Source organism: Ochotona curzoniae, unplaced genomic scaffold (assembly GCF_017591425.1).
Source record: "Ochotona curzoniae isolate NIBS_2020 unplaced genomic scaffold, NIBS_Ocur_1.0 contig_4514, whole genome shotgun sequence".
NCBI classification, from domain to species: domain Eukaryota; kingdom Metazoa; phylum Chordata; class Mammalia; order Lagomorpha; family Ochotonidae; genus Ochotona; species Ochotona curzoniae.
The window spans coordinates 7,351,121-7,423,209 of record NW_024466312.1 but is presented as its reverse complement, the minus strand read 5'-3'; the positions used below and the strand labels follow the sequence as shown (position 1 = coordinate 7,423,209).

Genomic DNA, 72,089 nt, shown 5'->3' with positions numbered 1-72,089 from the left:
CTTATAGTTTTTCCTCAAATCTTCTATCTGTAGCCATTATAGCTTAGAGATTGTCCCTAAGATTCTTGTGCAACCTTTTTTAACCATCATTTCTCACTTTCTAAAGACGTATGTCCTATTTTAAATTCATGATCATTTTACCAAGAAACCAACTAGATTTTTTAAACAATGCTTTATCTTTCTATCTCCAATGTCTCTTTCTTACATATCTCTGAATACCTGGAATAACCATAACCAGGTTCCCCGAAGGGTAAGGTCTTCAGGTTCCTTACTATATCGTCAAGTTGTTCACAATTTCAAGAGAGAATTCTTGCATGTACACGTTAAAAAGCAACACTTTGGCATTAGAAATATGTGTGTTTTATTACTGCTATTTTAACATATTTATTTTCAGTTTCTCTTAGCTTCACGAACTCTTTCAAGTTGCAATATTTTTTCTCTCACAAGAAATGAGGCTGAAATTGAAGTTAACTGTCTCGTGTTATTTGATGCACTTTACAAGCAATATAGACTGATAATCATTTTCTGGATGGCTGAGATGTGAAGAATTTTGAGTACATTTCCGAACAACTGGAAAAAAATTCAGGACATAACAGTTGGATCACAGGAGATACATGGAAACACATGACATATATTTGTCATGCTTATAAGACTTCTCTGAAACATTTCATTCAACAGCATAATATGGTGATAAGAATATAGATCAAATACAAACTGGATCCTGTGGGTCAATTCAGTTACTGCTGGTAATTGCTAAAAAGTCTTACTGGAAACAATCACCCTCTTCCATTGATCTGCTGTCTACTGTTCATTTCAATACCACAAAAAAACATGTTGACAGAGACTGTAAGGACCACACAGGCCACAATATTTACTGTCACTCTACAGAAAAAAATAAAACTGCCTTTTGATCTAAATGGAAACTTAAACTACTTGCATGAATTTGACCTCTACAAGTATTACGGCTGAGGCCACTTAATTTCCTCCTGGTGATTTAGTCTCACAAGGCATTTATTCAAAGAAAATTCATTCCAAAGCTCATATGTTTCAGTATCAGCCCAACTTTATTCCATGATTGAAGTAGGCCTATTCCTCTCAACTTCAATACCTTATAAATGGTAAATTTTCTATAACCAAACTGCCACATTCTGTTCTAGTTCCTATATACCTGCAATAATCACCCCAGCACGGTCTTCCTAGCGTCCTTTCCCCATTGCCTCTATCCCAATCTTCTAGAGATCATCCACTTGAGATCCCACGGGGCATCCATCACAATTGCAGTGATTATCAACTGTGTCTGTGTTTAAATGACTCTCAAAACCTAATAACTCCAAGCAACAATAAATTCATGTGTCAGGAGGGGAGCTGCCAGCTTTACTCATGTGTCCACAGTTCAGCCACGAAACTCAATTTCCTACTGGGCTTTGCTGGAGCAGTTGAACTAGATCACTCTGCTTCCCCTTTCTCCATCCGTCTGTTAGAAGTGGACAAGTCTGGGCATATTCGTCCTTTCATGATGTCCTCGGTTCAAGAGACTAAGCTCAAGCACACAAATTATTTTCAAGTCTCTGTTTGCTCTTACTTTGTTACAACTTTCCCTGAAGTACACCATAATCAAAGTCATGATTAAGGTTTAGCGGCAGAACCCTGATTATAAAAGGAAGTCTACTAAGTTACAATGCAGAGGAAATGAATAGAAGTCATGAATGGTATTCTGAAGTACACAATCCTTTGGAGGGAGCTCTTTTCTTTTAATGTACTTATTTAAAATTGTTACAGAGAAAAAGAGGCAGAGGAGGACAGATTGTCCGCCAGCTGGAACATTGGGCACAATGGCTAAGGCTGGACAAGGCCGAAACCAGGAGCTTTCTCCATGTTTCCCACATAGGTTCAGGATCCTAAGTACTTGGGCCATCTTCCACTGATTTCCCAGGTGCATTAGCAGGTAACTAGATTGGAAATGGTGTCACCCGGACTTGAACTTGTGTGTGTACTGTCAATGCAAGTGGTAGCTTAACCCACAGCACCACAGTGCTAATCCCTGGAAAGTGCTATTCTGTGTGAAACCTACCTGTCCATAGTTCTGAGCTGCATTCTTATCTCACAGTAATGGTACAAGTGACAATGACACTACCCCGTCAGGGAGAACTGGCCATATGCAGTGCATCAGTTGGTGCAGCCAACATCTACTGATTTTTTTTAACTGACTCTTTAATTTGAGAAACTGTAGCTTCACAGGCATTTTAAAAGCATAACAAAAGAGGTAAAATATATCCTTCACATAGTTGTCTCTAACGACAGCAAAAAATTACAACATTTGCATATGCAATATCACAACCAAGATATTGGCATGGAGGCAACCCATTGGTCTTATTTAGATAAAACAAATTTGATATGCACATGTATCATTTCATGCATTTTGTCGTTTGTGCATTTATGTAACCCCTTCCAGCTTGTCAACCAATATCTACTACTTCTAAGTCATCTAAATATCATTGAATTCTTTTTAGTATAGCTGAACTACACTCAGTACAGGACTTTTAATGGTCCCAAACATTTGGCCCATGTCATAGTGGAAAGCTCTTGGCTAGACGCAGAATATTTGTCTCTTTTCAAAATAGCTAATTGCCTGATAAATGAGGCACATAAGTACTTGCCTCTCAAGTGACCATGGAGTGCTTATACAGAGTGTATCTTCTTACAAATCTAGTAAGGACTGTGTGAAATGAATTAAAAAACTGCTTCGCTGAAATGCAATCTCAAGGAATCCCAGCTCTGCCATTAGATTTGAAGCTGTGAAAGAATCTGAAACACACCGAGAAGTGAGAACTATTTAGAACATTTCTCATATATAAGTTGCTTCAGTTTGCTACTGCTGATCTCATCAGAAATGGTTCTTTGGCTGTGCTTGTCTTGGCTTTGAAACAAATGAATTGGTGTAACAAATGATCTGGGCTTAGGTCCTCCTAGGCGCTTTACGGTGGAAGATTTGATAATACAGTCAACACAGTTAAAGTGCTTGGAATTTCATACAGCTCTTCACCAGCGTGGATAGTGTGTTTGCTTCCTCGGACTACAATTCTGACTTCATCGCGTCAAATGCCAGGAGTAGGAAGTATTTACAGATGTGGAGCTGTGAATTCACCCAATGTGCTGTGCTAGGACTTGTTCAGTTATTGTGAACATCCATACTGTATCAGGGACTGTGCTTGGTACGAGAGCTGAAGTAGTATGCACTGCTACTGTGATCTTTCCTTCTTCAGATCTACATTTGAACATGCAGAGTTCATTATCTGTCAGGTTCCAAACTAGATGTAGCCAGCAGATGTATCTGTCCTTTGCTTTATATGGAACACACAAGTTTATTGCCAATATCAACATGCTGAGAAATCATGTGAAAGGTAATCTAGAAGTCTAATTTCTCCTGAAAGATGGTGTGATCTGTACTTGACAGCGTGGTAAGATGGAGCAGTCCCTTTAGGCTAAGCATACACTCCTTATATAGCCCACATCCGATCAGCTCATTTCTTTCTATTACTTGCTTTACCCCTGTAGCATTTATATCTTCTTTCCTAATACAGTTTAATGTTCTATGAAACCCTAAGCATTCTGATGAGGATCATAGCTGGCCAGGTACAGAGAGGATCCAATGGATAAGTCCAATGGATTCTGTGCGCTCCCTGGATCTACTGTACATATTACATCTTTTTAAGGAATGCCTTTCAGTAACAACTTCTGACAAAGGAGAAGCAAGCGCACTCTATTCTTTCATCAGAGTGTTTAGTAGATGGTACAGACAGCAATTGCCATAAATAGAAAGGAATCATGCTTCAGGATTGGATTCAGTCAGGAAGAAGGAAGCAGGGCCAGAATTAACCCAGGGATAGGCTGGACAGAAATTAAGAAAAAAAATGTAAGATAGATCAAATAATTAAGGGTGCAACCACATGAACAAGCAGCAGGTTTTTCGAAGAACTATTTGGTAAATGCCTCAGCCACTCTGAGTACATTCGACTAGTAACTAATGGATAAGTAAACAATATCTAATTGTAGACATATTTTTTTTCAAAATGTAAGAACAAAGGGATTGAAGAAAACTCACAAGTTTTATTTCCACTGTTAGATAGATGTATGGATTCTTAAATAATTCTTTGAATACTGCTGTGTTTTTATGTAAACACAATAAAACCGAAGCTAATTTTCTAACGAGCTTGAAAGTATATGTGTATCTGGGTGAGAGATTGTGACTTTATTTCAGTGGCACAATAGTCAATAAACCTGTGGTTTGGTTTTAATTAAGATGAATTTGATTTAGTGCATGCTCAATGCTGGTGCATATCTACTTGCATTGGAAGAAATAAGAAATAATTCCTTTCTTTTTGTTTTAAAACTCAGGCTTCTAACTGTTTCCATAATGAGGATCCACTTGGCTGATTGTTACACTGAACTGTAAATATTACTTCTCAGCTTTTTAAAAATTTAATTTTTTTGTATTCAAGTGATCAGATTTCAAGTGGAAAAAATTGTTTATCCCATTATAAGCTTGCTGTTTAAATATTGAAATCTGCCAGCATACAAAGTTGTCCTTTTCATCTTTGTCTTCACTAGTTTAAGGGCACAGCATAGACTGTGATTTCAAATTATTCAACTCTAGGCCCAGCATGGTGGCCTAGCGGCTTAAGTCCTCACCTTTTGAATGAACCAGGATCACACATGGACACAGGTTCTGATTTCCCGGCAGCTCCACTTCCCATCCAGCTCCCTGCTTGTGACCTGGGAAAGCAGTTGAGGATGACCCAAAGCCATGGGACCCTGCACCTGCATGGGAGACCCATAAGAGTTCCTGGCTCCTGGCTTTGGATCAACACAGCTCCAGCTATTGCGGTCAGCTAAGGAGTGAATCAGTGGGTGGAAGATCTTCCTCTGTCTCTCCTTTTCTTTGTATATCTGGCTTTGCAATAAAAATAAATAAATCTTTTAAAAAAATCATTCAACTCTAAATTCCATAGTTACCACACATTTCTTTTGCCTCTTTAGCCCAGATAGAAACAGATAAAGACACCGAGGGTCTATTTTGTGCATTCACATACCCTTGCAGTGGTATTTGTAATTTAATATTCAGAAGAAAATTCATATATATGTGTTCAACTAAAACAACAATAAATAAATATTTCTGCTTTACAAAAGTCAAAACTAATTCCAGAGCTGTTAAATAACTTGTCTAATGTTGCAAGCATCTCAGAAAGTTCTGGATTCACTTACTGGCTCTAATCAGTGTCATTGATTAACCATCAGTGTTGAATAGAAATTGAAAGCCTAGCAAACCCTATGGACTTTTTGAAAGGTCAAAATAATATTATATGAAAAAATGCTTATTCTAGAAATTTGTGCCTAGTTAGGGTTTAACAAATGCTCAGTGGTAGGAATACTAAAATACCTTGAGTTTGGGTTTTCAGCAAGATTATGTGTTTGTCCTCTTTCTCATCCTTTGATGTTGTAAATATGTTATAGAACTGGCAGTATTCTCAACTTGAGTATGGCCAAATTTCAGTCATTTATGCTTTGTGGATAACAGCTTTCCAGGGAAGTGATGATTGCAAATCAAAACCATGGGATCCTTGACAGGAGTTCTCCAAAATTTTGTTAGTTTGCAAGAAGACATAGAATATTGAAAATTCATACCATTGGGCTTGGAAATGTTCATCTACAGGAAAACAGTACATATAGGTTTAATAGCATTTCTACCCACTGAGTGTGTACTTAATGCATGGTCTTCTATGAAAAGTCATTGTCACTACTACCTGGGTTAGTCTATTCAATCCCAGATACATGATGGAAATATGTTCACTGAATTTGTGGAGATTTATCAGAATACTAATACTTTTTGCACTATTTGGAATAAGTTTAACTGTTCCACAAAATGTTATTTCAAAATTCAAAAACGGCTTTGTGACTGAACACTTACTCCCTCAAGTCTTGAAAGGCTTGCTCTCTTAGACTTGGGTGAAGAACTCCACATTCCTGCTCATTCTTCCCTGAATGGCCTCCAGTTGATGTTTTTGATTTTCACGTTACATGCTCAAATCTGAGAACAAACCCATAGGAAACTGTTACGTTCCTACTGTGAAGTCCTATGTGTTCATGAGGACATTGTGTTAAGGGCCAGCATTGTTCCTCGTATACTTACATAAATCAATAACGTGCAATGTCAGTTCTCCTTTCCCATTGAAAAATATGTGTATGTATACATTTAATGGAGAGGTGGGAGAGAGAGAGAGAGAGAGAGAGAAAGAGAGAGAGAGGATCTCCCACATGTTCCTTGACTCCTCAAATACCAACATCTGTTGAAAATGGGTCATGCCAAATCTAGGAACTGGAAACTGCTGGTTTCCAGGGTGGCACAAGGACCTACACTTAAACAGTTGTGCTGGGACTTGAACCCAAGAACTCTGATACACAATGTTAATATCATGAGAACATCCTAACAACTGTATCAAGTATCTATCTTTCCATTTACTTTTTTTAAAAATAAGTTTTTATTCCATTGTTTTATGATACTCTTCCACAGGCTCTGGGATTTTTCTTAGCCTCTTTCTGAATCCTTCAATCCCCTCTTCCAACTAATTTCTCCAATATTACTACAAATGTATAGTCCTTCACAAACAGTCATAAGTCTATCACTCTGCTATATAAGTGTTTCCTGACATTGCAGGTACAGATGATGGCAGACATTCCAGCATCCTATTGTCCAGATATATCTAAGAGTTTCACTGGGAGTCCATCTTTGATTTCGAAGTAGACATGCTTACTACATTGTATATTCACATCTGGATATGATAATTTCTACTGCAGTTACTGATTTTTCCTCTTAGATGTAAAGCCATAAAACAAAATCATAAACAGAAAGAAAAATAGAAAATGTACAATAACATGAAGTTAAATAGCATGCTACTAAGTAATCATTGGTCAATGAAGAAACGAAAAAGAAATTTAAAAAAACCTACTTGAGGCAAATGATGTTACTGTATGACTTAAGAGTTAGTGAAGAAATTTATTTAAATAACTAATTGGAAGTAATAAAAATAAAAATATAAAATCCTATGAGAAACAGCGAAAACAAAATTGAAAGGGCTATTGATCTGGTAATTTGCATGAAGGCTGCCTTATGTAAGAGACAAAGCATAGTTGTCCTTTGGGATTGAATTATTTCACTGAGCATAATGGTCTGTAGTTGGGAGCATTTGTTGTAAATGGTAAAATTTCATTCATTCTAATGACTGAGTAGTTTTCCATGGAACAGATGTAGCAGAGATGTACCACACTCCTCTTTTGATGAATATCTGGGTTGTTCCCATGTCTTTGCTTTTGTAGATTGTGCTGCTGTGAATATATGATTATAGATCACTTTCTCATATGTAGATTTTATTTCTTTTGAAATAAAATATCCCAGAGGTGGGATAGCTGGGTAATATAGCAGATCAGTTTTCAGTTCTCCTAGCGCTCTCCTTACTAACTTACATAGTGACTGTACAGGTCTATGCTCACACAGTACCTTTTTCTCAACATCTATTCCATCTGGTATTGTTAGTAGACTAACAATCTCACTGGAGTTAGGTGGAACCTCAATGTGATTTTCGTTTGTATTTGCCTAACAGTTATGGAGTCTGAACATATTTTCATATGTTTATGATGCATTTGAATTTGTTCTTTTGAAAAATGTTTCTTTTGCCCATTTCTTCACAGACTTGTTTGCTTTGCTGTCATTGAGTTTCTAAAGTTGGTTGTAAATCTCAAATATTAGTCCTCTAATACTTCAGAATAACATCTCTTCATTGACCTATCCATAACCTAGAGATTTAGAGATACGTGTGATTGTGGCTATCCAGCTATTTTATGCTTGCTCCATTTGACGTGTATAGTAACTGAAAGACAAATGAAGCCCAATCCTGGGGGCTACATAGAGTGGCACCTTCAGCAGAGCAGAAAGAAGTCCTGTAGTCCTGAGTGACTATAGTCACTTGGACAAAAGTCTGCTACTTACAGAGATGAAGAACGGCCATTCTATTTCATTATGTTTGAACCCCTTCACTGATTTATATTGGGTGTGTGCACCCTAACAGACTCATAGTAGTTTCAAGAGCTGATTTTACTCCATTTGCCTAACACTTTTTCTACATCCCCAGCTTATACCCACCTCTAGCTTTAGATACCTACCTATCCTGCCCTACAAGATCTCTTCCTCTCTGACTCCTGCAGGTGTTGATAGCTACAGCCAGCCACTGTTGAAACTCCAGAATGGTCCTTCTACCTGCTCCTCTTTTGGGCTACCTCTGATTCTGCCCATCCAGATCAACCCTCTTCATTCCTTCCATCCTACTGCCCACGTCTAGGATTTTTCCACATCCTTTTTTCTGAGTTATTGATTACCACCGTGGAGCTGAATCTGCTCTGTACTTCCTCAGTTCCAGAAGTTCCTCAGTTCTTGCTTCTGCCCACCTTCACTCCCCCCACCCTGAATCTTCTCTCTGTCCTGTGGTTCTCAAGTGCATTGCCATTAGTTTGAAACTTACTATACTTAAATTCATGGACTTTCTCTTAGCATGCTAAGTCAGAAGCTCAAGATGTAGGGCATGGGTGTCCTAAGAGCTTCCCCATGATCCTAAGAGCTGAGCCTTATTGGCCGCACTAGAAGTAAGTTGCAGAGGAAAGATGACCAATCTATTGAGGGTCCAATCCACAACTGCCTAGAGGACATCGGAATACATGTGTGCGAAAGGCCAAAGGCAACACAAAAGCAAAATCACACTTTCTATCCCGAACTCTGCTTTGCGTGATCAGGTTTCCAGTGCTGAAATGTTTGTTCTTTGGCTTTCATTGCCTTTTATTTTAGAATTAACATTCCCACCAGAGGCCAGAACATGGGACTGAGTTCATCTTTACCTATAATGAGCATTTCCTTTTGTGAAAACCTATCTGACTTTGTCACTTTTTTAGCTGCACACCTTCATGAAAACTGCACTAGGCACATGCCTTTAGCATGAGTTACTCCAGCACATAGGTCAAACTGTTGGTCTCTTGGTTAGCTCCGTGTGTGGGTGAAGTTACACTGTCCATTGCACACAAGTGCACAGTTTCTGAAGTGAATTGACCTGAGGAAGGAGAAAGTGTTTAGTCGATCATTTTAACAGCAGAAGGACCATTGGAGTAAAAGGCAGAGAGAAATAGAAAGAGGGAGAAAACAGAACAGGAATCTAGTTCAATGCAGAGACTAGATCTTAAAAAAAAAAAAAGGAGCAGGGGAGACAGGTGGGACCTAACACCTGTGTGTGTAGTGAGGATGCCCTGCCTGCTGTTTTTCCCAGTCAGTTCCTCTTTCTACTCAACACTTTAAAAGACCTGGGTCCATGTGGGAATTTTCTCAGATTCCTCAACCCATCCCTTATTTCTCTCTTAAACCATATAGAAGTCTGAAAGCAGCATGTACTCCGGGGAAGGCAGGACAGCCACAGGCAGCATTTGATTGCAAGTAAGCTGCTACAGAAACTTCCTTTTATGATGTTACATTATCTATATGAGAGCAATCAGAGAGAGCAGCTGGAGGTCCCTCCACACTGGGAAGGAACTGCCTGGATCCCATACTGCTTCTCCTTGAAACCTCTTGCTGGGAGACCAGTGGGACTCTTGAGCACGAATCAACATCTCTGTCCTGAGAGATTGATTTGTTCCTCCCTAGGAGGCAATGCCTGCTGACTTTGGCTGGACAGACCCACAGAGAGGACAAAATTCTCAAATGACGATCTAACACATGGGGATTAGGATGCATTTGTCCTTGTTTTTTGTATTATAAGTTTTCCAATGAGCTGGAAGTAAAGAATAATTACCTGGAAGGATTCGATCTTAGCTTGCCTGCCTGCCTTCCTTCTTCTTTCCTTCCTTCCTTCCTTCCTCCCTCCTTCCCTCCCTCCTTCCCTTCTTTTCTTCCTTCCTTCCTTCCTTCCTCCCTCCTTCCCTCCCTCCTTCCCTTCTTTTCTTCCTTCCTTCCTTCCTTCCTTCCTTCCTTCCTTCCTTCCTTCCTTCCTTCCTTCTTCCTTCCTTCCTCCTTCCTTCCTTGCTTCCTTCCTTCCTCCTTCCTTCCTTTCTTCCTTCCTTCCTTCCTTCCTTCTTTCCTTCCTTCTTTCCTTCCTTCCTTCCTTCCTTCCTTCCTTCCTTCCTTCCTTCCTTCCTTCCTTCCTTCCTTCTTTCATTCCTCTCTGTCTTTTTCACTCCTCTGTCCAAACTCTTGGTATTCCCAGCATTGCCTCTTGGGTGCGAGGGCTTTCCCCCTCAGAATTACCCTCTCTGTAATCCATTTCAGAAGTTTCTCAATTCACTCACTTATGACAATTTCCTTATAGCAAGGACCTCTACTAGAGGTTAGGTGATAACCAAATTGATGTTCTGTCAGCAACCAGATGTGATCATTACCTTTCCTAAGAAATAGCTTTACATCAGAAAAGCTGTCTTCTATTCTAGCAGTCAAAAATCAAAAGTGGGAATTTTTGGTAGTTTTGCAGATCAGGGAAACAGTGGGAAAAGGGAAGCACCATGGTGGTGGTGTCAGTCACCATGCAGGGACCATCCTCCTTGAGTCCTTTCAGAATCACCCTAATTAGCATAACCCAAGCTGCCACTTTCCATGCACAGCACCAAAGCTTAATTCTTTACTGCAGTTCCTGGAACCAGAATCATTGCCCCAGTCCACCACACTGTGTGTGAGTACTATAAGGATGCTGAAGGAGGCACAGAGAGTCTATAAATTCAGAAACTGAATTTAGAAGGAGTAGACAGGAAGAAAAACACAGGTTTGCAGACCTAGAAGATATGCACAGACTACCATTACCTTAAGATACTTTTTAATCTCTTTGAAATCATTCATAGGAAATTAATTCAAATATAATTATTTTCAATTTAACAAAGATGTATAAATTTCCAGTGGATAAGTAATAAATATAATAATCAATAAAACTGGATTAGCATTTGCTTTGCATCACACACTCTGCTCAGCATTTTGCATGGATCATTTCAACAATGGTTTCGTCACCCTTGTATGGCAGCCCACAGTGTGCTGGCAAACTGGCTGTTGGAATGAAAAATAATTCTCTCATTTGTAACATTTGCTTATTAGTGCGATACAAGTAACTTAACTGTGGATATCCGCAGCCTGCTATCAACTTCTAAAGTTCATGATTATTTCATTGAACAGTTGGCACTCATTTCTAATAGAAGCAGGTTCCTGAACATCACTGGTGTTGGGTGCCTTTATTTGTGCTTTGTTAGCATGATCCATTCTCCCCATCTCTTCTGGAACTTTCTTGATTTTACCAGCGAAAGAAACCATTCACCTACAGAGAAGCTGGTATTGTTTATCACCCTGCACTTCTGCCATTGTGTGAATATCTGTGACGCCTTCAAAATTAGTGGGTTGCTTTCCTAATCCCCAAAGCAGTGGAGCTGTTGAGAAATGTTTAGGCCACAGGAGCAAAGCATTCACAAACACTCTGAGTGTTCTTGTAAAAGAAACTCCAAAAGGTTGTTCTACCCTTCCTATTATGTGAGGACACACTTAAAAGGTTCCATCTGTGAAATAAAAATGGGTTCCTTGTCAGGTCCCAACTCTGTTGATACCGTAGTTCTGACTTTCTAACCTCCAACGCTGTTGGGAAGCAAGCCTCACAGTTTGGTGCATGTTGCTATAGCAGCCTGAACAATGAAGCTCACTAATCTAGAGAAATGTCTCCAAGATGACACAGGTGGCCATCAGTAGAACCTGAGCAAGTTCAAGCCCTCACACCTCATCAGAGGGCATCAGCCATGAGTGCCAGAGCCACTCTGAGAGGACACAGACAGGTGCACAGGCACGTCTGAAAGCATGCGAGAAAACCACCAAGTACATTATGGAAAACTTGTGTATACAAAAGAATGAAACAGCAAAGCCATGCCCAACCAGTTACCTTGTCTTATCCAAAGACAAAGCTAAGTGTCAGATTTTTGAGAATCCATGGAAAGGGGCTCTGTGCAGTTTGCTGTAATTCACAGCAGCAGAACTTACATGAGACCTCCCCGTTAGGAAACAGCCGCAAAGTTGATCTCCATTTCTCAGAACCCATGCACAGCGTGATTAAGCTACTTTTATAACAACCCAGGAAATTATGTAAGTGAGGGAATTCACTTTTTGTTAATGATGCTCTGTTGAATGCAAGCTTCATTAACTGTAACACAATCCTTCAATTTAGGAAATCATTTCAATGATTACTCCTAATGAGTATCCTGATAGTTATATGAAAAATAGAGCTTCTGCCATTCTACGCTGAAACTCATGAAATCTAGTACACCTTTTAATTAGAACATCTTTCAAAAATAATCCCCATGAACAATCATATTAAATCCCACTATCTGTTAAGTAAAATAAAATTGTTTTTGGAAATTTCACATTTTGTTTTCCTCTTTCTGATAGAGAATAAATGTTATTTCTAAGAAGTTGAAAATTTTATTTAGATTTTAGTGAACAATATCTTTAACCTTATAAACTTCTTGTAATGGGTAAAATAAATTATCTTCTCTATAGAGATGAGTAATTCTGATTTGTAAAATGCAGTAATATTCTGAAAGCTGTTGACGAGGGCTAAGCGATATTAATTCACACCAACAATATTCCACATGCATTGGTTCATTAAGAACATATGCATATGTAAAACAAGGTATTTCACCACTCGTGTACCATCTTAATTATCTTAAAAGCTTTCAAGAAATGCAGCCTAAACAATTATCTTTAAAAAAAAATAAAAGTCTAATACACACATATCCCCACTGACTTTGAAAAGCAAATGTGTGCCAAACAGGTCTTTGCCCATAAGGATAAGGACAGAGCGAAAAGAAATGGTCTGTGTAAGTCAGGAGGCACAAAACAGGGAGCAGAAATAGATTTACATTTTATTTCTCTAAAATCTTTGTGTCTTTGAGGACATATTTCACTCTAAAATTGCATGAACCTAATAGTGTAAAACGGATTGAAGGAAAGTATATCATGGAATATGTCTCCAACCCTCAGAGGTATATGTCATTGAACTCGAATAAGTATCAAAACAATTCATGTGAGAGACAAGGAAATGAAGAAGCCAGGGGGGAGGCCTTTTTTTTTTAACAATATAAATTAGAAATTTCAGGTTTCACATAGAAAGGCACTTTTTGTTTTTAATTGTTTTAATTAGAAGTCTACAATTAAAACTCATAGAAAGTCTGCAAATGTGATATTATTCATTTAAAACATAATTAATCCTACTATTTCTGAGATGGTTCCATGTGCCTTCAACCTGTATTCTGCAAAAAGTGAATAGTATAGATTAGAGTCAGAGACTGTATCCTGAATTCTGATTTGGGATTTAAGATGAGTATAAGAGAGCCAACATTGCAGCAAATGGGTTAAGCCATGGCTTATTACACCAAGCTACAACTGAATGCCAATTTGAGTCCAAGTTGCTTCAGCTCCATTTCAGCTGCCTGTGGCTGTGCCTGGTGGGCCGTGGGAGGTGGGCCTACTGTTTGCTCCCTGTGGAACACCTTAATGGAGTTCTGGCTCTGGGTTCTGAGTCATCATGTGGGGAGTGAAACAAAAGATGAAAGATCTAGTTTCTGTCTCTCTCCAGGTCTCTCTGGAATTGTGCCTTTCAAACAGATAAATCCTTAAAAGTAAACGAATATGCCAATGTCTTGTGGCATTTCACTGATGATTTTTTGTTAATAATTTGATTTAGATACATGATAGATTTTGAGTTGATAACTATACAATGTGTAAAGTAGGGATCTGGTTTCATACTTCTGAATGTGGAGGGCCAATGTTCCCAGCGATTGATTTACACTCATTTGTCAAAGATCATTTGGTTTTTGATGTATGGATTGATTACTGGATTCTTGCTCTGTTCAGAGAATTAAAGCAAAATCGACAGATGGGATTATAACAAGCTAAGAAGTATATGCCCTGCAAAGGAACCATTCAACCAAATGAGAGGAAAGCAATACAGTGAGATAAATCATTTGCAAACTATGTAAATAAAGGATAAAGGATTAATATCAAGTATCTATAAAGAACTCAAGAAAGTAAACATTAAGAATCAAATTAGGAAATGGGAAAGGGATCTAAACAGTTTTCAAAGGATGGCATACAAATGGCCAATAGACACATTAAAAAAAAAATGATCTTGAGGAACTAGCTATCAGGAATGCAAATAAAACCCCAAATGAGGCTTCACTTTACTCCAGTTACAGTGGCTATCATAAAGACCAGAAAACAGTAAATGCTGGGAAGGATGTGAGGAAAAAGGTACCCCAAACTTCAGTTGGTAGCAATGTAAAATAGCCAACCGTCATGGAAGAAAGTGGGGATAATCCTCAGAAATCATTAAAAATAGGTCTGCCATATGATGTAGTCATCCCACTCCTGGGAATGTTACCCACACCATTTATGAAAGTGTTATCTGTACCCCCACATTATTGCAGCGCAATTCCCGATATGGTCTCAACCCAGATGTCCCTCCAGTTGAGGACTGGATAAAGAAATTATGTTATATATACACAAGGGAATATTACTCCATTATAAAAAAAAATGAAATTTTGTTATATGCAGCAAAACTGGTGCAACTGGAAACAATTAGTGAAATAAGGCAGTTCCCAAAAAGGCAAATGTTATGTATTCTCCAATTTATAGTAAATAGTGCACAGAATGTAAACCTGCATACACGTGGCGGACTCTGGAGAAATCCCTGGATCCTGGCTTCAGATTTGCACAGCTCCTGTCATTGCAGCCACCTGGGGAGCGGCTGAAAGATCTTTCTCTTTCCTTCTCTCCATAAATTTGCCTTTCCAATAAAATTTTTAAAAATGTATATATATATATATGGATGTATATATATGGATTGGCAACATCAGCAAAAGTCATAATCTAACCAGAAAAACATTTTAAAAGAATAGGAATGCTAAAATGTTCAAAATAGAATTGAAAATGCATAAACAAGTCTTGATTCAAGAAGGACATATACCATGTTTATAGATAGAGACATTCCAAATCATAATATGATGATTTTCTCTCTTGCTATTTTACCTTTGTATATGTATCTTCTAAATTCTTCTGGCTGTTGCTGGATTATCATTTTTTAGTATGAATTTCAACAATGATTTCCCTAATTCCACTGAAGGTACACTTGGGAGGTTTATGCAATTCTGAAAATGCATAAAGAATTTTGCTCCCTTCTTCCCTACTTCGATCAGTATTAAAATCCTACATATGAATGAAGAGCCATGGTTTGCTCAGGTGTAGCTAAGTATTTCCCATGGAACGCCTTTATCGATTCACAACTAAACTGCGAGGTTTTGAAAAGACAATACGAAATCAATAAACAGCAGGAATCCAGGGACTGCATGAAATAGTTGAGAAATTAGTGTTTCCAAGGATATGCCCCGGGTGAAAAGAAATCAATTTAAATCTCCAATATGTAACACCTTCAGATGTTCAAACGCTCTAAATAGTGTCTTATCTCATGAAAACCCCAAGAGGAAGTGACGTGGTCAATGCCAAGAGGCATAATGTGGTCCGGACAACAGATGAATGGACATAGTAACTAGATTAAATCATAAATCAAATTCTTCTGATTCCTGACTCATTACCTTATTAAATTAGATCGGCAGTGATGGAGCCAGCAGCAAGCATTGACTGTGAAGAAATCTCTTTTTCTCATTTTCTGACTGATTCTTCAGCCGGACAGTTCCCGTTTCTGAGCTTGACATTCCTATTTTGATTCCTTCCAAGCCAAGTAAAACAAATAGAGGATAATTAAACAGGAAAAAAAAAAAAGCAACATTACATTCATAAAATTTCACACTTTCCAGGAGTGATAATAGCTCTATTGTCTACTGGAAATGATTTATAGGGACCAGGGGTAAAAAGAAACTTGAAACAAGACACGGGAATATGTTAATGTGAATAACAGTGGCAGAAAACATTCCTGCAAAAAGGACTTCAGTGCAGCTGGCAGGAGCAATATTTTTATGCTGATTCTGCTACTTGCTTAGTGCCTCTAACTAACCTGGAATGCAAGTAGTTAAAGGGAGCTTGCATCTGGTCTCCTGTGGATGTTAGGTTTCCTTGCAAGGTTAGGGATGTTAGGTAGGATGTTAAGTTTCAAATCTGAGTGCCTTTGGCTTAGATTCGTGTCTTGATTTCTGATGCCGCCCTCCTGCCAATCATTGCATTTCCTGGGAGGCAGCAGATAGTGACCCAAGGGAGTGGCTCTGACACCCCTCTGGGAGAAATGCATCAGATTTCAGGATCTCGGGCGTGAACCATCGGATGGGAGCTCTGGGTCATACTGTCTCTAGGTTTACAAATTTAAAAAGTGTGTTCTGTTCAAATGGCCATAGCTTAATTTGTTGAGAAATCATTAGCATTGCCCTTCAAAAGATCTAGCCCAGGATTTGAGGGGCTCTATTAATGGACTGTTCCCCTTTCCAATTTTTGGAATTTTACACTTCAATGTAAATTGGCTAAATCGGAGCCAATGGGATATTTGCTTGAAGTACCAGGGAAAGGCACAGTAATTAAGGAAATAGAGAATTAAACTTCAATTAAAAACAACCCTCAGGATAAAGGTGGCTCTCGCGTTTTCAGCAATTACTGTCCTCCTTTAAAGAATGTTACTGCAATTTATATCTGCCATGTCACTAGCAGCAACCTTCACGTGGCCCAGTGTTCCTTCCAGCACAATTCTTCATCACTTACACAAACCTTCATGTGTCCTCCGATCCTGGATTACCAAAATCTCCACTGGGATAGATAATACATTTTATTATATTTTTTAAAAATATTCTGTTATAGTCTCTAGATGACATATGCTTTTTAATTCTCCAAAATCAGTTTCTGGACAATTTCACTGCACAAAGAAATATGTGCATGTTTCTGGAACAATTGTGTAACTGCCTCGCACAGAAAAGACATGATCACTTTTCAAAAATGTTGTTGACCCTAGAGATTAAAGTAAAAATCAAAACGTGTTCGCACAGTTACATTGTGGTGAGTAAACAAGAACTTCCTACCTAAGCGCCGTGTACAACAAAACCTTGCATTTCTCTTTTTTCACCAAGATAGCGCCTGCCCTTCCCAAAGGAGATGGTTTCGAAAGGTGTCCACAGGCATAAGAACTGCATGTCACCCACCTCCCAGTGGCCCAAGAAGCAGCACCTGCAGCCCCCATAGCCTAGGAAGAGCAACCCCAGGAGACACAAGCTTGACCACTGCGCCATCATCATGTGCCCCCTGACCAGAGTCCGCTATGAAGAAGATGGAAGACAACAGCTTACTCGTGTTCATTGTGGATGCCAAGGCCAGCAAGCATCAGATCAAAGAAGCCGTTAAGAAGCTCTACAATATTGATGTGGCCAAAGCCAATAGCCTGATCAGGCCTGATGGAGAAAGGAAGGCACATATGTGCTGACTCTGGAAGCTCTGGATGTTGCCAACAAAACTGGGATCATCTAAACTGCATTCAATTTCCTAACTTAAATATATGTTTTTCACTATTGAAAAAATAAAGGGCCCACCATGGTAGCCTAGTTGCTAAGGTCCTTGCCTACACATGCTGGGATCCCATATGGGTACTTGTTCTAATCCTGGCAGGCCCAGCTACCCATCCGACTCCCAGCTTGTGGCCTGGGAAAGCAGTTGAGGACAGCCCAAAACCTTGGGACCCTGTATCCATGCGGGGGACCAAGAAGAGGTTCCTGGTTTCTAGCTTCAGATCGACTCAGTTCTGGCCATTGTGGCACTTGGGGAGTGAATCATCAGACGGAAGAGCTTCCGTCTCTGTCTCTCCTTCTCTCTGTGTATCAAAAACTTTACAATACAAATAAAATAAATCTTTAAAAAGTAAACAAAAACATAAACAAAGACTCCCAAACTTTGCATCCCTAAATCCCAGATCTTCAGCCCACTCACGTGTTTGCATCCCCTCACATGTTTATGTGACGGAAGAAAATGCGTGGGCTGGTTGATACTAGTGGCAAGGTGTAGTGACTGCATAGCACGACTATTAAAACTTACATACGTGTATTAGCAGATGATGTCACCACGTGCTTCATCCAATTCCATCCTTCAGTCAGCTCAAACAACTGGACCAAACTCGTTAGTCCTAAGTGATTTGGAACTTATTGGCGTACTTACCTTGATCTGTCCCTGAACCTTCATTCAAGTGGCTTTGCAGTCTCCTTTGAAAACCTGTTTCATGGGCCCGGCGCGGTGGCGCAAGTGGTTAAGGTCCTCGCCTTGCACGCCTGGGATCCCATATGGGTGTCGGTTCTATCCCAGCAGCCCCGCTTCCCTTCCAGCTCCCTGCCTGTGGCCCGGGAAAGCAGTCTAGGACGGCCCAAAGCTTTGGGACCCTGCACCCGCGTGGGAGACCCGGAAGAGGCTCCTGGCTTCGCACTGGCATAGCACTGGCCATTGTGCTCACTTGGGGAGTGAATCATCGGACGGAAGATCTTCCTCTCTGTTTCTCCTCTCTGTATATCCGCCTTTCCAATAAAAAAAATAAAATAAATAATAAAAAAAAAGAAAACCTGTTTCATTGGCTCACCCCTACCGCACTGATCATACTTTAGTATTATTATTATTATTAATTGCATTGCATTATGTGACACAGTGTAATAGCCACGGGATACCCCCATCCCATACTTTATTTTAAACCATTTATCTACAGAGAAGAGCAGATTTCTTACAGATGCTAACAAACAATTCATTCTGGCAAGAAAGACCAACGCAAATAATCCATAGGTGAAGTTCTAGTTTGTTAATGAACATTGCCCTGGGCTCCAGGGTACAGAGCCAAAAAAATGACTCCAACAGCCAGAAAGCTCATTATTAGCCAGAAACGGGCTCAGCCTCGGGCAGCTGTGGGCATAGCCAGGTCATTAGGAATCCTCTGTTGCTTATGATTTTTTTCCCCTTTTTTCTATTTAAGAAGCCAGCCAGTCACTGGCTTCCATCTCCTGCTAAACTCTAAGCCCACATCCTATTCCGTACTTTGTCCGTTTCCTATCCTACTCCCCTCTTAACACAGTAAAATGAAGGTTTTTGAGCAAGTACCCTACGTGTGTGGTATACCAGGAGGCACATACACACTTGGGGATTGACCTTCACGATTTTGCCACAATACCGAAATCAGGAGGCCACAACCTTATTAGGAATTTTCTGCTTTTATGCATGGCCACTTCTAAGTAAACATGCATTTAATAAGGAAATGGAGAGCTGAGCCAAAAGTGTTCCTGAGACCCTGGAGGAGTTCATTTAAAACACATCCCATCTCCAATTTGCACATATTACTGAACAAGTACCCAGGATAATAGCACAAAATCCAAACCTGGACACAGCTCATATGCTAGCAAATGTTAACTTGGAAAAATATTTTTACTTTTCTGTTATCAAAAAACAGAAGCTTACAGAACTATATATATATACTTCAGTGCTAAGGAAATAAATGTTTAAAGTAACATATTAACGCATACATTTTGCCTATTGTTTTTTTCACCCTCAGGCATCATGCTAAACAAATCTGTGCTTTCATATGCCCCGAATTCTATTTTTCTGAAATTGAAATAACTGAGTAACTATTCCGACTTCAGTTTCATTATCAAAGTTTTATTTTCCCAAAATTTCAACAGGACATGGCATTAACTTAAGCGTTTATTTCACGGTCCAGTTAAACTTTGATGTTAAACAGGCTGCTGCAGGGCAGTGTTGACTGGGGTAAGCTTCCTGCTGGCCCTCGGGGAGGGACCTGGGTTAGACAAGTTCAGCAGAGAATCGAGCTCTAGTTTGTCTTTACTCTCACCTATCCTTGAAGACATTTATCATTTTATCTAATCCATTCATCGAAACTTGCCAGTGTTCAATATTACAAAAATACGATACTTATGGTTGCTTGAGGAAGTCCAGTATGCAACATCGTATCATCACATATTGCTCCCATTTTGAGAACAGTGGTAGAGAAGTAGATTTTGAAGTGCAGAAATTTGGAAAATTAAAAAAAATAATGAAGTGATAACAAATGTCAAATAAAACCTAACATTACATTACTAACTAGAAGCAATATTTAGAGATATTTTCTTCCTGAGAAAGTACTGATACATGCTTTTCTTTCTATAATGGTTAAAAGAACTCTGCAGAATTGCTTTTTTTTTTAAAATCCCAGTTGTACTACATATTTATTTTACGAACTTAGGAAACTGTCAAGTTCTTTGTACCTCAGCACTCACACTTGCTAACTAAAAAGAAAGTCCTGTTTTAGTTAATAGAAGATGGACTAAAACAGTTTTGGACAATGCATCACTTAATAAAAATTCTATGTTTAGTAATGATGATGATGATGTTGGTGATGATGTTAATACTATCATTTCTTCACTAAATGTACATTGAGCAATTATGCACAAATCAGATGTAACATGCACATACACAAATACATGGAATGTGTATAACTCAGAAAACTAGACATCTTCTCATGGATACTGGAGTCATGAACTTGAGATTCACTCTCCGCCAACTTGCAAGCTTTGCAACCTCAGATGAGATATTTAGTATCTTTTACCTCCTGTTTCTTCATCTGGAAAATGGTGATAGAAATGAAGAAAGTCTATAGCACACTTCTTCATTGAAATAAGTGATTCCAGAAATACACCGAGAAAAAAGCACTCGAATTTAGTGATTAATAACAATTATTGCTATATAGGCACGTGCAATGACATTACCATGACAAAGCTTTGTGTGATGTAAAGTATACTCATTCTGATGTTAAGTAATTTTAAAAAATTATATAATTTTAAAACATGAACTATCTCTAGAAATCTTGATGGTAGCCTGAGAAAAAGATATATTACAAAAAATAAAAAAATAAAAAGAGAGACATTTAATGAATGAATGAAATAGTTCTGAATTTCTTATTAATCTTTGTAGAGGTCAGAGATAACAGAACAGCATCTTTATGGTGCTGAATGTAAAAGAACATATGGAAAAAATATTGTACACCCACATAAAATAATGCATTTTTCATACGCTGGAAAGGTAAGCAAATTTACAAATAGCTACTGGAACTGCTCTACAAAGTTAAGGCACTTCAAAAAGTTTGTGGGGGAAAATAGGAAATAGAATTAAAAGATGTTTAATTTAGTGCAAAAACATTTTTAAAACTGTGCAAAGTGTTTCCAAATACATGTTTTCCATAATGTTTTTGAAGACTCCTCTTGTGATGTTAAGTAGTTCTACAAGCTGAAACTATATTATTGTGAGGGAAGCTTATTTGCTCAAGAATAAAAGCATAACAGGAAAAAATAATAAAATTTAGTTGCAGTATGTTCTTGAGTTTTTTAATTTGTTGAATGACAGAAAGCAAAAATGCAAAATATGAGAGATAGGAAAATATACGTTATACGTGTGCACATTATAGAAATATATACCAGTAATATGTATGACATTAAAACATAAATTTCTACATTAATATTGGTCAGTATCAGTTATATATACATTTAAAGCATTAAATACATATTAGTATGGCATCTGTTGTATATACATTTAAAGATATATACGTGCGTGTATATATATGTATGTGCATGCATATATATATATATATCTTAATCCAGATGAATACCGGTAAAAATTCTAAAATAGTCAAACAGTGAATACTCCAAGTACAGTGCTAGAAATCAGATAATCCAACAGAAGAAAATAGGAAGATAGAAATGAAATACAAAAGGGAAAACACAAACCAATGAAAAGCTATAAATTAAATAACATCAAAAAGTATTAAATGTAATTGCATATAACTTCAACTAAAATAAGAAATTAACAGAATGTGTAATTAAGAGACTACTTTAGATTTCCTTTAAGGAACACAAATAGACTGCTCAGTACTGCAGTCTATTTCTAAGGTCTTCAACTTGCATGCGCCAGGATTCCATATGGGCGCTAGTCCCTGTTCCAATGGTACTGGGTACTGCTTCCCATCCAGCTCCTTGCTGTGGCCTGGGAAAGTAGTCAAGGCGACCCAAGGCCTTGGGACCCTGCACCCACGTGGAGACCAGGAAGAAGTTCCTAGCTCCTGGCTCCTGGCTACTGCCATTGTGGCCACTTGGGAAGTGAATCAGTGGAAGAGCTTCTCTGTCTCTTCCCCTCTCGGTATATCTGACTTCCCAATAAAATTAAATAAATCTTAAAGAAATACGCATCAGGATAGTGAGGCTGCCTGCAGTTCATGGTATAGGAATAGACCAGAGGAAACCAAAATGACTGTGAGGTTTGTTCCACTCCTGGGTGCACATTGACTGGGTTCTGATACAGCAGTTGTCCTAGGTGCTCCCAGAGTCCCAAGCGACAGGTGAAGGTGGCACCTGGCTTTGAATTCTGTCATTTGTTGGTGGCTGCTAGAGTGCTTTGCTTTGGAGTAACAAGTTTGAAAACCTGTATTTATCAAATGACATAATGTTTATGATTAGGATGTTTTGATAGTACTACAAAGAAAACAGCTTATCTTTGATACTCTCTTAGAATTCCTTTATCCACCAGACATGCCTCAAGCATAGTAAAATTATTTTTGACTCAAGTTCAGTGTTTTCTGGCTATAGCAGAATGCTCTATAACAACAGCTAGGACAGCAAGAACTGTGTGACAGCTGCCATTCTAAGTATTTTTGTATGTATCTACATGTAATCATAGTGACGATAAAGTGTCACTGTTTTCAGTCAGACAGAAGTAAGCGGAGGCTTGGAGAAGTGAGCTAGGCACTAGAAGCACTGTTCAGCCTCAGCAATTCATTTCCAGAGTTCTTGTCTTAAGCCTCTAGTCTGCACAGCCTTTCAGAAGAGGCTTGTCCTCTGGTGAAACTGCTTTCAGCCGAGTGAGAACCAAAGAGAGAAGAACTCATGGCAGAGTTTCTGTGGAGCCCACCACATTACAGCTGGGAGGCAGCCATCTGCACCTTCGAAGAACAGCCAAGGAGAGTTGCATAAGCCATGAATACACATGCTCTTCTCTTTACTATTTTAAAAATATTTATTATTGTTATTTGAAATACAGAATGTCAGAGAGTTAAGTGTGAGACCAGTTTTCTACCTGATGCTTCATTTTCCAAATCCCCCCAATAGCCAGGGCAGGGCCCGGCCAAGCATGGGGCCTGAAACTCCTTCCCTTTCCCGACATGGGTCTCAGGAAGCCAGACACTGGAGAGTCACCCTCTGCTGTCTTCCCAGGCATAGTAGCAGGAAGTCGTCCTGGAAACGGAGGGGCTGGCCCTTGAGCCAGCACTCCAGAAGGGGACGTGGGTGTCCAAGCAGTGACTTAAGCCTCTACGACACAGTGCTCACTCCTTTGCTTTACTTCTTAAAACATTTTGCAATAGCTGTAGGATTCTCTCAAACCATTGACTTGCAAAAAGAATGTTGATCTCCTTCTTAAAATGTGCTTAAAACGTGCACACCCTGCCTGCTATCTCTTGCCAAATTCACTGAATAGCGTAAGAAATATGAGTACGTATTCAAGAAGCCCTAAGATGAGAAAAAAAAAAAAACATAAAGAAAAAACACAAGCATAACTTTTGGAGCCCTGATGGAGATGAAACGAGAAGGAACATTACACGTAAGCTCTAGGTGTTGAGTCCAGCTGAACAGGCTGATGGAGCACTCTGCATAGTTGTGTACAAAAAAGGCTACTCAATCTCACTTCCGTTATTGGTTCACATAACATCTCTCATTAGCATATACTTTCAGTTTCCCAAGTGATTCACACAGCATGTCCCCTAAGCACATGCGTGGCCCCAAGAGGATGAACCTCAGGCTTCAGAAATGCGTAAGGATGCGAGGCTGTCTTGAGCAGCAGCTCAGGGCAAGCAGCCTTTCAGGTGAGGCAGGCCCTCCCAGCTGCCAGAGTTTAGGTCACTCCTTCTTTGACTTTATGTCTCACTCTTCACGATCATCAAAGATCCCTGCAATAGAGGACAAAGAGCGAACCAGAAGGTGACAGCGCTCATTACCTAAGCAGGAAAGAGACGCCTTTCCCGGAAAGCAGCAGCACCCAACAAATCCAACAGAGGAGAGAACAGCGGCACTAAGGCCTGTGCTAGGAGTGTCCTGCTGTTTTTGAAGAACCTGGCAGGGGGAGGAAGAAGGGAAGGAGTGGCAAGATGCTGCTCAAAAACTAAAGAAGTTGACTCCTCCTGCTACTACCCTTCTAACAACACTGCCAGAACTCCTGGAACCATATCAGTTCTATGAAATAACAGCTTTAAGATAGTCAATTTTAAACAAAAACATGAGCATTCCATAGCGTGTTGAAGTCTTTATGGTGTCTGTTTTTGAGTAGTGTCTGTTTCCTTTCAAGTTAATTTTAGCAACTTCTATACTTTTGTCCTTTATGAATTTATTTAAGGAAAACATGCATTTCAAGCCTCCTAGAATGCCCTAACTACTAAGCGTGCTTGGTGTGTTATGAAGAGCCAATGTGAAGGTTGAAGTAGGGATTGAAACAACAGTGGTAACCTTCCCTTGACAACATCAAAATGTATTTGTTTATAAATATGTGTTGAAACAAAGCAAATTAAAAAAATCATTGAGTATTTTAACTTAGTAGGTAAGTTGGTTGGCACATAAGTAAGTCATGAACAGAAACTGTAGTTCTAAGTCAAAAAGCAGAACACGAAATCCATGGATCATTCCTGAGTTCTCAGGTAATGTTACCTCCATACGTCTTCCATTTTAATATTAAGATTTTACAGAGAAGCACATATTAATTATATATTCACATGTGACACAACACCTGTCTAGAAGAATAACATGCATATTTAGTATCCAAATTGCACACTTTGGTTCAATATGTAGTCTTAAAAGGTATGAATGGAAAAGGGAAGTATTACTTGATTAAAATCAGGTTGTGTGAGTAGAACTGGGACAATGACTAAGAAAAAGGGGGAAAAAAATCTCAATTTTGATAAGGGATCAAGTAGGAATGATGTACAGCTGCAGGTTGGACTGGACACTTCAATCAATCAATCGGGAAGGGAGTAATTTTCGTGCAGCAGGAAATGTTGTATAGAAGGGCGCATACCCAGAGGGAGATGAACTTGCAGCAAACTTGAGTCAGCACAGCTAAAGGCTCTGTAACACGGAAGTGTTACTAACTCCGGTTACAGTGGACAGGTCAAGGTTATACATCGTCCTTCTCTTAAGGGTGGAGTGATAATAAGAGAGCAAAATAGCAAAGGTCCATCACTCTGTTCAATAGACGGCTGTGCAAAGGAATGGCAGATATTCATTCCACATCTGTGTACATGCATACATGCAAATTGCAGCTTGATGGAAGTGATCATTGCTGTCACTGGTGCTTCATGCAAACAAGAGACTCTACTGAAGCAAGTTTATAAATGTCACAGAGTAAAATGAAATTCTGCTGGGAGACAGACATCAAGATTTCACAGAGCAGAGTACAAGTGGCACCAATGAGGGGTGTCAGTTATACCCCAGGGCCCACTTGCTGCCCTCCAAGCAGTAGACTAACAAGAGAAATGTTTTTTCCTCTATAATTCCTGGAGTTAGGGAATTAATACCACAGCAGCATTCTCCAATTCATGTAACTAGGTCATTTGAATCTTTTTGATTTTGTTTTTTTCACTTGTGTCATCCGTCTAAATTGTAAGCAAATAGAGTGTTAGATTTAAATTCCAATAGCAGTACCATTATTACATATACAGTTGTAAGGAAATTGAGCTTTAGAAATCTTAGGTTAAAAAGTCTGTCCATTAAAGATTCAAAACATCACCAGCAGATTCATGCTAAATCATTTTTAGGTGAACCTTCTTGTAAAATTTTTGAATTCTGTCATAATATAAAAAAACAAATGAAATTCTTTAAGTTGTTGGGCACACATTTTCCCACTATTTTGCAATCATTTATGTATGAATTGCAAATGGAATTTTAAAAAATTAAGCTTTCTTTAAGAATGCGTGAGTGTGTGTTTACTTTGGTTTTCCGTGCTTGTGTACAGCAGAAATAGGTGCAATGACCCCAACTGAAGAACTTCCACTGGTTTTAAGAGCACATACTCTTGGCGAATCTTTTTTGCATGAACATTTCGTCCCATTAATTTACCATTGAAATGACAAAGATTTCTATGATGCGTTATTATTTTATGACATATACATGATTCGTACAAACTCTCATGCAGCCAAAGCTTTCCAAGCTATGAAAAGGTTTTAATTGCAAAGTCATGTCTGTTATTTAACGAAGTAGCCCATGTGGTATAAAGAAAATAGTCCAGTAGAGGGACATACTTTTACGGTTTCATATTTTCTTCTTTTTTTAAAGATTTATTTATTTTTATTACAAAGTCAGATGTACAGAGAGGAGGAGAGACAGAGAGGAAGATCTTCCGTCTGATGATTCACTCCCCAAGTGACTGCAACGGCTGGTGCTGCTCTGATTCGAAGCCGGGAACCAGGAACCTTTTCTGTGTTTCCCACGCGAGTGCAGGGTCCCAAGGCTTTGGGCCATCCTCAACTGCTTTCCCAGGCCACAAGCAGTGAGCTGGATGGGAAGTAGAGCTGCCAGGATTAGAACTGGCGCCCATATGGGATCCCAGCACGTTCAAGGCAAGAACTTTAGCCATTAGGCCATGCCGCTGGGCCCGGCAGCTTCACATTTTCATAATTTCTACTTAGACACTTTGCTAGGTATCTTTACCTGTATTCCATACGAAAAGAAGCATTTAAACAAGACGTTTCTAAGCATCATTTACAGCTCTACATTTCCAAATACTGGCAAAGAAAAGATAAAATGTAATTAAGCTATCAATGACATACTTTCAATGGTTAGGAAAACCACCCTAACATCCATAGATCAATAGTTCTGAATACATTACCTATCTGCCTTCAAAGTAGACTACAAGATTGTAATGAAAAAGACTGTGATACTACTATAAAAGCCAACACATGGATAAAGACACCAGAGATTGTGTCATGGAACATATATTTAACTCGTTTTTCTCTTAGGTGTTAAGAATATGCTTCATGGGAAGGATACTTTTTCTCAATGATGCACAGAAAACTGTATATGTACATGTATAGAAAAATAGTTATAGCTGTTCTTATCACTATGTACAACATTCTATCAAGACGGACAAAGACCTAAATATAAGACCTAAAACAGTGAAATACCTCCCACACACAAAAAATAGAAACAATACATCAAGGTTTTCATGTATACAATATTTTCACATTACACAAAGACCCGAAAGTGAGGCTGGCATTGTGGCATGTTCTGTGATAGTAGCATCCCACACCGGAGTGTCAGTTCAAGCATCAGCTACTTCAATTTCTGGTCCAGCTCCCTGATAATGCTCCTGGCAAATAACCAGAAGAGGCCCCAAACACTTGGAGCCACCATTGGGTTGTGGCCTGACAACAGTTCCTGGTAGCTGAATTTGTTCTGCCTCAGACCTGACAGTTCTGGGAATTTTAGAAGTGAAGTAAAGATGGAAGTATGTGTGTGTGTGTGTGTGTAATACAAAAGTGCAAGCAACAAAAGAAAAATTAGATAGAATAGTGTCAAATGCAGAAGCTCTGCTTTCAGTGAAGGAAATAACAAAATAAAGATACCTCCAACAAAACCAGAGATAATATTTCCGGGCTATATATCTGATAATAATTGATATCCCAGATATATGATGAACTCAAGAAACAAGAACAGCAAAAACAAACAATCTGATTCAGGACTTGAATAAATATTTTTCAAAATAACGAGCATAAGCAGCCAAGCAATGTATGAACATGTACTCAATGTAATTTGCCATCAGGAAAATGCACATCAAAACCATGATTAAATACCATCTCACTTCTATAGAATAACTATTGCCAAAAGACAAAAATGAACAAATAATGTTCAGTATGTGGAGAGAGAGGAACTCTTGTGCGATGTTGATATTAATGTGACTTAGTTAGCCACTTAAAAAAAGAATGTATTGAAATTTCTTTTAAAAATTGAGATAGGGCCTGGCTCAATGCCTCATGGCTAAAATCCTCGCCTTGCATGCATCCCATGTGGGTACCAGTTCAGGTTTTGGTTGCTCCACTTCCCATCTATTCCCTGCTCGTGACCGGGCAAGGCAGTAGAGGATGTTCTGAAGCCTTGAGACGCTATGGCTGCATGGAAGATCTGGAGGAAAATCCTGGCTCCTGGTTTTGAATAGGCTTAGTTCCAGCCATGAGCCACTTGGGGAGGCAATCAGCAAATGGAAGATCTTTCTCTGTCTCTCCTTTCTCTGTGAATCTGCCTTTCTAATAAAAATAAATAAATCTTAAAAAAAAAATAGAACTAAAACTGCCTCATGATCAAGCAGTGTCACAACCAGGTATATGTCTAAAAAATGTGAAATCATCATATTAGGATGTAAAATCTTTACATCAAAGGGATATGTAATTCACCATGCTTATTACAGCCAAGACCTACTATGGACCATGTTTCCCAACACCAGGAAATAGAAAAATAAAATTTGTATGTAAATATAATGGAATATTATCAAGCAATAACAATAAACAGGTACAATTAGGGAATATCATGGTAAGTGAAATGAACCAAAGAAATGCAAATGCTAAATGTTCTTCCACACACTTATAAGCTAAGAAAGCTCAATCAATACAGAACATGATTACCTGAGGCTGGGAGGGTGTGTGTGAAGGTGTGGGAGGCACTAGGATAATGAGTTTCCAATGAAAGTTAGATCAAAGGAGTGAGGTCCTAGTGTTAGGGAGCACAGCGCTGTGACTCCTCCACCGCAGCCTATGGCATATTTTCTGAACAAATAGAAAAGAAGGGCTCAAAGTCTATCATAAAGTCACGTCAAAGAAGGTTAAGTGTCGATTACTCTGATTTGATCAGTACAATTACATACAAGCACTGAAATTTTTACTGTAGCCAATAAAGCTGCACATTTTTCACTAACAATAATTCTGTAATTTTAATGAAGTGCACAGTTTTACTTAAAAGGCCAACAGAATAAGAGACACAGAGAGAAGGATCTGCCGCCCACTGGTTCACTGCAGAAACACTTGAAATGGCCAGAAGTGAGCTGATCTGAAGCCAAGAAATTGTTTCAGATCTCTCTCATGGGTATGAAGCCCCCAAAACTTGAGCCATTCTCCTCTGCCTTCTTAGGATGTAAGCAGGGAACTGAATTGCAAGTGGGGCAGCTAGGACACTTACCACGTCCACATAGGATGTTGGTATCCACATTGGCCTCTAGAGACTAATGTAACGATCCTTTGGGAAGTTAGTATTAGAGAAAAAAAAAAGCACCTCTAATGGAGAAATGTCTTTACCTTAGACAAATATGTTCCAGGGATGTTGCAAAATAGTATTATTTTTGTCCTGAAAAATATATGATGTGGAATTCTGTTATTCATCTGAATTATTAAAGTCTCTCTTTAGTGGAAGCAATTAATTAGGATAACTTCTAGAATTTCATCAGACAGTACACATCTTTCAAAAACGGGGCAAACTTGTGACAAAAAAAATCATTTAAACAAAGAATGTTTTAACACAAAGGTGAGGATAATGTGACCATAGGATAAAAGGCAATAATTTATGTTGATTATCAAATAATTCATTATTTTCCTGATTTATTTCATTTGATCGCTAACTGTGAAATTATTATCTCAAGCCAGCACAGTGTAGAAGATTGAGTTTTTCAAAACTGTTAGATTAGATGACCTCTCGATTTCTGTCTGCTAATCCCATCATTTCCTTAACTTATTTAATTATCCTGCAAAAATAGACATGCACCGTTTCTTCCTCATTTGTGCTTTTTCTCCAGTCCTCGGTGATTTTTTTCTATTCGACTGAACACTATCATTGACTATGAAATTAAACGTTTAAATCTCTTCTGATAAATGCATTTCCAGATTCATGAATGGAAAACAGGCCACAGCAGGCAGAAGTACTGGTCGTTGGCTTTTCTCTTCACTACAAAGACTTCTTTGAATGAATAGAGCCTTTTATACTTCAACACGGACGTGCCTCGCTATGGCTTTCAAAAGACACTATTTCGATCACAAATACCCTTCTCCTTTGCCCTTGTTTTTAGTCAGGAAAAGATATAATATAACAAAAATTTAAAATCACCTTGCCTCATTTGTGGTTTTTTAGAGCTATCACCATAATTGTGTGATGACTACCACCGTTCTCAACAGATGACCTCTGCTGCAGTTGACCAAAATCATTGTCCTCAACAGTTGGTTGTGGAGGTTTTCTGGGTAGAAACCGCATTAGCAGGGGGAAAAACAGTATGTTTCGTTCCTTATGTATTCAATGCCTATAAGTGATGAGCATCAATTCTGTTTATATCGTACTGGTCAAAATTCAGCCATGTGGCCTTACCCACATGCACAGTGTAGGGCATGAAACCAGTGGTAAAACAGCTGCTTGCAAATAATATCTCTTTACTAGGAAGAGGAGTCCTGCAAGGCAACGGCTCTCCAGACCACAGGAACGTGGCCAACCCACGTGCCCAGTGTCAAAAAGGAAGGTTGTAAAAGAACCAATAAAGTTTCTCAGGAGAGTTGACAGACGGAATTGTGCAAATTTGTTGATAAAGATGAAATGTTCTAGATTGGATGGTCTGGAACCTGAAACCTGGAGTAAACCTACTCTGGCCCCAGTTGTTGGGACATTTGGATTGTGAACCAATAGTTTGATACAGATCTCTCTAATCTTTAGCCTTGCCAATAAGCAAATAAACACATTTCACAGGAAAGGACAGGACAATCTAAGGAACCAAGGTAAAGTTTATATATTTTTCAATCTTTCATTGCTTGTTCATATTTACTTGAAAATGCAAAATATGATGTGTCCAGTTTTTCTAAGTTCATAGATATTTTTAAAGATTTATTTATGTATTTTCATTCGAAAGGTAGATATACAGAGAGAAGGAGATGCAGAAACATCTTCCATTTGCTGGTTTACTCCCCATGTAACCATAACAGCCAGAAGTTGAGCCAATCTAAAGCCAGGAGCGAAGAGCTTCTTTTGGGTCTCCATGCGACTAAAGATTTCCAAGGCTTTGGGCCATCCTCTACTGCTTTCCCAGACCATAATCAGGAAGCTGAATAGGAAGCGGAGCAGCTGGAATATGGACTGGTGCCCCTATGGGATGCCAGGGCACATAAGACAAGGATTTCGCCACTAGGCTATCAGGCCAAGCCCAAGGTTCATGGAGTTTAAAAGGACTTGTTCCATGCCCAATCCGGTAGTACATGCCCTATTGTTGTTTTTAGGATGCATTTACACAAACACAGAGCCACCTGTATACATGCAACCACATGTTCTTACACATGTATCCCTTTCCATGTGCCTTGTACCAAACCAAAGGAAAATGACTTAGGGCAACAGTCATACCTTTCATACACCTTTCCTTGGCCATCAGTCACTGTAGGTGCTGTTTTGATATCTGTATTCCCTTCAAACACCCATTCATCTCACTTAGATCCTCCGTCCCTACCCTAAGTAACAAATGGGCAATGAGTACATTCTCTCAGTTGAATCTTCATGTTAACCAGGTTTAAAGAATTTTACCCTAAGAGGGAGAGACTAGCCCAGATAGAATTATAAAATATTTTTTATTCTGTAAACTGACAAATGATTTAAAACTACTAGTTCAATGAGAGGATGTTGGCTACCTTAGCCTTCATGTTGAAAGTAAGTGGAACGTGTAATTTTTGCTTAACTTTGAATATTGAATTAATTCCATGACTTGCCAAAGAGGAATTGTAGGCTTTGGTCTGTCCTGCTGTGACTCTAATGATATTATGTGGTTAATTCCTCTGACTCATGAGTACATTATCAGTCATGTGAATATGTGGGTACAGCTTAGAGTCAATACCATACTTTCATTGTTTTAGATGCCTAAAGATGACTGCTATCTCACATAAATGTTATGAGCTGTCCTTGAGGTCTTTGAGGAAGAGAGGAGTAAGATCAAATTGAGTGGCCACTTATGGAATAGCCAAAGATCAACCAGATGGACAGCATAGACCCTGAAATTAACATTTCTAATTTTATTTCCAATTAAGGCACATGAGTTTTGATTTTCTGTCTGGAAGGGCACCAGCCACCAAGCAAAAATGATCAAATTTTCTAAATGTTCAGAAGATGAATGCTCACGCAGGAAACTGTCTTCTGTGGAGGATGTTCCAGGTACCAGTGGGTAGTGCATGTCCACGCGGAATGGACAGAAGTCTCAGTTGGGAAATTCTAGAACGGGTGAACACATGACGCCCCCACTCCCATGTTCATTTATGCTTACACTTTTGATTATCAAAGTAGCTGTTGCTTTTGCAGGAAAATCTGGTACACATTTTTGAGGAGTGAGCAGGCACAGTTAAGGATGATGGGTGGAGCTTTTCACAGTTCAGCTTCATTCTCAAGGAGAAACCTGAAAGTGGAAGAAGTTAATGTAAAACACATTTTATGGAAGTTGCAGCAAATCATAAGTGAATATCTGGACATTTTCACTTTTCCATTTTTGCCTCCTCGGCATGGAAAGTAAAAAATAATTCTTACCTTTAAAGCACTTCTAGGGCAGGAGTTGTATTGTTTCATATTATCTTCTCTTATTGTTAACATAATACACAGGACACACTGGGTGGTCAATAAATGTTTTTTTTTTTCCACAAAAAATAAACCACATATACATCTTACCCAGTGTAATACAAAATGTGAAAGTAGTATGCATTCATTAAATATTTCATTGATTTTAGTCAATATTCTGTATATCTTCTCTTTTTTCTCCTTTTTATTATTACTTTTCATGATACTTCTTTGTAGGCATAGAGACACTCTCTTCTGCCTCCCCATTCTGTTCTCCCAACTGCATTTGCCCTCGTGATGATTAACTTACTACAGTCCTTCAGCATTCTGCTATTTCAGAATGTCATGCCATTGTGGGTACAGGCGATAGTAAACAACCTACTGTCATATTATCCAGGTATTTTAACCGCTTTCATTGGGAGTCCTCCTTTCATTCAAGATTAGAGGTGTGTACACTGCAACGTATCCTCACTTTGCAGTAGCTGTGTAATGGAGACTAGCAAATCTTTCCTCTTTTGTACTTCCAAACTGGTACTATTTGCGACAACCCTGCATTTCAAAGAATAATCAATGGAGGTATAATTCCAGCCATTACAGTAAGCAGGATGGGAAGTACATTCATTTTGTCTGTATTCTGCAGTCTCTTTGTGAAGCCAACTCAGTAAACAGGCCTAATAGATGTAATATGATCAAGAATCAAAATTGCCTTTTCTTCTGAGAGCTGTCCAGCTTTGGACCTCTGGTGGCTGCTGTGGAAGAACTCTGCAGTTTGTGTGTCTGAGTCTCTTCAGTGCATATCACAACCCTGTTGATGCCCTTCTCTTTTCTGGCACAGAAAAGAATGAATTCTACTTACACTATTTCCAGATTTTTTTATACGTAGTCACAACCAATATGAATACTATGTAAAAAAAAAACTTATAACATATGTTTAAGATCCAGAAAAAGAATAGAATTAATGCAAAATGTTAATTAGATGATCCCTCAGAGAGCCTGCTAGTACAATAAAATCTACCGCATTTGCACTTTGCTTTGCAAAGCAGTCTATCCTTTGTTTAGTAACCTGAACAGACGTAAAATTTCATCTATGCCATATCATGGTTTTTTAGCCATTAGCTGTGGTCCGATTATCCGACTTACTTGACACTATGTCTTGTCTTGATATTTCTATTGATTTTTTTCAAAGAAACCAGAAGGCTTTTCTGTATTTTCATTGCAGAAGTGCTGAGGAATAAGAGCACACTTTCTTAGAAGCATCAATTTTCATAGAAAGTTCTGGTAGAGTCTTGCTTTCTTATACTTTATTTCCATAAATGAAAAGAGGAATCAAAGTAATAATTCAATATTGAATTCAGGGTGATTTGTGATATTTTAAAGAACCAGCCTGATAATCAAATAAGAAATAGTGTTGGTCTGAGCAAGAGAAGTCACTAGTGCTTATCCTGAGAAAAACTATTTGGAAAAAGTGTACATTAACATTGCCTCACAAAAATCAAAGGGACAAAGCAATGTAATAGGATCCCACACCATCACACTAGTGGTATAGGACAGGGCAGTTACTGTATTTTTGGAAAGTGAAGCTGAGAAATTTTCATGATTTTATGCATTGTATTAAATTATAATGAATGCTACATTGGTTCTACCCCTCAAAAAAAACTACGTTAGAAAATGTAAGCATAAGGAGCAGCACAGTGTCCTAGTGGCTAAAGTCTTCACCTTGCACAGGCCTGGATTGCATATGGGTGCCGGTTCTAATTCCGGCAGCCCCGCTTCCCATCCAGCTCCCTGCTTGTGGGCCTGGGAAAATAGTCAAAGACGGCCCAACATGGGATGCCTGGAGGAAGTTCCTGACTCCTGGCTTCAGACTGGCGCAGCACCAGTTGTTACAGCCGCTTGGGAAGTGAATCAACAGATAGAAGATCTTCCTCTCTGTCTCCTCTCTGTATATCTGACTTTCCAATAAAAATAAAATAAAGCTTTAAAAAATAAAGAGAAAATGTGTGCATACATAAGAAGTTCCAGATCTTTGTCCTTGGCCTCATGCAGTGTTGGCTTCTCCTAGGCACACTGAGTTTGAGTCTTAGCAAAGTCTGTAAGAAACTTTCTCAGGGAGAACATTCTTGATTCAGTGAAAGGCTTTTAGCTTCTGTTGCTGCTGTATGGACATCAAAGGCATGCTCAGATATCTTGCTTGTCAGGTTTTAAGAGTGGTTTGCCTCACTACTGAATTTCCCTGGATGGTTTAGACTGGCGTTATCATTTGATGTCTTAAATCATGTGACTATAAAATAAGACAAAAGAGAGAGTCACTGCCATTGTATAGTAGGCTGATTTTCTGCCCAAGGCGTTGGCATACCATATGGGCACACGTTTCCAACCCAACTCCCAACTTATGACCTAGAAAAGCAGCATAGAATCACTTTGGTCCTAGGACATTTGCATCAATGTGTGAGTCCTAGAGGAAGGCGTTAATGCCTGTCCTTGGATTAGCCTGCTTTCGACCTTTGCGTCCATTTGGGCATGAACCAACTGATGGAAGATCTCTCCCTCTCTCTGTAACTCTATGTCTCAAAAAAAGCAAAGTAAACCCTAAAGTAAAGAAATAAAAGAAAGAATAACTCCTCAACCTCTGATTCTTATGCAAGTAGTTTCAAAATCAAATTTTTTCCAAGAGTTTTTTTTTTTTTTTTAACAAGTTGCCACTAATGTTATTGTAAAGTAGTCATTTTGCCCTAAACTCTTACATCTTGTTGACCTCTTGCTTTACTGGACTTAGAATCTATAATGGAATCTTGTCAGGATTGTCAGGTACAGATGCATGGCAATCATGGACAAATCTGGCAGTAGATAGTTTTCTAAAACTGGTAGTAGTGTGAGGCAAATGTGATAACCACTACACTATGGAAACCTCACACTTGTAGTAGTGAAGCCAGTTTCACACATGGGCACACTGGCCCCTACACACAAGCACTACTACTTTCTAACATGTCAGCTAGCATCAATGCAATATGTTTTTACCCATATTGCTCTTTCTCCTCCCATTTCTTACAGGAAAATAAAACTTCCACAAAAAAAATGGGGCTTCTAATATCTGCATTTTCATTTATAGCAATATAATCTACAGCCAATACAACGTGTTAAAAAGTATATTCACTATCAATGCTCAGTCATTAGGCTCTTAGTAACCCAAGGATGTTCTTTGATCTACTAGAGCTGCCCCAATTACCATGCTTTGGAGCACATGTTCAACAGAAGCGCTTGGCAGCTCAGGCTATATGCATTCCTCAGATGACACAACTTTCCAAAGAGGCAGACCAGAAAAGCCACAAGTACTCGCCTTTCTCTTGCTAGAATGGCCTTACAATATGTATTTTTTGATAGATTAAATCGAAAGAGGCTAAAGACTAGGGAGCTAAAGTAATGCAGAGAAAAGAGGAACAGATGGGAAAAAAAAGCAGATAGAAAACAAAATGGGGAAAAAGAAGCTTGAGAGCAGAGCAAATATTCTCCATTCTGTCTTGAGAAGGGTGACAATAGTGTCATTCTGAGCACAAAGGGAGAGAATTGATTGAGAAGGAGCAACAAAGAGAGAAGTAAGAGCCTAGCATAAAGAAAGGCTTTTCCAAAGTGTAAGTTCCCTAACAGATATAATATTTTTATCCTTTCTATTAAAGCTCACAGATGTGTGTATGTCTGCCTGAAATAACATAGGGGATTCATTTAGTGAAACCATTTGCTTTCCCTCTTAAAAAGTCTATAGCAATTCCGTATTTCATCTGAAAGCCTAGCTGCCTATTGATTTCAAGGCTAACTGCTAGAGAAGCCCTCTGTGTGACTAGAGGGCTGATGAAGAATCCATATGTCATGACAGCTCATATGCCAGGGGGAAAAAAAAGGAAAGGGGCCAAGTGTAATTCATGTTCTACTGTAATTATTGGTAAGTTTATAGTTAGCACACTAAACCAAATGATATAATTTGTAAACATGGTGAGTTATGGTTCTGATCTCAGGCCCGAGGGCCAACCCAGTTTGTATTACAAGCTGACATTTCCAAATCCTTTAGAATTTAGCCTTTGATTGCCCTATAGGAGTCAAAAAAATTATAAACCATTGTGACTCCATTGATTGCCCACACTGAAATAAACATACAACTTTCAGAGAGGGGAAACTGTTTATTCAAAGCTGCTTTATTATTTCCACTGAAGAACGATGGAAAAACCTTTCAAATTTGTAAAGTCTTTAAAGGTGCACATGGTCCTGCGGCTTGCGGGGATGTGCCAGCCTGATGGTGGAGTCAGAGTTCATCTGGCAATCTTGCCAGGATGTACTTAAGACACACAGGTTTGTGTCACTGCAATACACCTTCTGTATGCTGGATTCCATTTAATTGCTATTTACTTGGATAGTTCATAGTCACAATAAGGGAACTACCCACCCAAAAAAGCATGGCTAGTACAAATATCAAAAACTTTTGTTTCTTGAATTTCAAACGTATGTGTGACAAAGAGCAACAGATCATCTAAGAGCTTGCTAAAATTCAGATTGCAAGACCAACTCCAGCTATCTGATATAATAGACTTTGGGTAGGATTCAAGAATTCAAGATGCTTTAAAACATCGCTAGTGATTCTGATGTTGATGGTACATGAATCATACTTTAAAAAATACCTGAAAAAAACTGTTTTGATTTGTGCTTTTCAAAAAATATGGAACTTATTTGTACAAAGAATTTACTAGATTATTTATTTATTTATCATCTACTAAAAGCCTTCTCAGGAAAATTTGCTCAAATGATGGGAAACATTTATTTACCTAAAATAACTTTGGGACATTTTATAATATTCAGAAAGATGCAATCGAGTAAGGAGAATCATGTAAACTAGCCCTTTTAATGTGATAAAGTTTGTCAGCCTGACATTTTTTTTTTTTAAGTAAGATAGTTGATGTTAATTGCTTAGATGTAGATTTCTTCTGGGCCCTTCATCAAGATTCAACATTGTTTCCAGGGGAATGTGCACTCCATTAGCTAGCGGAGCCTCTACCTGTCGTCCTGGGATCGCATGCAGGCAGTAATGCACATGCCAGTTGCTCCGCTTCTGATCCAGCTTCCTGCTAATGAGCCTGGGAAAGCAGTGGAGGATGGGAAAGGTCTGTGCTCCTGCACCTACATGGCAGACTTGGAGGAAGCACCAGGCTCCTGGTTTCACATCATCCCAATTCCAGCCATCGTGGCCTTTTGGGAAATCAACCATTGGATAGTAGATCTCTCTTTGTCTCTAACTCTGCCCTTTTATTAAACTTAAATAAATATATATTTTTTTTAAAAATTGCTAAGTTGGAAAATTTGACATTCTAATTTGAAACTCATAGGCCCATTTGTCTATTGACTCTTCAAAAAGTACATGAAAAGTGCAATTATGAGATAATGCATATTTTCCATGAACTTTAAAACTCTCTTCATTTGAATGCAAATGTCTTTGGGTTTATTAGTAATGTGTAGCTGATGGTGATTTCAATGTCTGTGTGCCTCTGAAAACTAGAAGAAGAGGACATGTGTGTCAGAATAACCTAGCCATTTGGTTTTGGCATGATCAAGCACCAAGATGATCTACAATAATCTCTGCTTCCTGGTATTCAGGCAATTCTATATTTCTGTCCAAATTGTATTGGTCCCAGTTTGAATGTTTGTGAAACATGGAAGATATGATGGAATGGTGACCAGCTGTGGGAAAACCCACCAAGGAATGTCCATGTAACGAAGAGCTGAGATCCCCAGATAAATGATGCTTTGCTAGCCAAAAAGTCCCAGCCTGTCCTCCAAAGGACAACAGCTCTGAGCAATGTCACTGTAACCCACCTGCAGCCAAAACCACCCACCTAATAACTCTCTACTCCTGGAAACCTAGTGATTGCAGGATAAAATAAACGTTTCTTCTGTTAGCCTGAAGTGCCCAGACAGCTTTTTATAATGCAACAGCACTTTGATATAATTTCCATCCACCATCATTTTCTATGTAAAATATCTGGGATGAGTCCCTCAACTCTTCTGCTATTTGACCTGGGATCTTCTGGCTTCCAGGAAATAAAAAAAAAAAACAAAATAAAGAAAAGAAAAAGCGAGAGAGAATAATAAAACTCATTCTCACCAAATTAACTATTGCTTTCATTCCTAGTGGTTAGTATTTTTAAAAACCTCATGACATGAGGTTTTTTAATAATGTAAACTTCTTTTACTATGTTGCACCATAAAGGTCATTTCCCATTAAGAGGTAATATTTAATATTGTTAAAAGTGGGAGGCAAAATCATATTCTTTAATGTTTTTTGTCTTGTTAGTCACAAATTATATGGAATCTCCATATAATATTTATTCACTATAATTTCAATCTTCTTTAATCATGTGATTTGAATGAGAAAAATTCTCAACAAAAGCTCACCATACTTCAGTGTTAGAATTATCCTAAAATTAATCACTTTCAATAATCTCACACAAATAAATAATAAATCATTTTTATTATGTATATGATCTTATATTTTAATGAGAGATTTAGAGAAGATAATATCCAATAAAATATTATAACCTTTTATTTTACCATCCAAACTTTGGATTCTCATGGTTTCATAATAATACCTATAAATGCATTTTTGACTTGCAAAATAGACAAGGAGATTTCCTATGACCCTGATTATATTCAATGAATCTTTGAAATTAGTTTGGGATGTCATTAAATGTAACTCATATGAAATACAGTTTTAATTTTGAAATAAGTCATACGTTGCTAATGGATATCTACTAAATATATATTAAAATATTTTGCAATGATGTCCTTTTTAAGAAGAAACTGAACCTCTTCAGGCAATAAAATCCTTGACTGTAACTTTCAACCATATTCACCAACTCTTAATTTTTGTAACAAGGTAGGACTGTCACTGGCTAACTTGTGAGTCAGGTGAAGAGCACCGAACAACTTATGTGCACTTCCTGTCCTCTTATCTACAAACCTGCAAGGATACATTACACACAGTCTCTGTCTTCCAAACGTGATTCTCTTATTGTTCATGGTCTTATTTTCTGCTACAAGGCAGCTTCCCTGACAACTTAGATAACTTGTGCTGTCTACTCACAAAGGAAGAGACAGAGAAAGAGAGATCTTTAATCTGGACATAGACTCACCAGATGAGCATAATAACCAGGGCTTTGCGAGGCCAAAGCCAAATGTTTTACCTTGGACTTCCACATGGATGGCACAGATCGAAACACATGGGCAATCTTCAGCTAGATCAGAAATGGGGCAGCCAAGGGCTCACATTTTAGAATAGCACATTAAACCGCTGCCTGTGCTGCCATTATCCCAAATGAATACCGCTTTAAGTACCCCTTAAATCTAGCTTCCAGATTATGTTATCTGGCAAAGTAGTGGAAGATGGTCTAAGTGTTTGGGGCCCTCAACCCACTTGGGTGATCTGGATGAAAATTCTAGCTCTTGGTTTCCACCTAACACAGCCTTAAGACATTGTGACCATTTGAGAAGTGAATTAGAAGATGGAAAATTCCACCTATCCACCTACCTATCTGAATTTCCTTCTCTCTCTCTCTCTGTGTAATTCTGGCCTTAAAATAAATGTATAAATCTAAACAAACAAACAAATAGAGGTAGAATACCTGGGACACAAACCAAGACCATATAGGATACCATAATCACAGGCAGAAGTCTCACCAGCTACAACAGCACCACAAATAAAATTCCAGATGCTCATTAGCTCCCTAAGTCTCCAAATTGAAAATATTTTAGACAGCCATATATCCTGTGGTCTCATGATTCGTAATGTATAAGTGATACTTATTTCATATTAATAAATGCAAGATTATTAAAATGTTTTCCCTATACATATTTTCAAGTTTGTAAGTTATACTTAATACTGATTGATTATATTGATATTTTAATTTGAATGTAGAATGAGTATTTCTATAAAATATTTTAAGGTGATCAATATCTTAGATATTTATGATGATATTAGCTCTAGTTTTTACAATGCTAATGTGCCAAATAGTTATTACACATTCTAGAAAAACTTCTGAGGAAATCAAGAAATACAGATACACACACATACTACACATACACACATACTTATATTATGCACATATCTGTAAGTATAATTTCAAATAGTGGAAAACGATTTCATGAATGCTGCTTATGAGATATTATGTAGAATGGACTTAAGGCCATTACATATGCTCGTGGGTCGCAAACATCAGTTTTCCCCACTTGATGAGAACTGTCAGTTAAAGTGCAACCAAATTATTGGCAAGCTTTTTGACCAGAAATTGGCACGCCATCCTCATTTGAATGGAAATCTAAAAGACCATGATAACCTAGATAATTTGGGAAAAAATGGAACAAATTTGAGTGAGCAATTTCTTCTAAACTTTATCCACTCACGCTGCAATTAAACTGCACTTTCCTTATCAGAGATATTTCTGCTATAAATGCCCACTAAAAAGAAAAGTCATCAATCATGGGTATGCTTGCAGCAAGGTTGGTAAAGGAGAGAGCATGCTGATAAATGCAAAAGCATAAAACTCTAGAGGACAGCACAGGAGGAATTCAAAGTGACCTTTTACCTGTGTGATGTTTTAGATACAAAACCAAGAGCACAATCAATGAGATTTTTTAAAAATATATTAGAAAGAAAATGAGAGGCAGTTTCAACAGATTAATCCTCCTTCTTGTGGCTGCAGCATCACATACAAGTGCCAATTTGTGTCCTGACTGCTCCACTTCCACTCCAGCTCTCTGCTTATGTCTTGGCAAAGCAACAAAGGATGGCCCCAGTCCTTAGGCCCCTGCACCCACCCACATGGAAGACCCAGAAGAATCTCCTAGCTTTGGATTTATTCAGCTCCAGCTATTAAATCTTTTGGGGAATGAAGTAGTGGAAGGAAGACCATTCTCTCCCCCCTCCCGCCCTATTTCTCTTTCTGTCTATAAATCTGCCTTTCAAATAAAAATAAAAGGATCACAAATAAAATTAGCAAGTTTGACTCCAGTAAAGCCTTCTGGTCTGATAAAGACACTGTTAAGACAATGAAAAGCAGTAGATAAGAGGAAAGTTTTTGCAAACTTTATCTTGTAAAGGACTAATATCCAAAACATAGAATGAGTTTTTGAGATCAACAAAGTGATCCATGTTTCAAAACATCACATGGAATTCTAAATGCAAATGGTGTGAACAGAAATGCTATCAACAATTTAAAGTAAGCAAATTATCTCTATTTGCAGATGACATGATTCTCTACATAGGAGACCCAAAACACCCAGTCAAGAGACTATTGGAACGCATGAGAGACTTTGGCAGAGCAGCTGGATACAAAATTAGTGAATACAGTCAAGGGCACTAGTGTATACAAAAAATTTCATGGTTGAGAAAGAAATTGTAAGTACAGTTCCTTTAAAATAGAGGAGAGGAATCTTAAATACCTAGCAATTAAGCTAACTAAATATGTGGAAGATCTCTATGATGAAAACTATAAAATATTAAAAAAGGAAATAGAAGAAGATCTTGAAAATGGAGAAACTTACTATGTTCCTGGATTGGTAGCATCAACATTATCAAAATGATTATATTACAAAAATATTCAATGCAATCCCAATCAAAATCTCAACAACATTCTTCTCGGAAACAGAAAAAATGATACAAAAGTTCATCTGGAACCACAAAAGAATACAAATAGCCAAAGCTATCCTGAAGAATGAAAACCAAGCTGGAGGAATCACGATTCCAAACTTCAAGACATACTACAGAGCAGTGGTTATCAAAACAGTCTGGGATTGTTACGGAAACAGAGAAGAAGATCGGTGGAAAAGAATAGAAACACCAGAAGGGAGCCCACACATGTAGTCAACTAATCTTTGACAAGAAAACTGAAAACAATCCACACAAAAATCCTGGACTATTCACCAAATGCTATTGGAACAACTGGATAGCAGCTTGCATAATAGAGAAGCAAGACCTGCACTTGTCACAGTATACAAAAATCAGCTCTAAATGGACCAAAGACCTAAATCTACACCAAGAAGCCATCAAACTATTAAAGGAAAACATAGGAAGCACACGCCACGATATAGGAACAGAGAAAGACTTAGAAAAGACGCCAAAAGCAAAGGTAACCAAAGTCAAAATGAACCAATTTGACTACATCAAACTAAAAAGTTTCTGCACATCAAAGGAAACAACAAAGTGAAGAAGCAATTTACAGAATGGGAGAAAAATTTCACACACTACGCAAGTGACAGGGGACTAACATCCAGGATTTACAAAGAGCTTCAGAAACTCAGGGACAGTTTTAAAAAACACCTGTGAAAAAATGGGCAAAGGAAATGAACAGACATTTTTCAAAAGAACAGATTCAAATGGCTAATAGACATGAAAAGATGTCCAGGCTCCCCAGCCATCAGAGAGACACAAATGAAAACCACATTGAGGTTTCACCTAACTTCAGTGAGACTGGCCTGCATTCAGAACTCAAGTAACAACACCTGCTGGCGTGGATGTGGGGAGAAATGCACCCTCCTTCACTGCTGGTGGGAGTGTAGGCTAGTACAACCACTGTGGAAATCAGTATGAAGAATCCTTAAAAAATTGCAAATAAATCCACCATGTTAACCAGCTATCCTGCTCCTAGATATATTCCCAATAGAAATGAAATCTGCATGTGAGAACGGGATTTATAATCCTATATTTGCAGCAGCACAATCTACAATAGCAAAGACATGGAAACAAACCAGATGTGTTTCCAAAGAAGAGTGGTTAAGGAAACTGTGGTATATCTATAATATGGAATTTATTCAGCTATTTAAAAAAAATGAAATTATACCATTTACTGCTAAGTAGTTCCAACTAGAGACAATTTTGCTCAATGAAATGAGTGAATCACAGAAGAACAAATACCATATATTCTCTCTAATGTAAGGGAACCATCATGGAAAGTGTAGCTTCAATAATCTGATCCATACTGTTTTCTTTTCTTTTCTTTTCTTTTCTTTTCTTTTCTTTTCTTCTTTTTTTTTTTTTTTGGTTGCCTCCCATGTGTTTTGATGTTTTATTTCAGTTTCATTTATTCAGAATACTTTCCTTTCTCCTGTCGAATCCATCACTGGCTCATGGATTACATGATAGCATCATTTTTCCCAAGAGACTTTCATGTTTTCTCTTTGTCACCCATATGTTGGCTACACAGTGGCACAATTTTTCCCCCGGGTGCTGTGATTTATTGTTGTGGCTATTGTTCTAATTCATTTAGCTGTTGGCCTTGTTTCATGGCATTTTATTTATGGAAGTATATAGTGATGGAGTACTGGGGTCTACTATATCTAGATATGGGAGTACTATGCAACATCCATCCCTGCTTTCAAACGAAAGATGGAGTCCCAATGAAACTGTTGGAAATGTGTAGGCAATGTGAAACCAGACTGTCTGACACTGTCTATACCAAGAATGTCGGGGCACACTTAAATAAAAGACTGATGGAATTATGACTCTTTATGAAGGACTATACATTTTTAGCAACGTGGGGAAAACCTGTTGGGGGTAGGAGTTAAGGGGAGAATCCCAAATAAAATAACATTTAAAAAATAATAAAGGCCCGGAGCAGTGGCACAGTGGTTAAAGTCCTAGCCTTGCACGCCCAGGATCCCATATGGACGCCGGTTCTAATCCCGGTGGCCCCACTTCCCATCCAGCTCCCTGCCTGTGGCCCAGAAAAGCAGTCCAGGATGGTCCAAAGCTTTGGGACCCTGCACCCGTGTGGGAGACCCGGAAGAGGCTCCTGGCTTCGGATCGGCATAGCATGGGCCATTGCGCTCACTTGGGGAGTGAATCATCAGATGGAAGATCTTCCTCTCTGTCTCTCCTCTCTGTATATCTGCCTTTCCAATACAAAAATAAAAAGAAATCTTTAAAAATAATAATAATAAAATGAGCACATGAAAACATATTCAACATCACATCTCATTAATGGGTTTGCGAATTTTAGAAATGAGATGCCACCACCTACCTATCACAATGGCTAAAATTTACAACACTAATATCAAAAACTGGAATGTGGTAAAGAGGGATTCATGTTCATTGGCAATGAAGATCTAAAATGGTACAGGTATTTTCTAAGACACTTGGCACAAAATTTACCATATATATGGCCATATTAACCAAGTGTACTCCAATGTCTAACCAGATGAATTTACAACAATTCCACCCAAATGTTAGACCGAGACACTTATGTGAGTAGCAGTCATATTCTAAATTTCCAACTCTTAGAGAAAGTAAGATGTATTTCAGTAGTTGGATGGATAAACTAACTGGTTCACATGTATGGAATATATATACTATTCTTCAGAAATATAAAGAAATGAGCTTTCAAATTATAAAAAGACATGGATAAACTTTAAATTCATATTTCTTAGTAAACAAAGCAAGTCTGAAAATACTGCGTGGTCTCTTTTTTTTCAGTTAAGCTTCCAGGGACTCTAGAGCAGGAAATGGATAACATGAAAGCACAGGTAAATTTTTAGTCAGTGGAATTTCTGTGTGACTTTATAATGGTAATTACATGTCACTACATATTTATCCAAACCCACGAAACATAGAATGCAGAAGTAAAACCTGATGTAAATACATATTTCAGTTAATCATGTATCAAGATTGGTTCATTAGCTTTAACAAATAAACCACTCTAACACAAGATGTTAATAGTACAGGAAAGTTGTGGGAGTTTGTACAGTAAAAAGAAACTCTGTCTTCAGCTCAGTGTTTCTGCAATATGCAATATAAATTAACTAAAACTAAATTCAATCAATTAAAAGATAAGTAAGGTCTAAAGCAACATGTTGTTATAGTGACTTTTAACCAAGAATGTAGATGAGCTCTTCATTGAAAAGTTGTAAAACATTAAAAATAAAGATAAAGAACACACAGATACACACACACACAAATGGCAGAAGCTTACATATTCATGAATGGGAAGAATTAATATCATCGAAATGTCCAGCTTTCCCAAAGCAATTTACAAATTCAATGTGATTCCACTCAAAACACCAGATGTTCTTCTTAGATCTGGAAAAAAGAAAAGCGACCCTAAAATGCATGTGAAATCATAAGAGATTTGAATAATTAAAGCAATCCTAAGCAATGAAATTAAAGCAGGAGGCATTAGAGCATCTAATTTCAACACACCTCATAGCATTTACAAGGAAAAAAAAAACATTAATATGGGCACAGCAGTAGGCATGTAGATCAATGGAACAGACTGGAGAAGCTGGAAAAGAAAAAATGCATTCCTGACCAACTACTACTGGAACAATGAGCTAAAATCAACCCCAAACAAAAGACGATCTCTTCAACAAATGCTGTTCTGAAAAATCAGATATCTGCATATCCAAGTATGAAACAAGACCCTTAGCTTAAACTGCACACAAAAGCCATTGCACAGTGCAGCTGAGCTCTAATAAGACCTGAAATAATAAGATTACTAGAAAAAAGAAACATAGTGGAATCACTGCATGCACAGTAAGATAGACAAAGATCTCTTGGATGAGACCTGAGCAGCAAAGGCAACAGGGCAAATGGACAAGTGGGCTTATACCAAACTAAGAGTCTGTTATATAGCAAATGAGATGTAGCCATGTAAAAAGCCAATGGATAAAATAGAGGAAATATTTGAAATCCATATATCTGATGAAAGATTACTATTCAGGATATAACTAAGAAGCTCAAAAAACTCAATAAAACAATCACATGAGGGAGTGAAATAGGAATATGAACAAGGATCAATTGAAATGGATCACACACATGTGAAAATGTCTGTGGATTCACTAGCCATCAAGCAAACACAAATAAAAACCACAGTGAAGTTTCAACGCACCCCAGTTATACTGGCTAGTATATAAAACATTTTTTAAACAAATGCCTTGAGAAATTGTAGTGTATGTACATCATGGAATAGTACTTGGCTGTAAATAGAATGAAATTCTGATTTTCATAACAAAATGGATGCAGCTGGAGAGTATTTGCTAGTGACAAAAGGCAGTCCCCAACACATAAACAGCATATGTTTTTCTCATTTGTGTGATGTGTGATAACCATTATGCAGAGTATAAAAAGTGCAATGCTTATGAGCAAAATTGGCATTTTGATATTTGATTACTTTTGATATCCATTGGCTATACGCTGGAGGAACATTGATTTTTCTACATTTTACTTACTAAATTCTTTTTTAAAATATTTTTTTATTAATAACATTGTATTATGTGACACAGTTTTATAGGTACTGGGATTCCCACCACCCCTCCCATAACCCTCCCACCATGGTGGATTCCTCCATCTTGTTGTGTGGCTACAGTTCAAGTTCAGTTGAGATTCCTTCATTGTAAGCATATACCAACCATACAGTCCAGCATCTTATTGTCTAGATAAGTTCAACGGCTTCTTAGGGAGACCTTCTCTGGTCTGAAGGTAGAGCCAACAGAGCAAAAACCCGAGCAATCAAAAGCTCTGACATAACATCAGCAACAATATGCAATGTTATGGTATTAATTGGCATACTATTGAGTAAATAATACATTAAAAATAATGCAAGTTCTTAACCACATTCTGTGACTACTCCATTGACATTTCAACAATTGAGGTGCATAACAGTTATAGGAGGGGTGTAGCACAAGGTTTTGAAAGTATAGTAGGCTTTACAATTTTTCAAAACACATGGGTTGAGATAGTATTAATTACAAATTCAAAAAAAAAGAAAAAAATTACAGGTTAAATTAAGGCAAACATGCAGTATCTAACCTTTTGGGATTGGCATATTTCCCTTAGCATTATGGTTTCCAGTCGGGCCCATTTGGCCACAAAGAACTGTATTTTGTTTTTTTAACAGCTGAGTAGTATTCCGTGGAGTAGGTGAGCCATAGCTTTCTTATCCAGTCTTCTGCTGATGGGCATTTCGGTTGCTTCCATGCTTTTGCAATTACTGATTGTGCTGCTATAAACATAGGGGTGCATGTTGGTTTCTCGTGTAACAGGTGTTTTGGATATATTCCTAGGAGTGCTATTGTTGGATCATACAGTATGCAGATTTTCAGTTGTTTAAGTGTTCTCCATACTGATTTCCATAGGGGCTGTGCCAGCCTGCAGTCCCACCAGCAATGGAGTAGGGAGTCTTAAGCTTGAAAATTTGAAGTAAAGTGAAAGTATGTTATTGGAAAAAAATGATTAAAGTAAAATAAGTAAGAAGGAGAGAAGATGTAGTGATAGAGGGAGAGAATGAGAGTAGGATCAAAAGTAACATTATGATTTTGAAATTTATATGTGAGATAGATTTTTTCTTTATATAATATTTTTAAGTCAAAGAAAAATGTATAATAGTTATTTACAGTACCAAACTATATCAGTTACCTTTTTTATGAAATTGAAGTGGATGGATAATTTGGATCTGAATAGATCCATGACAATCAGGAAATTTTTATTTATAAAAGAATGAATTTATATAATTATGTTACTTAAAAGTAGAGAAACAGACAGACTCAGAGAAAGAGCTCCCGTCTTCCGGTTTACTCCTCAAATGCTTGCAAAGGTTGTGCTGGGCCAAGATGAAGCTGGAAGCTCAGAGTTTAATCCAGGTCTCCCATATGATCAGCCCGAGCTCAGCTATTTGTCTCTCACTTGCAGCCTTAGAACAGGGAACAGGAGCATGAGCAGAACCCAAAGGTAGGAATTCTCATAGAGGATGCAGGCATCACACAGAAAGCTTAACCACTACACCGCACACCCACTCAATAAGGCAAGCCCACAGACTATTGTTTGTATATTATAGTTCTCATAATTTAACTGAAATGCTGAACATTAGCTAAACTGAAAAGATTCAATATCAAATTTCATAGACTACATCTAAGGACTAAAGGATGTATGGTTATTGTGGTTGTTTACTGTGTGGGTAAGAAACCATTGAATTTCTGTTTGGCCTAATTCTACAGATTTTTCTGCTGACTCTTAGGACTTACTGGAAACTACTCCAGTAATAAAACAATTTCTCCAATCAGTGTGGTTGAAAATGTCTGGTAAGTTCCAAAATATTCTAAATGGAGACAGGGAGGAAGAGACGACCAGGGAAATTGAGGTAGATTTATTGGATCCAAATTCATGTTGTGGTGGGAATATTTATCACAGTTGTAATTATAGGATAATTTGCTTGACATAACTTCAGAAACTGTTTCCTCAAAAGCTTCTTTTTTCTTTCTTTCTCTTTTTGAAATCATGCTGAAACTGATCAGAGCAGCTCGTTTATCTGCAGGCCTCCTCTGCTTACATCCAACATAGACTTAGGGTTTGCATTTGGTTTAACAATTCCCAAATGAAGCGCTTGCTGAAGTTAAACTAATGACTATGCTCTCATTTTCTCTCATGGTGAGCACTTATGTAAAATTTTGATAAGCACTTCTTAATCACATTCCACATAGGTCATCAACTAGGAGTTCAGTTTCTATCTCATTAATTAATGTCCTTTTGAGCATTTTGTAGGATTATTCATATATTGTCAAGTCACTGTTGGATGTTTCAATTAGAAAGGTGGAATTTATATGTTTTATTCAATAACTAAATTTTTTTTCCCCAAAGTACAATAACTAAGGAAGAAGCCAATCAAAATATTTGAAGTTTTTTGTCTAGCTGCCATTTCAGCCACTGAGCAGTGTGGATCTGCCTGGTCCCTTTTTGACAGCTTCAACAGCCAAATCTAGCTTTTTTTTTTACCCTTTAAGAATCCCTGACTCTTTCACCCTAAATAGTCTAAGTTTTTGCTTGATTCCTTTTTTTTTTTTTTTTTTGGTAGATAGAAGTGACATAGACTTGCAATTTACCAGCTTCATAAGCACTAAATGTACTAAACTAAACTTTCCTGGTTTCTAGCATCCACTAATCTTAAACTGCTTTGAGATTGGGGCACATTATTAAAACACCATGTTCATAACACCTCCTGTCTTAGATTGGAAGTAACTAAATTGCATGCTTTTCAAGTGTAGCAGCACCAATCTCAACGCATAATTAAACAGTAGGCATGAGACTTTCCTGAAAAGCAGAAATGTAGTTAAATCCTAAAGAAGTGTGGGAGGCAACACTGTAGAGGAATTGTTGGAGCTAGGTCCTAAGTATTTCTATCTCTTGGGTTTTATTTTTGCAACATTTGGATGAATATAAAATGATGTTTATAACAGATCAAATGGTAGCAGACTCATAAAACATCCATCCATTTTCTACTCTCTGTAAGTCAAGAAAGAAAAAAAAAAAACCTTGAGATTCCTTATCTCCAGCCCTCTAACTCTGCTTCCTCCCTCACACTACAAATTACTTTCTTTCTCAATTTTGTGGTCTGTGTGATAATTTTTAATCTGTGAAGTTAATATAACTGCAATGATATCTTAATAGAGCTTTTGTAGTGATGAATTAGCAAAGAAATTAATCAACATTATTAATGCCATAACCAGGATAACAACAGTAAGTATTTTATGTGTATGGGAATTTGGAGACATTCTTATGATCAGTAACACATTAGACTTTTATTTCCCTTGAAACAACTGCAGGCACAAGATTGAGCTGTTTTTAAAGTTACAGAATGGTTATCCCAAATAAATGTTCCATAAAATATATACATGCTCCTGATAAGCTATCTCACTTTCCATACAACTTGGGGAAACAAGAATTTGTGCAAAGAAAGATATCCTATGTCACTGTTGGTGGGAGTGTGGGCTGGTTGGTACGCCCACTATGAAAATCGGAAGAGAGAGTGTTAAGAGAACTGAAAATTGATCTTCCATATGACCCAGCTATCCCAAGTCTGGGAATATACTCATTCAATCAAATTAAATTTGAAGATGAGAAAGGGGTCTGTAATATTTACAGCAGCACAGTCTACAGTAGCAAAGACATAGAAACAACCCTGATGCTGGTCCAAAGAGGAGTGGATAAAGGAATTGTGGTTTATCAACTCAATGGAACACCATTCAGCCATTAAAAAGAAAGAAAAAATCTACCATCTGTAACCAAATGGTCCCAACTACAGACTATTACACTCACTGAAATAAACTAATGCCAAAAAGACAAATATCATATGTTCTCTCTGATACAAGGCAACTTGCACACAAAATACCAGATCAATAGATATGGAGGTAAACATGCATGTGTATATAGTCACCTAAACAAACAGTATAATAGAGACTATGCTATTGAGATATGAAGATACAATGCAGTATGCATCTCTACTTCCAAATCAAAGATGGACTCCCAATGAAAGTGTTGAATATATCTTGACAATAGGATGCTGGACTCTGCCATTGTGTATGCCTACAATGTCAGGAGACACTTAGACAGCAAAATGATGGGCTTGTGACTGTTATTGAAGGATTATAATATTGTAATAACATAGGGGAAATTAGTAGGGGTGGGGAAGAGGGAAGTTAGGCAGGGAATATCCCAGATAATATAGAGCTATATCATAAAATAAACAAAAACAAAATTGGAATAGGATTCATGAACTAAAATTAGAGTTACAATCAAAAATAAAAAATGACTTACTCACATATTGATCAATAAAGGGAAAAAAATCACTTCCAGAGGTTCTGTAATATAGAAATGCAGTTCAGGCTAGGGATTTATACGCCAATGAATATATCCCTGTCCCTGACTAAAGTATCTGCGTTTGAAGCTACTTTTCACACCCAACTTCAGCTTTCCTATTTTGTAGACCAAGGGAGGGTAGAGTGATGGTTCAAATAAGATGACTGATGATCTGATCCAAACACATATTTTGGCTGCAAAATCTGTACACATCAATCACAAGTCAGGAGATAACAATAGATATGTAAAATCATTGTGATTAATCTCATCATTTTATCACCTCTGACTTTAAAACATTGAAATCTATATTAGAGGATAGTATTTTGTATTAAATACAATAGAAATCTTCACTCCCCAAAGAGCCACAGCAGCCATTCCCTGACTGCTTGTCAATATATGTGTCTAATCATGGTCATCGTTGTCAAGCAATGATGAAAATGAAAATTTAAGTCTATAAAGCATTAATGAAGAAGCAGCACTTAGTCAAGCAGCCTCTTCATTTGTTAATTGCTACATTTAATGAATGATGTTGGGTTACAGTCGAAAAACATGGACTTTCGTTAGGATTCTTACGTTGATAGATCAAATGCACAGTGATTATCAATTTTGATTGAATTTCTGTGTGGTATAGTTGTTCTTGCAAAGACTTGGTTTAATTTTATGTATAAAATGAGGTCAAACTATGACTAGGTACCTTAAGTCTAAGAGTCTAGGATCAAATACTTGGCTGCCTTTCATTTAGATATTTAGAATTCTCTCTCTCTGATAAGCAGACATTTATTTTAGTGAAAAAAGTTTCAATAGATAAACTCTTTCATAAGTGATAAAATGATACAACCAAAACAAAAACTTTACTTAAGTAAATGTGTTTTCTCTTACATTGAATTTTTAAAAATTCATTAAAATACTTGTTATTTTTAATACTGCATTCATTATGAATGGGATATGAAAGCTGTGGACCATCAGCTTTGATTTATCCTTGGATAAATCATCATGAATAGGTAAGACAGGGAGCACCTTGCAAAGGGGCTCTTGCATAAATGAAAAATGTGTTTAACTTTTGTATTCCAGCTCCAGTGTCAGGAAGCATGGGCTGTCATTTGTCCTTTGCTTCTGTTCAAGAGAAGAATAATGATCATCCCATTTCAACTGAAGAAGGAATTCATATTCTGCAGCATCTATGAAAGTCTTTTTTTCCCTATGTCTGTTGAATTCAAAAGAGACAGAAAGGATTGGACAAGGAAATCACAAATGAAGCATTTTTTACAACTTCTCTCAAAAACAATATTATACTGGGTGAACAGAGATAGAATGATACGAGAAAAAGTAAAGAGAGAAATTTAAGATTTATTAAACTTTATATGTTTGTTTGCAATTTTCCTCTAGTTTTATAATAGCATGCCCTTATTACAATAAACATTTAGAAAATCAGCATTTAATACAGAATTCAGGACTGTGGCTTGATAAATTAATTTCTATTGCTCCATTGTATTTTATAGAATTTTATTATCTTTGCTAATTTTGTATCTTTTAATTCTATGAGTTGCTGGTGGCAAGTATTAAAGTCTTGAGCTTTCATTGCGGGGTAGTCTCTCTTGTGGATCCTACTTTTGCTGCACATAGTTTGAGACTTTCTTGTTCGATGTGTACACAACTAAAATCATTGCATTTCCCTGATGGGTTAAATTTTTTATTATTATGAAATGTCACATTTTGTTTCTAGTATTTACTCTTAAGCAGAATTATAATAGTAATTTCTGATTGTTTTTATTATTGTTTAATTGGAATATATCTTTTTCCGTTTTCCTGTGTGGTTGCAATTTAAGTAGGTTTCTTAAAAATAGCATAGATTTGGTCAAATGTTTATTCCCTCTGACAAAGTTCATCTTTGCTAGTGTATTTTGCCTCTTTACTATTAAAGTATTTACTGATAGAAAGTAAGAAAAGATAATAGATGAGAACTAAAAGAATAGAACTTTATTTTGCCATTGTATTATTTGTTTTCTATATTTGTCCTCTATGTCCTCAAAAAATGTTTTGCTTTAATTTCTATTCTGTGAGTTGCTCTTCCATTTGTTGGGATTCTACCATGATTTACTCTTAGCAGTTTTTATTTATATTCTATTAAAGTGTATATTTTATAATATATTTGTGGCTGTAGTTCTGATTCTCCACACAAAATATAGAGGTAGAGATGAATTTACATATGGAAAACGAGAGAAAGAAAGAGCTTGAGTTAGTTAGAGGTCCAGGTAGTGATTGTAGAGAAACAGTTCAAGATGGAAATGATACGTTGATGAAGATACAGGTAATGGGTGGAGAGAGAGAGTAGGGCCAGTGTGGTGGTTCATCAGGCTAATCCTCTGCCTGTGATGCCAACATTCTGTATAGGTGTCAGTTCTAGTCCTGGCTGCTCCACTTCAGATTCAGTTCTCTCTATTGGCCTGTGAAAGCAAAGTGGAGAGTGGTCCTAGGCCTTGGGTCTCTGCACCCATGTGGGAGACATGGAAGAAACTCCTGACTTCTAGCTTTACACATGAAAATTACTATCATTTGGGGCACCAAACCAGTGGATTGAAGAACCTCTACTCCTGCAACTCTGTCAAGAAAAATTAACAAGATGTATAAGTCTATAAATCTAGTCCTATTTATGCCCCCTTTAATTTCTTAAAGCTTTCACCAAGCTTTAAGACTTGTCAGCCTATTTACTCAACTTTCATTGTAACATCATTTTCTCTCTGCTGCCCTTATTTGATAATAAGACAACTGCTGGCTCTTCTTTAATTTCTTCACATGACCTTAAAGATCTGTTCATTTTGTCCAATTCATTTTATCTCCATTATTCAGATATTGTAACTTGAGCTGATTTAACATTTACTAACATGAAATGATTGTAATAATGCTGCCTCATTAAACAACAAATAACTATCAAGGGTTTACCTTTGGACAAAAACTAGAGGAATTCATGTTTCACTTTTATTTATGCTTCATGATTATATTAATTACTGAGATATGCTGAAGCATTAGAGTTTATTTATTCAAGTGTTAATTTTCTATTGAATTTTCAGGTCCAGAATGAGATTTCTTATGTTTCAATTTTTTTCCCTTTTTCTTACTTTTATTTTTCCTTGTGAAAAGAGAACTGCACGCAAACCTCAATTCAGAGTAAACAGAGTCACTGGGGGAAAAGTTGTTTTCTCATTATTCAGAGCATCCATTCACGACAGTTCTGGCCTGAGAAGAGCAGTGAACGCATTGATCAGTGTGGAGGCTCTGTGCTTCCATACGGATACAGGAGTCTTGAGTGTCCTCTTCCTCCAGGAAACAACTAACGAACACTTTTTGGCACATGCTAGAAAGGGCCAACGTTAACTCCCTTGTAATTTATTTATGTTTAAATACTTCAGTTTGGGAAGGATGTTGAATTGCACTGATTTCTCATAAAAGTAGCTCATTTTGATGAATACCAGGTTGTTGCTTGAGGCAGGATATTAGATAACAAAAAATAAACACATATACATGCCTATAAATATTTCCAACCTTTTACTCTGAATCAAACAATTGCTTTTGTCCTTTACATTGATTCATTTTGTAAGTAATAGTATCCTCCACAATGAATGTCATTTGCACAGTTTAAGCATTCAATAATATTAATATTCCCTTTCTTAGAAGTAAAAATGAGCTAGAGAACCTTTGAATAGCTATTTGAAGCATATTTTGCAACGAGACTGGGCATTTGTGGTTGTAATTAATCGGCATCTTTGCCGATATTTCACACTCTGATTACTCTTATTGGAAGAAAATAGTCGATGTTATGAACTAGGTTTCCAGAAATTCACATTAGTATGAAACTCTACCTAATAGTCATTTTATTAGCTTTTTTGCCCCTATTAAGACTACTGTGTCTAAATCCAAACTCCAAGTAACCATAAACAAAATTTACAGATGTTATTTGGCAAGAAAATAATCCACTTAGGCATACTGTTCACTAAGTGTGATTGAAATAGATATTACATGAAATTTATTTATCACAGGAATAAGTGAGGGGGGACATTTCAGTGTTGTTATACATGGAAAACAGTTTAATTGGCACCTGTTGAGAAAGAACAGGATGTGGAAGAGGCACTGAGAAGCCCAATTTAATTCCCCACATGTATCATACGGCCTATCAGGCAATTAAAAAGTTAAAGTTTTAAAATGAAAAATAAGGAAATACAAATTTAACTTATTTTTTTAACATAGTCTGCACTTAAACATTGAATGCACAACATAAAGAAGAGTATTGCTGAGAAATAGACTAATTCCTGAAGTTCTCACTGGATTTCTTAATTGCAAAGATCCTAACATTTAAAAATAAAAAATCCTAACATTTAAGCTGTAACTGGTCATCAATTAATCTTCCCAGCTCTGCATTTAGCAAATCGATGCTAACATGCTGAAATTATCCCTGTTGAGAGATTTACATCAAGAAATGGGCAGCTCCACCAATCAGAACTTTTTTTTCTTTTTTTTGGCAGAAGAGTTGATCAGTATTTAGCAGCACTGCATTGGGTGATAAAGCAACTATATCAAGATATAATTTAAATATTCATTTTATTTCTATCTAAGCATATTTTTAAATGCAGATGAGGCTGAAGCCAAGAGTGTAAAGTCATTAGCCATAATGTAAGCAAATGACAGATCCTAATTTTCAGAATTTCAGCTATATCATCTTTCCACTTTGTAGTACTATTTACATATAAACAAGTTATATTTTAATTTATAATGCCCTCCCCCCCTTAAACAGGGAGAAGCGCTTAAACTTTGAATTCCTAGTATATCATAGGGCTAAATCCATAGTCCAGTAAGGTTCATTAACAGTAGGAAAAGGGCAAAGGAGTGTGTTGTATTTATCCAGCTCATAATAAGTGCTGTGTGTGCCAATACACACAGTGTGAGAGGCCAGGAGTTCTGCCCGGTAACAAGTGGGTACAGTTTCTAAGCTGATGTTGGAAAACAAAAGTATGGATAATTAGGAGATATGTCCTGAAGTTATTCTATTTTTTCTGGGTTCTTTAGTTTATTTGCACAGTGAGAGACATAGCAAAAAGAGAGAGATCTTTCGGTTTCTAGTTCATTTCTCAAGTGTTAAGAAAAGCCAGGGCCGTGTCAGGGTATGACCAGGAGCCAGGGACTCCATGTGCTTCTCCATGGAGGTGGAAAAGGCCCAAGCACTGTGGCCACCATCCAGTGCTCTTTCTCAAACACTTTCAGGGAGCTGAGATAGAAGCAGAGCAGCTTCAACATTCCAGTACAAAATGTACAAGCCCCGGTACCTTGGTATTTATTTTTAAACACTGACATGTATACAGGAAACAATATCAATAAAGAACATATTCAAGTTTTATTTGGGAAACTCACTTTAAAAACTACAAGTAAATCTGTAGATGTAGGGTCATATCTACTTAATGAACTTCTTCTTGAGTTTGTGACTATTTTTTTAGAATGAGGGAAAGCAGAAAATATCTATGCAGACATTTCTATACCAAGGAAGGTGTTCAATTATTACCTTGGAAACAAGTTTTTGCAAAAGTGAAAGGCAAATTTATAAACTAAAAACTTATTAATCAGTAGCATATATATAAATATATACTTATATGCTATATATGCTTATAAATGAAATACAACATTAATAACACTCAAAGCTAAGGAAACACGATCAGTATGTGTATTTATTTGCGATGTAACAGCATTGCCTTCTGCTGTTTCACTTCCTAAAACCTCACAAAGTCTGAGGCTTTGGTGGGACCAGAGCCAGGATCTGATGACAACCGCAGTTTCCCACATGAGTCCTCACCATCATCATCCAGGATCAGCACTGGCTTGAGGTTGGAGTGAGAGCTGGAGCCAGGATTCAAACCCAGACAGTGTGAGGTGGGACACAAAGGTCTTCAGGCTACTCTGCTCGCTTCTTACTGATCCGTCTGATGCAAAGAGTAGACCCAAATAGTTTCAGTGTGGGCCAAGTACGTACCAGATTTCCTTCCTTTATTTGAAAGTCAGAGTTTCGAAGAAGGAGACAAAAGAAAGGGATCTTTTCCATCTAGTGGTTCCCCAACCGGATGGCTGCCACACACAGCGCTGAGACAAGTGGAAACCAGGAGACAGGAGTTTCCTCCAAGTGTCCGATGTGAGTGCAAAAGCCCAAGCATTTGAGCAACTTCCCATTGCTTCTCCTTGGCCACCAGCAGGTACCTGGATCTGAAACAGAGCATCTGGAATACAAACCTGCAGCAATATAGTATTCTGGGATAGCAGGTGCCAACTGTACCTGCTACATCACAATTCTGCCCACCCCCTTACTGTTAATACAAAGTATGACCTCAAAACTATACCTTGCTTGTCAGTAACTAATACAGAACGTCAACACAAAGTGTCGTTTAAAATGGATTTGTTAATTTCTGGACCCACTAGGTTTAGGTGAACATGCTCCCTTAGAAACTTCACACAAGTAGCTTTGTGAAGAATCCACAGCCTGTGACATTGGAATTAGGAAGGTGTGGCTGCGGGTGGTCCTGCTGTTCAGAAAATTGGAACCCTTACTGCTACACAGCTGTAGCTTATCACTTAACCTTATGGAATTTTGAAATCTCAGCACTGAGTTGGAAATCCTTACAACTCATTTCACGGAATCGTTGGCTTCTTTCTGACACATATATACATAGAACAGATGTCTCCTTCCATTCCACATTGAATGCTTGACTCCAACTTCCTTCTCTCACTGGATTCTAAATGAATCCATTCGGTTTTCAGACTAGGGAATGCAAACACAGTACTTTAAAAGACTTAAGTTAGGCTGGGCCTGGTGTGGTAGCCTAGTGGCTAGATCCTCGCCTTGCATGCACCAAGACACCACATGATGCTGTTTCGTATACTGGCAGCTCCACTTCCCATCCAGCTCCCTGCTTGTGGCCTAGGAAAGTAGTCAAGCGTAGCCCAAATCCTTGGGACCCTGCACCCGTGTGGGAGACCTGGAGGAGTGTCCTGGCTCCTGCATTCAGATCAGATTGGCTCTGGCCAGTGTGGCCACTTGGGGAGTGAACTAGCTGATGGAAGATTTTTCTTTGTATTTCCTCTCTGTATATCTGCCTTTCCAATAAAAAAAAAATCATTTTAAAAAGAGTGTTAGTTAACTTACAAGGGTGATTTGTACATACCCGTGTCTAGAGCTTTGAAAAGGGCGGTGATAAGGTTAAGTGGTTTTCCAGTGCTATGTTCTCTGTTGCTTACAGCGTCATTATTTGTTTTGCGTCAAGAAGTTCTGCCACAGCCCTAAATGATGGCAAAAGCCTGCGTGTTAGTCAGAATGGGCTGCACTCTGCTTCAGAAACAAAAAATCCCCAAGTCTACACGATATAACAACAGTGCATTTGCCACTGCTGATGCATGGGTGAGTGAGGTCAACAGCCGGGCTGCCTCACGTCCCATTCACTTAGGATAAGATCCTCCCGAGTCATCCTGTGTCCGTGGCATGGAACATAAGCGTACCTGATCCCCAAACCTCCTACCCTGAAGCAAAAACCTCACCATTGCCCCTCACCCTTCCCTCAACACGGTACAGAGTTTGGTACAAGTCACATAGCAAGAAAAACGGACAATCACACCAGGAGAATTGAGGCACTGGCAAGGACAGCAATGATAAATCAACCATACGTATCAGTAGTCATTAGATTTACTAACTTACCCCGAAACTAAGTTTAAGTTTATTAAAATTTATGCACTGAAAACAATGTTTGTTTTATGTAGTTGTTGCTCCCTGAATGAGTGAGCTGTAGTACTTGTTACAAAATCCGTATGAAATCCTCTTTTCCAAATGATCTATTCTCCATCAAAATTGTGCCCAAATTACTCTCCAAAGGTGGTAGATCCTGGCACCCAGCTCATTACAAATAGCTGCCTACTCTCTTTCTAAGCCTGTGTTGTTGTGTGGGAGGCTTCGTGGTTTAATCATTGCACCTTCTCCCTTTTTGAACTCGTGTTGGTGTGAGACTTTCCAGAGTATTCAGAGTAGTGACTCTGAGTGGGACCACTGAGGAATGTTTCAATTGCTTCTCCCCTGTTGAAGAATCTTCTTAGGAATGGCCACTTCTTAACCTGACAGATTCTCTACAAGTTCAGGTGCTTGAACTTCAGTGGATCGTATTCTCCGTTCCCTTCAACTGCAGTGCCTTGCCCTCATGGCTGACAGTGAACGAAGATCTATATGAGATGGCATGGGGAGTATCAGAAGTCTGTGCATCTCAACTCCAACACTCACAGGGTCTTCTTTCTCTAGTCTATTAGGCCAGCAATGTTTTTTTTTCGGAGTTCAAGTATCTTTGTATTTGTTCAGCTAGGTACTGGTTAATAGTAGGTCACATTCACAAATATGTTACATGTTGGCACTGATGTCATAAGAAAAAATCATACTGTATTAGAAAAACGTATTATTTTATTACTTAATCGAAACCATATTTTAGTTTATATAAAAGCTATAACACCAAAGGTATTTCTTTAATTAAAATTTTTCCAAATTGTTAAGGTTTCTTCCGACTAAGATAATGATTTTCTGTGCATCCATAAAGTCATGTTTTATTGAATACATTTTGATGGTAGAATAGGCCTATGTGATTTTAGAACTAACATTTTTTACCTAACTAACAGTTTTTACCTAACATTGTGGATCCATCTAATTTAATAGTGAGATGATTAAGATTCTGAAAAATTTTTAAATTAAGGGAAGAAGAACTTCTGGGAAGCCTTTTGAGACTAAAAAAGAAAAAGTATAAGATAACAAAGGAGAAGGAGAAATTTCCAATGGGTAAATGAAAGGGGTATTATTACCAATGGATAGCAATATCGTCAGAGATTATGTTTCACATTTCCTTTCTGCGTGTTTTACTGATTGACGTCAATGGTACAGAGTTGCTGAATAAACTCATGTGCTTCCTGGGTACTGGGTGCTAAAGGCTGTGAGAACAAAGATTGTGAGAACAAGTAAAATCTTGGTGCTCGAGTTCTGTGACTGGCTGCTAATGTTTTCCACTAGCGTGTGGAATGAGGCAGACGCTAGGCCAACAGCGTATTGCTGTGTTTGATGTAACTCAACACACAAGCAAAGTGGACTCATTATGAATCCCACATTTCATTTTGATCATGACATTAGATCCAGAGCCTTGAACACTCGATTATTTTTGCACATTCGATTTTTGAGACAATGCAGTTAAGTTTTGTTTTAAGGCATGTTTTGAATCTTAAGGGAAAAAAAAAAACAAGAAAACAAAAGAAATAAAGTGCCTTAATGACTCACCTTGCACTAGTTGGATGAGAAATGCAAAATAGATATGGCTGGTATCTACTGATTTTCTATTATTCCTAAACACCTCCAAAGAGTGATATTGCACAAGGCTAATTCTACAAGGAGTTCAGATAGCAGTTCACCAGAGAAAACCCCTTTGCAACTTGTTCATTGAAGGTAAACATGTAAAGCTGTATTTCAAATACGAAGAAGGATGTGATTTATAGCAGGGGAGGCCCCAAGGAGAGAGCTCTGGGCCTTGGTTATTTTCTCTTATAGTTTGAGTAACAAGGGTGCTGAAAATTGTGGCAGAAGAAACAAAAATAATTCACAAAGCATTTGTCATAACATTGCTTCCAGACATAGGGACAGCGAAAAGATAATGAATTTTTGACAAATGCATTATTTACAGTAAAGGACACACAAGTTAACAAAGAATGAACTCAGCCAAACATAGTACACCACGTATCATGAGTAATCATTGCCAGAAAAATGTCAGATACCTTAACAATGTTAACTGAATCTAAGAATTTATCGCACAATTTTAGATATCACTTTTAAATAAACTTTAAAATAACTGTTTATCTTAAGCCTCGCGTTTGCACAGCATGAAGACCACGATGGCAGTTTAGACTTGCAGTATGAGTCAGAAATCTCAATTCGGAATTCTAGATTTGCCACTGCGCACTTATATGACACAAAGCCAGTTCAACGACTTGTGTGCCTGTAGAACTTTTTAATTTTTAACTGATATATAAAAAATATGCATGCCTGTGACACATTTATACAAACACTGTGCAATGTTCAGTGGATTAAATGAAACCTGTGTAAGCATATGTCTCCTCATTTTCATCTCTTTGTCATGAAATTGAGACCCTTTCTTTTCTCTTTAAATATATACACTCTTGTAATTATCTGTAGCCATCCCTACTCAGTGATAGAACAGCAGAATTTCTTTCTCTTATGTAATTGTCAGCTAAAACAGGTGAGTAAAGTGCTTTTCTTCTCCCCCCCACCCTTTCATTTCCCCTGACCCCTGATAACTGCCATTCTACTCCTCACTCCTATAAATCAACTTTTTTAGATTACACCCAAGAGGAAGATCATGTATGACACGTTTTTCTGTCCATGGCTTCTTTCAGTTAATGTAATAACTTCCAGTTTTGCTGAAAATGACAACATTTTTATGGCTGATTAGTACTTCATTGTGTATCTGAATCACGTTTTCTTTACCCATTCCGCAGATGAGGGACTCCCAACTAGCTCCACGTGCAGCTCGTTTGCTGATGTTTCTTCTACAAAGTGATTACATTTATTTTGGATGCATACCTAGGATTACTTTATTACAATATTTCATTTTCTGTTGTTTTTTGAGATATATGACTACATCACCAGTGGATCACATTCTGACTCTGTGAAGTGGAGCTCAACTTTCTGCTCTTCATCCCAAAAGACTGGCAGATTAAAGATGACTATAAACCTGAGTACTCTGTTCCCAGACCGAGGTGCACAGATCCCCTGGTTAGCACTATGAAGACAGAACTGGATAAGCAAATGAAACGTGGGGCCAGGAAGGGAAGCTCAGAGGTTTAATTCAAGCCCTTCCAACATTCCAACAGCTTCTCTGGGGAAGACACATGTTCCTATCCCAGTGTGGTGTGAACATGAACATGTATGTAATTGCTTGTGGGACTTTTGGCCTTATCCTCTGTTATCCAAACAGATTTCTCAGTCCCTGGGAGGCCATTACATCCATTCTGGGTGAAAAAAGACAATGCAGGTCACTTCCTCACCTGTCGGTCTGGGGATTACCGAGAGGTGCTGGGCCTAAGTGGGAGACTGAGAAGGTATGAGTGATGTAGGAGCATATACAAATAATAATGCGTAAGGCTTTCTAATGGATTAAAATGTTCAATAAGAATGAGCAATCTCTTGCACTTACAGTTGACCGGGGAAATAGAATATATTAATGTTGAAAAGAAGCTAGAATACAAGACTATTAGTCATCTCCTCCCAAGAAACAAATCTTGGCAAGACGCTGGCACACTCTAGACCCCTGGTTATCACCTCAGAATCCTGTTACTCTCCCACATAGTATTTGATTTCCTTTTTCAGGACCTGTAGTTATATTAATGTCTTTACAAAATATTTGTGTTTTGTTCTTCCTGCATGAAAATGTAAGTTTTATGTTAATGGCAATCATGTATTCCTTATTCACGCACACTGATGCATCCATGCAAGTGGGCACTCCCCCACAGATTACTCTAGTACCCGGTTGCTGGAAGGGGTGAGCCTGCTGTCCACCCTCCAGCCTCCCAGTGCATAGGAGACAACTAGACATGACAGGGGTTCTGTCTAAGCAGTTCCGGTTTATTTGTGAAATACACACTCTCATACGGAGCAGTAAATAGCCTCAGGTCAGGAATTCCAGGAATTCCAGGAATTCCAGGGAGGAGAGAGCTAGGAGCCAATTGTCATCAGCACAACTGTGGAAGCCACCCCCCCATAGGCCAGGGGTAGGTGAGCAAAATGGCCATGACCAATCAGTCTTCCTTTGAAACACCTTGACCCCCACCCTGGTTCACACCCAGGGCTCTGTCCTTGGCCACCATCGTGTTCACCAGTGACCTTGACAGTTAGTTGGCATCTTAACCCTTTACCCCTGAGCCCCAAAAATGAAGCATGGAAACAATGATTTAATGAGTTAAACAGCACATCAGGAAGAAAGAGATAGTCAAAAGCAGTTGAGAAATGTCATGCATCATATAACTCTTGTGTGATATGTGAACAAATATTTTCTTAATTATCACATTTATTCTGCTCATATTGGAAAGAAGGTGCAGTAGCATTTGACTCCAGAGATACTAGACTTATAATGAGAATTGAAGAGAATTATCATGTAGGTGGAATACAGATATGCTAACATTCCTAATAAATCATGCCTAAACTGAAAAAAACAATGAGGTGTGTTATTTTTCACTTTCACTGTAAAACATTGCCCCAAACTAAGTGCCTTAACACAAAATATTTTTACTATTTTACACTTTTGAAAATCATAAATCCTCAAATCAAATTGTTGGAATAGCTGTATCCTTTCTGGGTTCCAAAGCAGAGAAAATATTTCCTGTCTTTTTCTTCTTGTAGGAGCTGTTGGATGTTTTGGCTTGCGGCCTGTAGCAGCAATAGAATCACTCTGACTTCTGATTTGTCATGGTTTCTCCTAGGGCACTTAACTCACCGGCTGACACTTACATGGACTTCTGAGACTACACTGAGTTCACTGGTGTTATCCAGATCATCTGAAATACTCAATCACACCCTTTGCAATTCAAAGTTACATATTCATGAGTTCAGGAGACTAGAATATGGGCAATCCTGGAGACTGTTATTGTGCCCAAAACAATGAAATTCTGAGTGATAGATACTTTGCAACAAAATCTTCTCTATTTCAATGCTGTCTGACATGTCAGTTGGTAATTTTTGCTACCAGAATTCCCCTACTACTTGAACCTAGGTTGTTCTTGTGACTTGTTTTGGAAAATAGAACATATCAGAATGGATGTATTATATACACCTGCTAGATTTTGTGCTGCTTTCTTTTGTCTTGGATATCTCATCAGGAGATCATCATGTTAACAGGTGTCAGGAAGCGTGCTGGATGATGACGATGATGATAGCTCCATGGCAGCAGTCCTCATCACAGTCACCAATGGCCAGCTAACCCTTCTGGAGATGAAGGAGACCTTCTAAAACCATCCAGCAACCAGCCTACTTATTAGCTGGCTACAGTGTGTGAGCCCAACAAAGGACAGCTGGACCTGGCTAGGGTTATAAGCACTAATGAATTGATCCATGGACTCTGCATTGTTAAAATCATATCTATGTCACTTCTAGGGTGGTTTGTGACATAGGAGCAGCTAATGATTCTGATAATCTATTTTCCAGTGATTTAAAAAACTCAATGTGATGACAAGAGTTTGCACTTTCTCCCATCAGGGGCAAAGAATAGTAGACAAAACAGAGAAGCAAAAGTTTGGGATCTCAGAAACAACAGAATCAGTAATTAGGGATTAACAAGCCTCTCTCCTTAAAATGCTAGGTTAGAACTAGGAAAAAAAGAGCAAGTACACATTTGTCTATGCAAAACCTCAAAAAACTATCTTACACTGACAACATCAGTCTCCTAAGTTGAGGTGGGGCAACAATACACGAAATAATAAAGGATAATATTTAAAGGAATTTGGATTAACAGTGGAGTTTCCATTCCCATTCTTTCCATAAGCCACTCACAGAAAACAAGTGAAGCTTTATGGGGTTTGTGTGATAAAACATCTATAGAGAAAAAAAAAAATCAGGGGAAGTTGAGTGGCCTAAGGAATATGGAGAAACAATACAAACTCAGATTTGCCAGCTGCAATAACACTTTCCATTTAACTCTCAAAACCCTGTCAGTACAAAGTGATCATTGGAAAATTCTCTCCAATTTGATCAAAAGACAATGATATAAATATCATATTTGATAAGAGATGACCAAGAGTTTTTCATCTCTTTCCTAGTGAACTGATTTAATGAAATCAGGTGACTGGCAAACACTAGCTTTCTGTGGAAATTTTCAATAATGAAGACAAGGTGCAAAAATTATGTATATAAGAAAAAAGCAACACAGGATTCATACAAGGCACAAAGTATCTGCTACAGTTTATAAGCATATCTACAATGTTTGCTTTTTCTAGAACTCATCTTTATAAGACCTATGGGAAAACACCAAACAGGAAAAGGAAACTTTTTTTTTAAATGTAATATTCATTCTTAATCCTAATTTAGAGGTAAGTAAAATATACATTTATAGGAAGGAAAAGATGCTATTGAAAATGAAGGAACAAAGAGAAAATAATGCAAATTAATAGTACAGCATTGCATACCATGTGACATTTCATTCAGCAATGGACTCCTTATACAGTAAGTACAGTTTGTTAAATTGTACTGCCTAATGATTGCCTGGCCTCCATTACTTTGCAAGTGTACCATTCAATGTTGCCACAATAATGAAATCAACTAATGGCATGTTTCTCAGATTCCTACTCATGATTAAGTATCTCATGACTCCATAGTAATGTGTGTGTGTATATCCTAAAGAATGATTGAAGAACAAACAACAAATTAAAGATACTATTGGAAATATAACAAAATGTCAAATGATAGAAGAAGAAAAAATAAAATAAAGCAGCTAATGAGAGACCTGGACAATCCATTCAAGAGATTCAATATCCATACACACATCCGGAAAGAAACAATAGTGGATAAAAAATGAGACTATAAAAGAACAATGCAGGACCATTTGTCATAATGAAGGGGCCATCAAGTAGGTATTCAGCACAATGGATGAAAAAATCCTAATAAATGATTCAATATTGTGAAATTTCATGAACTTCCATAAACATGTTAAAATATTATATTAAGTAAACTGTACCTTAAAATGCCTTCCTGTTTATAACAGAAATGTGGCTATTATACAAATGCTTATCTAGTTTCCCAAAAGGAAAAAAATAAGGAAACTTTGTAGAAGTATTTGTGTGATAGCTATGGCTGCCATACAGTGTCACAAATACCCTGGTCACCATACAGTGTCACTAACTCCATGGTCATAATTCTGACCAGATTTAAGGACAGGGAACAGAAACCCCACACAACTAAGAGAGGAAAACCAAGGTCACATTCCAAGGTTATATGAGATGGGACAGAATACTCTGCTGCTACCTGCCACGTCAACTCTGAATTTCAGACCCAAAGAAAGAATGAGTGCAGTGGTTAAAGGAAGCCCCTCGGCTCGGGAGCACGCGGCAGGAGGCGGTGGGGAACGTTCTCCTGCGTGATCCTGAGGCATGGCTTGCACACCCGCCACCACCTCGACCTCCAGCGCCCATCGGGTCCGCCCGGCCCAGCCACGATCAAGGCGAGCTTCATCTTCAACAACCACGGCAAGCTGCACCTCCCCAAGTTCTACCAGCCCTACAGTGAGGACACACAACAGCAAATCATCAGGGAGACCTTCCATTTGGTATCTAAGAGAGATGAAAATGTTTGTCATTTCCTAGAAAAAGGATTATTAATTAGAGGATCTGACAACAAACTGATTTATAGACATTATGCAACATTGTGTTTTGTCTTCTGCGTGGATTCTTCAGAAAGTGAACTTGGCATTTTAGATCTAATTCAAGTATTCGTGAAAATAGTAGACAAATGTTCTGAAAATGTCTGTGAGCTGGATTTGATTTTCCGTGTAGACAAGTTTCACAATATTCTTGCAGAAATGGTGATGGGGGGTGGGCAGTGGTGTTAGGGACCAACATGAATTTTGCTACACAAATTGAGCACAGAATAAACTGGAGAAACCCGAAGCTGGCTTGTTGGTCGCCTGGCCCGTGCTGTGTCAGCTGTGAAGGATACAAACCTTTCTGAGATCCCAAGAAATACTAAGATTGATGACATCAGTATAAAAATGCCAAGCCTGCCCTCTTCTAAATGAAAAAATTAAAAGACCACTCCCAGGTAAAAGTCATCCAAGTTTACCATGCATTTGTTTACCAAAAACAGAGAGTCTTACCTGCCGCTCTGGGATCTGAGTCAAGGTACTGGCTAGAGCTGTGTAAGATCACCCGGAAGTTCAGTATTGCTTTTCTTGCTCAGATGATTTTAAAAAATTCCAGTAGTTCCTGTGTGATTTTCTTTGAGTTGTGGTCTCCATTCCTGTACCACCTGAGGTATGACCTCTACCTTGGCCACCATGGCAACATGCCCAGCAGTGCTTGGGCACTCCTGCAGGATGGCACACGTGCCCCGGCAGGAGTGTTGGTGGGGATCGCAAGTGCAGCATCGCTCAGTTCTTTCTCATCTTTGTCACAATTGTTATTTAAAGAACCAAGTATGTATTGCATGAAAACATTATGATCTCATCCCCTTAGTTTAAATAAACTCCAAGGTAACTGGACTTCTAACATCTCTTTCTGTTTGTCTGATATCTACTTTAGCAATAATTTTTTTATGACCCTCTGATTTAGAAAGTAAATAAAAGAATATTTTATCACTGTTAAAAAAAGAGGAAGACATTTAGAAAGAAAACATAGTCGATGTCAGAAAATAGGCCTTCCAGGTACTCATTCATAGGAAACTGTAGCAGAATGTGGTTTACAAAATCATGAGGATAAATTAGCAATGGTGGTGGCTGAGAGACTCCATGAAAAGATGAGGGACTCTCAAGGTTGGTGAATTTTGCTCTCAGAATGGCAGCTGTGTGACACATACAAGACTGATAGCAGCCGGTTTATACAAGAGCGAGGCAGAAGGTTCCAGGAACATATGTCAAAAACTCTAAACACACTGGGTTCTAGTGAGAATCCTGTGCGAGACTCTACTGAGCGAGCTCTGTGCGCCATCACGCACGTAGCCTGGGTCACTGAGAAGGCAGGGCAGAGGGACTGGCAGTGTGTTGAGCAATACTGGCACTCTTTGCCACAATAAAAGGCCGGCTCCTCCCAGAAATTGCAACAGCACTGCCCAACTTCCTGAGGATCAAGGTCTGCTGGAGGACAAGTGGCACGTGCCTGTGCCTAACACGTCCTCTTTGCTTGCTGCTAAGTTCTTGTCCTTGGAGGAGAGAATCGACTCCTTAAAACTCATCTTTGATAAATGGTGCAGGGATAAATATCACATCCAAAAATCCCATCAAGCTTCCTGGGAAATATGAATGTAAATAAAATATTGATTAAAAGCTAAAAGGATTTTAATTAGGTTACTTAGTTTAATAGTTTAATTTGGCAGAAACAGACAACTTGGACAAGGTTCTCTGTGCAAGCACATTTTACACCACTAATTAAAATTTTAGACGGCAATCTGAGATTAGCAAAGGGATCTTCAAAGGCAAGAAAGACGTCCATTTCGCTTCTCAGGCTTTCAGCAGCAAAGTAATTCTAAGATGTTACTTTGCTCTCTTTGAAATAATGTGACTTCTTGGATGTACTTTCACCCACTTTAGCCCATACATCCTGTATAATTAATTTATATTGATCAGAAAAGATAATTTGTCGCACCAACATCACATGAATTATGTTTTTATCAAACAATCTCCTGTTTTTCACAGAATAGATGCACATTGATCTTTTTGATAAAATGTTATACACTGGAGAAACAGACTCCAAAGCATGTAAGATTCATATTCCAGTAAAAAAGTTATTTATTCAGTCTGACTCAGCGAATACATAAACCATTTTGAAGTGAAACACTCAGAGAAATTCTATTTTCAGGCCTTCCTCAGTAATCACGTATGAATATACTAAAGAGCACAATTCAAGGTCAAAGCTACATCTTTCCTTATGTTCAACGTGGTAGAGCATACAGAGCACATCAGGGGAGGAGAGAGGTTCCAAGGACAGGTTCTGGAGCCACACACCTGAGCTCGAATCCTGGTTTGTTACTAAATGCTTACACGGCTTTAGGTAACGACACACATCCCTATACCTCACGCTCTGCTTTCAGAACATGGAAGTCACAATTATACCTGTTCTTCAGGATGATTACAAAGACAAAAAGCAACACATTTCAAACAGTGTGTGAGACCAGAGAACATAGTTAATATTGTAAATGTATTACTTGTATACATTATATTCTATATCTTTATAATTACAATGTGGTTACACTGCAAAACAAAGTAAATCATAATTTTGTAGTAAGAGACAAAATAAAGAAAGGTAAACATCGTACCTACATTTCAAGACAGGTTCAGGGACAGACACCGTGGCTTAATAGGCTAAGCCTTCACTTGTGGTGGCCATCTGCCGCACAGGCACCGGTTCAAGTTACAGCAGTTCCACTTCCAATCCAACTCTCTGCTTATGCTCTAGGAAAGCAGTGGAGGATGGCACAAGCCATTGGTGACCTGCACCCATGTGAAGACCAGAAAGAGTTCTGGGCTCATGGGTTTTAATTAGCTGAGCTCAGGCCATTGGAACCATTTAGGAAGAGAACACATGGATTGAAACCTTCCCAACTTTCAAATGAAACTAGGTCTTTAAAAAATGAATGAGTGTACCAGGGCTGGTGCTACGGTGTAAAGGGTATCAGTGGTACGTGCAACCTACTTGAGTGCCTCTTTGCACCCTGGCTGTTCTATATGCCATCAGGCTCCCTTCTCATGTGCCTGATACAGTGGCAGAACATGGCCGAAGTCTTGAGCTTCTGTATCTCCGTGGGAGGCCCATGGGTAGTTCCTGGCTCCTAACTTCAGATCGGTCCACATCTGGCCACAGCTGCCACATGTAGAGTAAACTGGCTGATGGAAGATCTCTCTCTGTCATGCCCTCTGACTCTTTCTGTGCAACTCTGCCTTTCAAATACAGAAATAAATCTTTAAACAAAATAAAAAAGTCTGATGTCCAAAAAATAATTTCAAAGGAAGGAAGGGGAGGAGGTTGAAGGAGATAAATATGTTAATTGCTAAGACATTGCATCTATGAAATATATGAAACTTATTCTCTATATATTAATAGACACTAAAAGTTAATTCACCACTGAAATACTTCTAGATATTTCAAACTGATGGAAAAAACCACCTTGTGAGTAATCACATCTATTCATTTCCATTAGCAATGGCCACCAAATATTTCCTCTTTATTTTCATCTTTATTATGGAAGACAAGGGATGGTAGTGACATTTATTAAACACGGTTAATGAAAAAACTTTATATAATGCCTTATATTATTGACTTTTTAGTATGCCAATGAGTTAGGTATGACTATCCTCAGATATACAGCATGCAAGAGGTTCAGTCACTTGTTCAAGGTACTTTGCAGCCAGAGGATTACGGTGCTACACTAGCACTCAGGCACTAATGTTCATTGATTTCTAAAAACCACTCAAACACCGGTGTGCCTACATACGCCCAGAAATGATAAAAATGCACCACTCATCTGTTACGGCGGCAGCGGCATGTTGATGCTTATGTAGATTAATCATACATGTCAAACACGCTAATATATACATGAAATTCACGATGGCTTTTGTGCAAGTCATGGCACAACGGGAATGACATTGACTCTTTAGGAAACTTGCCAAGGACAACATCTTCATTTCACAGCCATGTTCCAGATCTGAGACCAACTGGCTGTCGGACTGATAATCCGCATGAGTGAAATTCTTATATGATGTCCATTTCAAATGACCTTTCTGCCTTTCATTTGTGCTTAAGTGAATGAGGATGAAACCATCGATGAGGAGCCAGGTGTCACATGTTTAATACATTGTTAACCAAGTTAGGATTGGGCAAACACTGATCATTGGAAACAATGGGACGTGAAGGGGAAGCTGTATATAAACATTCGGGACAGATGTTAGGCTCAGAGGTTAGGACACCGTGTGGGATCCCGCACCCCATGTTGGAAAGCCTGCTTTCTGCCCAGGCATTGCTTCACCTCAGCTTCTTGCACAGAGTGACTCCAGGAGGCAGCAGATGATGGAGCAGGAGTGTTGTCCCTGGCACCCAGGGACGGGATCGGGTTTCTGGCCTCAGCCCCAGCCAGCTCGGCCTGCTGCAGCATTTGGGGAGTGCTATCAATGGATGAAGTGTCCCTCCCTTTCTCCCTTTCTGTTTCAATCATCCTCCTTCTCTTCACCATGTGTGCTTTTGTGTGTTTCTCTTTTTCTTTATCAAATTAAAATAAAATAAACAATGCAAAAAAAGTTTAAAAAAGGAGATAAATTACTCCTATCCTATACTTCTTGAATCCATAGGATCATAAAAGTCAAATATGATTTGGGTGGTTACATCCATTTTGATATAACCAAGATTTCTTTTCATCACTCGAAATTGGCTGTTTTTTAGTAGATATTTAATGCTAGCAGTTAAGAGGCCCATAAACCATACAAAACACCTGGGTTCAATACCTTGTTCTGGCTTCCAATTTTACTTTTCCACCAACACAACCTGGGAGAAAGTGTTGATACTTCAAGCAGTTTGACTCCTGCCACCTTTGTGAAACACCTGGCTTGTGGTCTTGTCTAGCAATTTGGTCTGACCCAGCTCTAGCTGGTCATTGTGGAGTTGGGCTATGAACCAGCAGTAGCAGGTATTTCTTCCAATTCTCTCTCTCTCTGTCTCCCTCTCTTTCTCTTTTTCACTTTTATTCAAGGATTCATTGCTCCCACTTTCTTTACCTCTTTTTATGTCTTTCAAATAAATAGGTAGAATCATTTCAATTATCCATTTTATTTTTGGTGCTTTTATCTCCCCCCAAAAAACCTAGAGCAAGATACTTAGATACTTTCAAGAAGTTTTGCTTCTGACCCTTCAAGAATTCCTTTTTTTTTTTTAACGTAAGTCATCATTTCATTCTCTGAGGACTCAGCTTCCACCAGGGCCTGCAGAAGCCCTC

At 38.1% G+C, this 72,089-nt stretch overlaps 1 pseudogene; it reads left to right on the top strand.

The window, feature by feature from the left end:
• Positions 1 to 17,357: 17,357 nt before the first annotated feature.
• LOC121160561 lies at positions 17,358 to 67,191 on the top strand (annotated as a pseudogene).
• Positions 67,192 to 72,089: the final 4,898 nt, after the last annotated feature.